This window comes from Cibotium barometz, chromosome 16 (genome assembly GCF_041138505.1).
Source record: "Cibotium barometz isolate CiBa-2024 chromosome 16, ASM4113850v1, whole genome shotgun sequence".
Taxonomy (NCBI): domain Eukaryota; kingdom Viridiplantae; phylum Streptophyta; class Polypodiopsida; order Cyatheales; family Cibotiaceae; genus Cibotium; species Cibotium barometz.
The window spans coordinates 8,950,021-9,022,109 of NC_141061.1; the positions used below are offsets into that span (position 1 = coordinate 8,950,021).

Genomic DNA, 72,089 nt, shown 5'->3' on the forward strand with positions numbered 1-72,089 from the left:
CAACATGTCCAAGTTACACCTATTACAAGATGAGAAACTAAACAACTAAGCTAAGCATAATCTCATAATCACAATAGCAAGAAAATTAAGCACCTTAGAAGATACCATCCTACATTTGGACTCATCATAAAAATCTTGAAATAGCCATTTGAGGTATAGATAGATCTATCAAGAACCAATGTTACATAACTAGACCTTCGTTGCTTTTACATTACACCCCTATACATAAAAACATCATGAATCAAGAACGAATATTATATAACTAGACTTTCCTTGGTTTTACACTGCACCCCTATACATATGAACATCATGAATCAATGTTGAATATTGTTTAGAGATGTTAAGAAATGTTTACTAAACCAACCTTTAGGCAGTACAACAATATGGAAGAGAGGGGACTCAAGGAGGGATATAACAAGCAAGTTATGCAGCACAATCAAATCAAACCGTCGCCACATATCATTTCTTCTCAATGAGAACTCTCTTAGATTAGATTATGTTTTTAAAAAAACAATGGCTTTCAGGATCACTTCACCTTTCGAGCTAATTTGGCCCGGTGCACAGAGCTATATAGGTGAAGGTTGTAAATTGACTAGAAGTGAAAATGCATCGACAGTTTTTGTCTAGACAATTTTCTTTTAGTTGTTCTTTTAAAACCTAACTTGTTCACAAAGAAGGGCTATAGAGATGCATAGTTAAAAACAAACCTACAAACTTGTATGGTGAATTTAGGGTGAAAAAGAGAAATCTCGCCCGCCTGACCCTAAATGGTGAGGGATCTCCCCCATCCAACCTCATGGATTTGTCTGTAAAGACTCTCAGTTGTGTCTTCACATTCTAAGTGCCTAAAAATTCAAAGCTTTCTAATTTTAAATTTAATTTTATATAAAAATTACGTGCTTCTCGAGTTGATTCAAGAATAAAATAGCACCCAAATATATGTTTATGTTTGTGATGGAAATCTTATGTTGTATGCTTACGGGGTGCTTACAAAAAGGCCATGTCAAACACATGGATCTGATGAGTGCTGCCATTCCAATAATGAGAATGGACAGCAATTACTGTTTGTATTATGCATATTATGAAAAAAAATTGTATACCTGTAAACTGGCTTGAAAGCTGACTTATCACTCTTCAAGTAGGGGGTTGTTAAGAGAGCGTGGTAGAAATGGCTCAAAAGTGGCCACAACCGCGATGAAGGAGAGGATGCTCAAAATTGAAAACACCATCCACATGCCTGTAACACAAGCAACTTTAAATGTCAAAAAGCATCGAGGTCAACAATGAGGATGATCAAGCAAAACAACATTCCAATAGAAAATACATACAATGCCTCAACATCTAGGCTTGCATTGTATTATAACAGTATGTGGGTGCAAAAGGTGAAGGAAAATAAGTAAACAAACCTGGAAGAAAAGATGCATCCAACCGTTCCTGAGCCCAAGAAAATCTGTAATCCATTTTCAAAAAGTTATGGATACATAAAAGCTTGTAAGCCATCAAACCGAATTCATGCCCTATATGTTGTTATGTGTACCATAACTGCATATTGTGGCTGCATGAGCAAACAAATATTTCTACCAATTTGTGAAGCATATAGACCACCTGTATTGCACTGACAAGATGAACATTAAGTTCAATAGAGTACGATCAATAACAAGTGACAGATGAGCTTATGCACAGCTTTTGTTCCAAGAATACACATTTTTGGAACAACCCATGGACACAACTGCACCTGATAATTGGCAATGATGACTCCACCTAACAAATGTCTTGGTTCCCTTGGATGGCTCAAACCCCTAAAAAAAGCGAGAGTGCACACAGGAGAGAAAGAAAGATACATTAATGTCTTCAAAAGACCCAAGAGGGTCTATGAGACCAAAAAGCACAATGTATACATGATGAATCTGGACCCCCAAAAAAAAAAAACTGTACCAAACTAGCTACATAAGCCTAGGTATCCATGTGAAGCTAGATGATGTGACACTGTATGGTCATACATTGATACCATCCTCCTCCAGAATAGAACGCAAAACAGTCATAGCATCTCCCCTCGATGATGGGAACTCGCCATGTTGTCGAAGGATATCCTGGATCGGCAGCTGCAGGGTGGAGGGATGAGGCCTCACATCTGGGGCGCCTGCCTCAGGACACCCTGTGTACATTGGGCTAGAGGATCATGCATCCATGTAGGCTGTTGTGAACTTGGTTGGTCCTGCTGCTGCTCTCGTCAGGACACTATAGTTGGTGTCTGTGACCCAAAGAAATCTATGATGGAGGTTTGGGAGGCGCCTCGCTGGCTCTGTCTGTGCTTTGCCTCAGCATGACCCCTGTCCATGTAAAGGCAGGAGCATCGACGTAGTCCTTGTGGTCGTGGGCGTCTAGCCCTGATGAGCTGGATGGCTCTCTCCAAGGTCATTCCCCTCGAAACAGGGGTTCTCATACTGCGTGACCCATGAGAGGGGGCTGAATCAGTCCCAGAAGAGAATGAAATTTCCCTAGGATCTCATACTAAGGTGGGCATCTAAACAAATAGTGCTCCTTGTCCTCCACCTCAACAGTGATGCATACTCTGCATATATGTGCATCTCGTGGGATGCCCTCGGCTCTGCCAGACTCGATCCTAAGGGGATGAGAAGATACCCTTAGCTGGCCAATCGCTATCCACATGGTATGCCACATGGCTTAGTTGTCTGCGAAACTCGTCCCGCTCATGAGGTACGTAAAATACAGTACGGTACGAAACTATGCAAGCGAAACTAATGCGAAACTGTTTTTTTTAGGCCGGTTTTTTTAAAATATGAAATGGATGTGGATTAAGTAATGTGGATTGATGTGGAAAGACGAGAGTTCATTATATATGACCTGTTTTTAAATAACTGTTTTATGTCAAGAATGCTGGAGAAGCATTTTGACCGTCTTGTGAATGAGGTCGTGTGGAGACCTAATCTGATAAAGTTGCAACAGCTGACGGAGAGTCAACGGAGGACATCTTGCGTAGCAAGGTCCGCCGAGGTCTTGACCAGCCTCGGTTCGATTTAAATGGTGAGCTTCCGGTAGTACGGTGGATGAGGGACCAAGGAAGTGGCCTATGAGTGAAGCGCTAGGTCACCTATGCGAAGGATCCTAGAGGGTGCTGACCATACGGTGCTCGGGCTCTGGGTCGCCGATGATACCCAAATGTGTATAACTATCCACTTTTCAAGTGTTTTTAAAAGTGGATTGTACCTCCATTGAACTTATTTTTCCGAAATAAAAAGCCTGTACCGGTACCGTTTTTGATACCTTCGTACCTAACAACTATGCCACATGTGCATCTGTAAGTACCCTGGGCCCTCAATCAACCCATCCTCTTAAAGTGTCAAAAAATGGTATGTAAAACTAAGGTTTCGTGGTTAGCGCTGGTGGAGACCCATGTCCTGACTTGTGTGCAAGTGCAACCGAATCACAAGGTTGATCTCTTGCCATGAAAGATCCAAAAACAAAGAATCCAAGCTGTACTGGGAAGGGAGGAAGGCAGTTCATCCAGAGGTCGTGCCCATCAAACCAGTCAACCATTTGAGAGTACCACAGTCGAGCCAAATGAGACGGTTGATCTTTTTCCATGAGAAAACCAAAAACGGAGAATCCAAGCTGTGCTCAAAGGGAGGAAGGCAGCCCATCCAGAGGCCGTGCTCATCAAACCAGTCAACCAACTGATGAGAGTACCGCAATCTGCATGTCCACCCCAATGTACCTGCAAGGGGCAATCTCAGGAGAGGACTATAAGTGATGCCAGATGGTCTGAAACATGGCATCAATGACCGAAGGGGCGGCTCCAAACTCTGCTAGCACAATCTCATGTGACACAAATGGCTTACTCCTAATCATATGTGACAGCATCATCAGCTGAAGTCTCTCTATGCTCTTCCACATTGCCTCACTAAGATTAGGTCCCCAGAAGGAAAAGGAAATTATCTTACAAAAGATGTTACCACAAGGGTCTACAAGACCAAGGTAATACATTGAGAATATATCTATCATGCACATTGGTGAGAAAACATGTGAGAAAAATAGGTAAAGAATTATATAACATCTTCATAACATATGCTAAAATAGTCACTTTTATAGCAATATAGATTTGTGAGAGAAGACCTGTAAATACCCATGTACCTCCGCGTCTAAGATAAAACTTTCCAGGTCACGATGTCACACATGGGATTCCTAATTATGAGGGCAGAGTTTCTAATTATATTTGGAGGGATTTGGGGCTTGTGTGGACAGCCAAAAGCTATGTTTTTTATCACATGGTATGGCTGCCTGGGCCAATCGTTATCATGTGTTTGTCCAGTGTGTACTGGAACCGGCCTTGTGGCAGGATTGGTTGGGCATAGTGTTGGGTTCTGAGAAGCCCTAATGTTGCCACCTTCATACTCGCCTCCCTTCTTCTTGAAGCCGCTTTCTTTTTATGTCTTCGTGCCATTGCCTCACGCTCTCTTTGCTCTCCCCTTTTCCTAATTGTTTCCTCTACCAAGCCCAAGTGTGAAAGGGGACAAAAGGGAGTTTTGAGTTTATAAGGTTTTTAAAACCTTTGATGACTTAAAAATATTATTATTGGAGGCATGCGTTTTTAATCTTTGCTTTTGGCGTTTTTTGAGAAAAAGCGAATCGCCTCCTTATAAAAAAAAGGCGAAAGGTGGTGCATGGAGTAAGGCGCACCCCCTTGAGCGATCACGCTGGCACGTGGTATATACAAGCGTATCACCTTGGGGCAGGTCGCCGTATGGAGTCGTGGGCTGCGCGTACGTGTGGTACAGGTGGGCACTGCAGGCTGCGCATGGGCTACAGCCAGGCGGGCTGCAGCCAGCAAAGGGGCACCAGGCGGCTGGGCTACAGCCAGCAACTGGCGGCCAGGCGGGCAGCAACGGGCAGCCAGTTGGGCGGCAACGGGCAGCCAGGCAGGCGTCAAGCAAGAGATTCTCTGCAGCCAGGTGGGTGTCAGGTGGGAGGCAGGTGACTGCATGTGTGGAAGTAGCCAGGCGGGTAGTGTTCTGCAGCGTGGACCAAAATTCAGAGAACAGTCTTCTCTCTCATCTTCTCTTTGCGAGTAGAGGAATGCACGGCCAATGATGGAAGCACGGGTGGAGACTAGAGATCGGTTTCTCTTTCTCTCTCTTAGTGGACTACAGGCCCTGGTGCGTGGATTTTGTTCTCTCTCTCATCATGGATTGTAGGCCTTGTTTACGAGATTGGGATGCAGAGGATCAAGTTAAGATGCACAGGATGATGTTCTTGGAAGAGGTGTGTGTTGCTCTTCGTCTGGGACTTGTGTGTATTCAGGGATTGCTTGACACGTCCTCTATCTTTCCTGAATCCATCCACCTCCATTGCCACCGATTTCGGGCTCAGCTCAACCAGCCTGACATTGTATCATTCATTTGGTCTTTTGGTCATTTTCTCACCTACCTCCTACAACAGCCCCCCACTACACTTTCCTCCTTGCCGCCACCCCGCCAGCCTTACCGTTCTTCTCCCCCGTCATCCTGCATCTGCTCTCAGGTGCAATAGGATCCCCCGAGGTCATCCCGCCTCACCACCCCCTTCGCCACCCCTACCATCCCCTCAGTCACCACCTCTTCCCCCCTTTCCACTCCACTCCAATCCTATTTCCACCCCCAGGGTTCGCGGCATGGCATCATCTAGCTGCCTACAATCCTCGCCTACTCGCCTACAACGGTCTCCACCCTCTCCACCTCACTCATCCCCATCCTTGCCAACAAGTCCCCCCCTTCCCTACCTTGCGCCTGGGCCACGGCAATGTCACCACTTCTCCACCACTACACGCGGGAAGCAGGTCGTCATCTGAATCCCTCCCAACTAACCCTCCTACTACTATGGTGGTCACCACACTTCACTGCTTCAACCATCGCTTCCAAGGAGCCCTCTCTTCCCACACCTACTTTGCATTCTCCACATAAGGTCACCTACCGCGTTGATCGAGGTGATAGTGCAGAGCGCATTGAGCTTTCCAACTCTCCGTTCTCTTACAGTGCTCAAGATATTTCTATAGGAGATCTACCCTGCTTGCAGTTCCCTCATCCTCCAGAGCAGTTATCATCCTCATCAAGCTCACCGCATAGTCTGAGGTTTGGATAATCTCTTCGCATTTACTCCACCTACCTCACAGACTCTGATTTCTTGTTTGAAACTATAGAGATCCTCATGGACAGCTCCCTATACCGACTGGAATGTCCATCAGTCTACTAACCTTGATGAAACTCAAAAGATTTACCCTGCTTGCAGTTCCCTCATCCTCCAGAGCGGTTATCATCCTCATCAAGCTCACCGCATAGTCTGAGGTTTGGATAATCTCTTCGCATTTACTCCACCTACCTCACAGACTCTGATTCCTTGTTTGAAACTATAGAGATCCTCATGGACAGCTCCCTATACCGACTGGAATGTCCATCAGTCTGCTAACCTCCATGAAACTCAAAAAATTTACCTCCCCAATCATATTTAAGGAATCTGTAACCTGATTCAAACTATCCTTTCTATACATTATTTCGATGTCAAAATCTTGCATATGTTCTACCCACTATGCCTTTCCTTGATCATGGGTTCAAACTACCTTTCCTATACTCTATTTCCATGTCAAAATCTTGCATAAGTTTTGCCCATTATGCCTTCCCCGTGATCCATCCCATTAGGAATCGTATATACTAGGTCAAAAATATAGATACATCAGGAAATTCTACATGTTGTAGATCCTAGCGTTCCATGCCAAGTGGATATACCACATATAAAATCTCCTTTAAACCATATTTAATGAAACTGTAACCTGATTCAAACTATCCTTTCTATACATTATTTCGATGTCAAAATCTTGCATAAGTTCGCCCACTATGCCTTCCCTTGATCATGGGTTCAAACTACCTTTCCAATACTTTATTTCCATGAGATTGAGTCAAGGTGATCAATCCTTCCCCAATCTCAATCTTGATGCAAGTAAACCTCTACCTCATGTCATGGTCCAACCTACAGATCTACAAAAGAAACAGTCAAATTTGAATAATCCCTCACTGACTTCCTCAGTGAAATCTAGCCATCTTCATCAGCCTGTCTAACACCACCCAGATAGCATCATGCCCTCTGCTAGTCCATGGCAATCCAACAATAGAAAACCCATGGATACACTTTCCCATCTGTCAAAAGGAAATCTCCGAAGGATGGAATAACTCTCTAGTCCTAAGGTGTTGAACCTCATTCACCTCACATTGATGACATTTCACTACACAGCTTTGGACTTCTGCCTTAACTTAGGCCATTTTACCGAATCATAAGTTAGTTGTATCCCCGGATGTCCTGTTGTAGGAGTGTCATGGCATTTCAACAAGAGCTCTCTCCTCGCCTCAACATTACCTGATACACAAACTCTATAGTCCTAGAACAACCTGTTCCAAATAAAATACTAACTACTAGCCACCCTAACAAGTGGTAAGACACCTAAGTCCTTGTTTGAAACTATAGAGATCCCCCCTTGGACATGCTCCCTATACTAACTAGAATATCCATAGTCTGACATAGCCCTCACAAGGAATATATAAGTTAGCACTAACCTCAATGAAACTCGAAAGATTTACCTCCCCAATCCTATTTAAGGAATCTGTAACCCGATTCAAAGTATCCTCTCTATACATTATTTCGATGTCAAAATCTTGCATAAGTTTTGCCCACTATGCCTTCCCTTGATCATGGGTTCAAACTACCTTTCTTATACTTTATTTCCATGTCAAAATCTTGCATAAGTTTTGCCCACTATGCCTTCCTTCCCCATGATCCTAGATTAACTATCCCATCAGGAATCGTATTTACCAGGTCAGAAATATAGATACATTGGGAAACTCTACATGTTGTAGATCCTACCCATGCAAAGGGGATATACCACATATAAAATCTCCTTTAAGCCATAAGGTTGAGTCATGGTGATCAATCCTTCCCCAATCTCAATCTTACTCTGCAACTAAACCTCCACCTCATGTCATGGTCCAACCTACATATCTACAAAAGAAACAATCAAATTCGAATAATCCCTCACTAACTTCCTCAGTGAATCCTAGAAATGCCTGAAGTTGCCTCACAATCTGAGCAAATGGGCAATCCAACACCTTCTGGATTCACTCGAAATCTATGCACATATAGTGTTTGGAACCCGATGACCTAGGTAGTGTTTCAGAAGTTTGTTGCTCTTGTTGAGAATCAAACTGGCAAAACACTGAAGGCTTTGCGTTCCGACAATGGTGGAGAGTATATGTCCAGACAGTTTCAGGACTTTTGTGATGCTAAAGGCATCAAGAGGGAGCTCTCTACTCCTTATGATCCTCCACAAAACAGGACAGCAGAGAGGATGAACAGGACCATACAGGAGAAGGTCCGTTCTATGTTGTCACATGTTGCATTACCTCATGGTTTTTGGGCTGAAGCTGTTATGACAGCCGTTCATTTTATAAACAGGTCACCTAACACGAGGCTTGGTGGGAAAGTGCCAGAGGAAGTATGGACAGGGAAGCCTCCGTCATACAAGCACTTGAAAGTGTTTGGTTGCGTTGCGTACGTGCACATACGCAGGGAAATGCATACCAAACTTGATCCTAAGTCTCACAAATGCATATTCCTAGGATATGGTGACAGAGGTGAAATGGGGTATAGACTTTGGGATCCCGTAAATAGAAAGATTATACGCAGCAATGATGTCATTTTTTATGAAACATGCATGTATAAGGAGCCTACAAGGCAACAGGAGCCGCCTGGCAGAGTCATCTTTGATGATGATGGACATCATGGACAACAACCAAGGGCTGTAAATCAGCCATTACAGCAGCAAAACCAGCCCTTAAATGGTGCTGAAAATGGTCCAAATGGACAGCCAGAGATGGCAGAAGATATCCCTTTGGATATACCACAGTTAGAGGAAATACCGGGCATGATATTTCAGCCTTATGGCATGGAACAGGAGCCACCAATAGGTGATATGCAGACTGGACAGCAACCTGCAAATGATGGTCATTGGGTATGGAGGTCCACTAGACCCTCCAGAGCCCCTGACAGGTTTGTTCCAGGGGTTGACTACTTGATGCTCACTGACTGTGGGGAGCCCTCATGTTATAAGGAGGCTTTGCAGAGGGTAGACAAGGCTCTTTGGGAGCGTGCTATGAAGTCAGAGATGGATTCTCTGCACAAAAATGGAACATGGAAGTTGGTGCATTTGCCTGCAGGCAAGAAGGTTTTGCCATGCAAGTGGGTTTACAGGCTCAAAGTTGCACCTGATGCAAAGCCAAGATACAAAGCCAGGTTAGTGGCTAAGGGCTTCAAGCAGAAATATGGTGTGGACTTTGATGAGATCTTCTTTCCAGTGGTCAAAATGACCACACTTAGAGCTATATTAGCTTTGGTTGCTCATGATGATCTGGATTTGATTCAGATGGATGTGAAGACTGCTTTTTTTCACAGTGATCTTCATGAGGAGATATATATGCAACAGCCAGAGGGTTATGCAGTGAATGGAAAGGAGAAGCTTGTATGCAAGCTGAAAAAGAGTCTTTATGGGCTCAAACAGGCACCAAGGGAATGGTATCATAAATTTGATACATTCATGAAATCCCAGGATTTCAGGAGGAGTGACATAGATCATTGCTTATACACCAAGAAAGCTTTGGATGGCAGTCTATTGATCCTCATCTTGTATGTTGATGATATGTTGATTGCCGAGAAATCTCGTAAAGAGATGGATGCCTTGAAAAAGAGGCTGCATCAGATCTTTGATATGAAGGATTTGGGTGATGCAAATCACATTTTGGGTATGCGGATACTTCAGGACAGAAATCAGCATGTGTTGTATTTGTCTCAGAAGGAATACATTGGCAAAGTTTTGCAGAGGTTCAATATGGATGGGGGGAAGAAGACTAGTACTCCTTTGCCTCCATATGTGAAACTCAGTGCTAAGGACAGCCCACAGTCGGACAGTGATAGGGCTGATATGGCCAAGATTCCGTATGCTTCAGCTTGTGGCAGTCTCATGTATGCCATGGTTGCTACTAGGCCGGACATTGCATTTGCAGTGGGAGTGGTTTCTAGATACATGGCCAAACCTGGCAAGAAGCATTGGGAAGCAGTGAAAGGTGTCATGAGATACCTGAAGGGCACACAGGATATGTGCATTTGTTTTGGCAAACAGGATGCATTAGTGCATGGTTACACGGATTCGGATTATGCCGATCATCCAGATAACCGGAAGTCTACTACCGGTTATGTGTTTACATTCACAGGAGGTGCTGTGTCATGGATATCCAGGATGCAGAAGTGCACTGCCTTATCTACTACACAGGCCGAGTATATTGAACCACAGAGGCTTGCAAGAAGGCATTATGGCTATCTCGGTTAGTGGGGTTGATTTGGGCTATACAGGGGATATTCCATTGTTGCATTGTGACAGTCAAAGTGCCATCCAGTTGGCAAAGAACCCTGTCTTTCATGCAAAGACGAAGCATGTGGATGTGAAGTATCACTTCATCAGAGAGGTGATAGAGAACAAGCAAATTCAGCTTGTTAAGATTCATACGGATGACAACCCTGCTGATCTGTTGACAAAGAGTTTGCCTCCAGAGCGGTTTACTCATTGCAGACACTTGATGGGCATTGGATGAGGCCAGTTTCAGCCTTGATATGGCCTTGTATATTATCATGTACATGCTGATTTTTCTTTTCCTTTACTTAAGGGCACTTTGCCTTTAAGTGGGAGATTGTTGGGGTAAAGGCATTATGCCCACCCTTATAGTGTGTACAAGCCCATAAGTTATAGTACATAGTACACTTAGTACATTAAAAGTACTAAGTGCACTATGTGTACTAGTGCAATATACATGTGTGATAGGGGAGTCACACACTCATTCCTATGAGTTGACTTATCCCCACAATTCTCTCTCTCTCTTCTTCTCTCTGTGTGTTTGTCTCCCACATGAAAACCTATCCCTAATTCTCTCCCATTCACGTATCTAGTGATAACCAAGAAGGTACATCTTTGAAAAAATAGTAGGTAGCACTCTATAACCTATCTATCAAATCGTCATTTTTGGGGAAGGGATACCTATTCTTTATTGTAACTTTATTCAACTTTTTATATTCACGAACATCAGCCAACTCCCATGCTTCTTGTGCTTCAAAAGCATAGGAGCTTCCCAAAGATATATACTTTGGCGAATATTTCCCATCTTGAGATATTCCGACGAACTGTCGTGCAATCTTCTCCTCCTCCAGCTCACTTGTCTTGTAAGGCAAATCAAATCCTCTTATGATCTACCGATTGACTCAACGGAAGACCACAAGACATATCAAGAGCAACGTAAATATCAGCGAAATCGGCCTTGATGCTTGCTAAATCCAACTAGTCTCAAGCTAGCGAGCTGAAGCTACTACATGCACCCCTCCCACCTCTCTTCACATCTAGATAGCCTCTACGGAGACAATTCCTCATGTCATATCGCTTCCATGCCTCTGTGGAGCTCCTATTTTGCAAGGAGTTGAGTACTCTGGGCTTCCCAAACAATGCTTCATTTACCGTCACATGGGACACCTTGCTAGAGCTTGTCCGTGCTATCAGTCCAAGAGAGCGTTCCAGCACAGCTCCTCATCAGGGAGCTTGGGGGAGTCCTGGCCCCCAAGCTCCGGCCCTTGAGGATCCTGGTGCAAGAGAGTGGGAGGCCGCTGATTCACAACGGACCCACCGTCGGACTCCCAACGCATAACGACAGTGGGCCTCAAGAAGATACGTTAGAGAACCATTATGAGCACTTATCATTGCAGCCCCCCGACAGTGATGCCCCCGCCCCCCGTCACATTGCAGGACCCAGGGACCTCCCTCGCTTTCTGGAGACCGTTACATCATCGTGATCCATCTCTAGGCTTCCAAGTTCCCGTAAGGCCCTCTGACACATTAGAGTCTCCGACAGGCCCGCTCCCCCCCCCCCTCCCAAAAAAAATATTTAAAAATCCGCCTCACAAGAGCATGCCCACCGCTTGCACCTAACCCACAGAGGAGGCAGCAGGCTAGCTCAATTCGTCTCTTTATCCAGGGTTTCTCAAAGCCTATAGCGATGACCATCGTTGCCTCTCCAATGCGTGCTCTCCCACCATTGCATATTCTAGGGCCCTGACAGAGTGGCTCCACATGGAGGGCAGGAGTCATGCCCACCTGGCAAGGCTTCACCCGAGGACAGATAGTGATTACTCTCCATCCAAACCCACACTCAAGACTCTTTAAGGAGGGCAGTTCCAACTCCCACCGTTCTTAGTTATGCGGATTGTCTCATGGAGTATTCAGGGTTTGGGAGGACCGCAATGTTTGCAAAGGCACGGGATCCTCAGAGAGGAGCTTCATAGAGCTGTAGTTGGTGGACCCATGGACATTCTCTTCCTCCAGGAGCATCATCTAACCGAGGGCCCTACCCACTGTCTTTGCAAGAAGATTCTTCAAGGCAAGAGTCACACCTTTTGGTCCCATGCTTTTGGCCCCTCCGGGATCTAGGGTGGGGTATGCATTTCCGTCACAGCAGCAAGCAATTCTTACCCACGCAATGATCAATTCAGGCACCATTGTCACTAGGAGAGCTCAATGGGTGATCTTGTTGGGATTGGAGAGGACAAAGTGGGCTTCCTGAATCTCTATGCACCAAACACCATAGCAGCAGGCAAAGCCACTTTCTGGAGCACTGTCTGTCAATCCCTCCCATAGGCCGATTTTTGGGACATGGGTGGTGATTTCAAGATGTTAAGAGACCGCAGAGGATAGACTAGGAGGTGGCATGGAGTACTCGACCTGGGAGGAGTTGATTCTAGCTTTGAGGGGACAAGACTCTTGGCATTTACTAGAGCTCAAACGTAGCCCCCAGGAGTCTGTGCTTCTCAAGATCCGACAAGAGGAGTACAGGCCCCAACCTTTCAAGATTAGACCGGTTTTATGTGGATGAGTGGGCTTGTGGATGAGGTGGCATGGTTGGTATTCTAGAAGACACTATTTTCTCCAATCATGCACCCATCATTCTCGCCCTAGAGGGCCCATAGAGGCAGGACATACATTTGAGCACCTGGATCCTAGACTGCCTCATTCAGGATTTAGATTTGTAGGAGATTTGGGAGAATCTAGATTTCCACATTGGGTCAGCCACAAGAGCTTTGGACAACACAAGCCTTGGAAAGATCAAGAATTTGTTGCGCAAGAGGCCGCACAGAGTAGACTAGCTGGCTTCAGAGAGCAGGAGAGAAGCATCTGTCGGAGCCTTGCATCCTTCCAGCAGCTTCAAGAGAGTACCTCGGTATAAAAGCAAACTTCATCATTGGAGTAGCAAGAAGCGTGATTTGGCCTCTAGAGCCTTGGTAGCAAACCAAGTGTTGCTCACGACGACTACTTGGTTTGTCACGTCGTGCTAGGTGTTCCGTAAGGGATGCATCGGTCAACTTCGTCGGCTTATTTTGAACTTCCTTTGGTCAAGATTAGATGGCATTGTACACACCAAGGCAAGAGTGGCTTGGGATACAATTATTATGCCGAAGCGAGAGGGAGGATTGAACATCATTGACCCGGAGGTGCGGTGTAAGGCAGGTTTAAGATTCTGGGGAAAAGCAAACTTGCTCTAGTTTGTATAGAAGGAACCCATGGGGTCACTTTGTAATCATCCTACTAGAGGGCTAGAGTCTCGAGAAGAGAACTGGCTCTTGTGTAGGCTTGTTGAATTAATAAAGCAATACCTGCGAGGGCGCAAATCGTGGCTTTTGGGGCCAACAACTTCTCTTGTGCAGGAGCAATCTCGATCCCCTCCCTTACTCATCTCTCTCACGTTTATCTTTGTGAAGTTTTGTGATTTATTTATTCTGCTGCTATTTTGTATTGTTTGGCATGTTATAATATCATCACCTCCCCCCGGGCTACTGAAGGCCAGATACAGGGCGTTGCATGTGCCTCTCCTACCTTCGGAAGTATCATTGGCCGGTTACAAAGAGTATGACTACTCTTGGTCCAGGCACTCACCAACTGTCAACCCCTCATGATAACCCACACCTCACTTATATAGTGATAACTGCTGCTATATACATAACCATCTAGTCATAAATGGCCAATTCACATGGATTTATTAATTATGAACCTTAGCCACACGTATCCGCTTGCTTTCCCTTATCTCAAGGCCCCCTAACCTTGCCAAATTAGGCCCTAATCTCAAGGATAAGTATCACGCATGTAACATCATTGATGCAAAATGGTTGGATGAGGACTACTTCCAGCAATATCCCAAGCTCCTTGAAGTGTTTTTGAAGGCTTTCTAGTTGAGGACTATTTAGGAGCCGCACGCGGGGGGGCGGGGGGGGGGGTGTTTGTTTGTTGTCGGATGTCACCATTTGGGATTATCCCCTAATTATCTTTGTATTAACATTTCTTTTTGGTAATAAAAGTTATGTTTGGCCAGTATTATCCAAATATGTGGCACTAGACTCAAGTGTTACGATCTACAGAGTCTATGTGAGTCAAGTCAAATGCTACTATTCTCGGAGCTATTGGCTCCAGTGGTGATATTCCCGAAGCTTGGCTTGGACTGGGCAACTTGCAAGTAGATCAAGTGGTACAATTCTTGAAAGAGAATATAAGCATGTGTCACCATTTTGGATTATCTCCTAATTGTCTTTGAATTAACATTTCCTTTCGGTAATAAAAGTTCTTTTTGGCCAATATTATCCATCGATGTGCACTTCACTCAAGTGGTACGATTCTTGGATCCTTGGTACGATTCCCAAACCAATGTTAGACGAGCTCATGGATGTGCAAGCATTGAGAACGGGAGATTTCTTGCATGTGTGTTTGCACTAGCATAAGTATGCTTGTTATACTAGATTTGTGCTTGAGCATGTGTATCCAATGTTGCTGCTTGCTTTATTTGATTATATGTTCTCCAGAAGAGACACGGGCACCCAAAACTACGCAACCAATGGACATGCGGTATGACTTGTTTCTTGACATAGCTACATGTTGTCTTGAAAAAAGATTTCTCTAGTTTTAGGTTAAAAACCTCATAAACGTTGTATTCCCCACTATACCTATAGATTTAGGTTCAAAACCTCAGACGAGCTCATGGATGTGCAAGCAATAAGAATAGGAGATTTCTTGCATGTGTGTTTGCACTAGCATAAGTATGCTTGTGATACTGGATCTATGCTTGAGCATGTGTACGTGATGCTGCTACTTGCTTGATTTGTTTATATGTTGTCCAAATGAGATGGGGACACTCGTAAATGGACATGTGGTATGTCTTGTTTCTTGACATAACTACATGAAGGATTTCTCTAGTTTTAGGTTAAAAACCTCATAAACATTGTATTCCCCACTATACCTATATAGTAGGCACAGGCACTCTATTCTAAACTACCGCCCACTTTATAGAGTATTAAGTGTGGGCACCCCTTTTTTTAGTTTATAAGTCAAAGCCCCATATTTCTGTAATTTTAAGGGAAAGCTTATTTTAATAAAAGAATAACACATTAAAACTTCCCCCCAAAAAAGACACTCTTGTGCATAGTTGTCAAGTACGATACCGTACGGGAAAATATGGTATGATATAAAAAAATTTCTTATCATACGGTATTGTATGGTCTTTTAAAAAAATACTTACAAACTTTAGTATTTTTTATTTCAAAGAGAAGACAAGTTGTCACATGACTCAAATCAAAATTCCATTAAAACCAAGTTGAAAACATACATAGATGTTAGGCTAAAGCCTAAGTCATACAATGCGAGGTGCTCTAGGCGCATGTAACCGTAGAAGTAAGTACAAAACGTGGTGCACAAAAAAGGGAGGCTAGAGGGTTGCGGCTAGAATCTAGATGGAGAAGTGATCACTATCAAAATCAGAGCTCTCGCTAGGATCATCTCCATCAGAAGACTACCCATCGGAGCGCTTGCAGAAATCACCCGCGCTAAGGATATTGCCCTCGTCATCAAACGCGGGCTCTCTAAGCTCCTGTGACAAGGCAATCGGAGCGTCCTCATTTGCAAGAGTGGAGAAGAACTACCGGAATCTCATCGTGTGTTTTAAAAAATTACTTATAAACTTGGGTATTTCCAATTTCAAGATATGGAGTATTTTAAAAAGGAGGGAAGCATCACAGTACAGAGGAAAGCTCAAACAGCCATAGACAAGAAAAAACAAGACCATTACTCCCAAAAAAATAAATTTTGAAAAAAAAAATTGGGAAAAAAAAACTTTCGAAAAAATCCGTACGAGTCCGTACGATATGCTGTCGTACGTCGTATGGAGACAACTATGCGAGTCTTGTGTATGTATATGGAGCCCTTGTGATTTTTTGAATCATAAAAACTCTTCACCAGCTCACTGCCATCATCATGATCAGAAGGGCGCCTCTTTGCTGCTGCCGTACTGTACGACCATGTCCATATGGCTGATGTCATCATCCCATAGAGCAGCATGTACCTGTTCCCGCAGTCCATACATGTGGGCTGTTGCCATACTGCTGTGCAGCACTGCCATACACTGTTGTGCTATTGCACACCTGTCCATAGTACTTACACTACTGTACGACTATACCTGCTACTAAAGACTTCCCCACACCTGCTACACCTGCTGTAGACTTTCGTAGCCCTACCATACATCCATACAGACCTGATGATCATTGCCAGCCATCCGCAGCACATGTTTACCTTGCCGTACAGAGGTCGTACAGCTGACGTGGAGATCTGCTGTACATGCTGTTGTGGCCTCTGATGGTACCTTGATCACATGAAGACTACCCGAGCTGCCTACACACTTGGCCGCCACCCGAACCTCGCTGAAAGCATTGGACCTCTGGAAAGCGTTAGGCTTTGGAGACCAACATGGCCCGTCGGTTTTAAGCAATCACCTCCCAAGGAGTCTCTTGTCTTGGATAGGCTGGTTAAGTACATGTGTAGATTCCTGTACGGCCAGAGGTGAGAGAGTGTGGAGCATTAGATGGTTGATCCATCTTACCAGGCACTCTGTACCTTGACTTGGAATATCATGTCGCCTACTCCATAGGGAGATGAGGGACTGTGATGGAGGAAGGGCATTTTAGGGATGCATTCCCTTGAGCACCTGGGCACTATTTGTTATGTTGCTTTTATTTTTCATGTGGAAATCTGGTGGTCCTACGAACGCCCTCATGCTTGTACATAAATACTCGTGTAGCATATGATTACCAACGGGGGGTCAGCCCATTCTGGCCCAATACGGTGTCCTTTAACTTATTATTTGTTTATTTTGTTCGTGTGATTGTTGCAATGGTTTATCAATTTGTCATTTTGTCTTGATTCCTGTTTAATAGTTAAGTGAAATTCAACCCCAGACCGGTTATAGCATGAGCAACATAACTAATGATAAAACAATACTTTTACACAACAAATACAAGCTCCCACAATTTTACTTACATTGCTCCTGCACATGTAGGCCCAATAGCTTTAAAAAGTGACATCAAACTTGTCGAAACTCCATTTGCAAATCCTCGTTGTGCACTTACCTGTGAGGAAGCTGTAATTATAAAAATTCTAAAGCAATGAACACTCTCCATAAAAATACACTGTCCTAGTTGATTCTCTTTGTTTGTTTGTTTTTGTGTGTGTATATGGGTGTGGGCCTGGGCAGGCATGTGCCCTGTGCAGGCATATACCTGTGTACTTTACAAGACAAAAGATGAAACCTTTAGAATGTCACGTGGGTGTGGGCACGTATGTGCCCTATGCAGGCATATACACGTGTAATTTAGAAAAAAGTTGAAACCTTTAGAGTGTCTTAAGAGAGATATGTGGAGGTCTATCAGACTAAGGAAATACATCAATAGTGCAAGTATTCATGCATAATGGCATGTAACAAAATGCACAAAAGATATCAAAGCCACATGTCTACATGGAGAGACATGAGAGTCGATGATGAGATGTAAGGCTTAGTATGCGAAAGAAAGATGGAGGGACTCATTAATATCTGGGCAACACCAAAATGCCCTTTCAGGCCAAAATGGTACAATATGTACACTCTGTTAGAGGAGATGCCTAAACCGTCCCCTAAATCCCACAAAGAAATGAGCAGGTTACTAAAACTGAGTAGATGCTAGAAAGGCACTATGAAGCACCAAAGACTACCAGGATCACATCATTATCATTATGTAAACGAGAACTTCTATGACCATACCAGTGCACTCCTCCAGGCTCCATATTTCTGAACCTACTTCTCAAGTTACGCTATGTAGAGGTGAAAAAATGTGGGAAGCCTTGTTTAACTTTCAATTTTCCTCACTAATAAAGGGACAGGAACTTCTTTTGGATCATGGTGCCCCATAGGCTACCCCAAGTAGACGCTCGGTGTATGGGGAGACTTAAACATGATTGTGTAGCCACTTGACGGACAGGGTGGTGGTACAGTGACCCCTCTGTCTAGCAGCAAGAGAGGGCCTTCGGAGGAGCTTTTGTTTGCAGTTTAAGGGCAGGATACCTTGCACTTCCCCAAGTTTCACCAAGTTCCTCACCGCGAGATTGCCACCGGCTTTTACAAGACCCTCTTTCATAGTTGTTTCTCGTACCGGTATGAACCCATTTGTACGGTACGGTGCGGTATCGTATAGTACGATCCCCCCCAACCTTGAGAAAAAAATTCCAAATGCTAAAAAAATATAGAAATCCTACTTAACGAAGATCCCAAATGCCCGCAATACTTTGCAACTTTCGTGTCTACTCAGTATTCCATATGGGGTTGCTGAGAGACCTAAAAATCTGGCAAGGTAGACTTTTACTAGAAGTTTGCTTGGTCAAGCGACTCTAGTCAAACCTAAAGTCACCTTGTTAATGCTCTTAGTTAAACATTAGAAAATCTAAGCCTCTATTACGGACTCTCTATGTGATCACCTAGAATTTTGCTGGTTAGTAGTGAATGCCAAACAGGCCGAAGGGCAAAAACGAATTACAAAAGTAAAAAAATCTTAAGGAGTTACAAAAGGATACGCACCACAGAGTTGTTGATCAAAATAAACGTCCCAGTCACAACACATACCTGCATACAGTAAAACATTTATAAGGAACATGCCCTAATATCCAGCAGAAAATGAAAATATAGATACACGATAAAGCAGTATTTTTCTTGGAAAAAAAATGCCAAATCAATTCCCAAAATAGGGCTACATTTGCAAACAGTGTGTATGCTTTGATTTCCTTTATTTCAGAAAATGAAATATTTTAGCCAGTAGCCCTCAATCGGCATTATGTGCATTTCCTGTTACCCCTTTTCCTCACACCTAGTCATCCAGCAGCCGAGCAACTACATAAATATCATGGTGGGAAGCAGATAGACCAAGGGACAGGTTTTCCATACTTTATTCCAAGGTGAGCACCTTGTGGGATAGTGGATCAGTCCAAGCCTCAAAGACATGAATCTACAGGACGTCATGTTGAGCAGCTTCACAAATACCCGACCTAAGTAGTAGAGGGAAAGCTTGTTCAAAATGCACCAGTCCTCGTTGGTCTTACACAAAATGAATAGAACTGGCCTTGCAAGGGTATGTTGCTGTTTTGGTTTTTAGGTATCTCTAGTTTCATCATGCTATCATAGTTTGATACATTAAATATTTGATTCCCAAAGATAAGTTTTATGGAAGATATCATCTATGTAAAAGATCAAAAGCCAAGGTAATGCATGGCATGAATTTGTTGATAATGAAGCAATCATTCCACCCTGAATTAAACTGGTTTGTCAATTACAAATGGCATGCTTCATGGAGCAAAGTGGCATTACATTGGACTTTGTCATCATAAGCTATAAAGCCAAATTTGCTAAAAGATGACAACTAAATCCGTGCACATTCGCATGGCTGTGCATGTACATGTGCGTGAGTTATATTAACACCTACAAAAGATCTATGAGGCCAAAGTTGATACATAAAATCCAGGAGTAAGCTGGATGTCAGAAACGCACAAAAATGGAAAAAAAATCGTCTGCCAAAAGAAGAGAGTGTATACGTACAGACAGTAGATTCTTAAGAACAGATGCAGAAGTCAGCACTGCCCAGAGTGTGATCCCATGAAGGCTTGCTATTGATGGATAAATTGCAATCAGACCTATTGACAAGACCTGATATGTTTAAGGCCAAGAAAAAAAGCAAGTCAGCAACAGTAGCATTAATAAATGATATACAAGGCAAGACTTGTGAAGACATGATATGTTTAAGGCCAAGAAAAAAATCAAGTCAGCAACAGTAGGATAATAAATGAGATACTAAGGCAAGACTTGTGAAGATCATGCTATCTCACAAGTGTACACCAACATCACTGAAATTCATTGAAAAAATAATTCATATCATCTTAAAAGCATATGGTGCAAGATACACCATATATATTTTCACGCTTATCAATATTTTGGCTCTTACCACTGGCCCCCGAATTATTCGAATAGCTCCAAAAAATTTTGCTAGTCGGGGAAATACAAAAAGCTGAAACAGGAGAAGCGCAGCTCCTTACAAAACACCAAGAAATATTTGAGTAAGACAAGACATGCACACACATGCATATACACGTGCCCACACACACATGTGCACACACTAAACAGACCATACAGTCAAGCAGTTAATCTCTGGCCAACCCTTCATCCCAATTACGTTATGTGTCAACATATATTCCATCTTACCAGTTACAGCAAGCACATCACCCACTTCGGAGGTTGTGAATCCAAGTCCACCATAAACCTTAGGACTTACAGCCCATAAAGAAAAGATCTGCAGATATTAAATGGCATTTAAGATTAGTAGAAGTTTTTGAAGATAAGAGCTGTAACGAGCACATTCAGCGTGCTTACCTCTGAATATGCCATAGAATGTAGTCCCCAAAGACAGTACACAGAAATTGCAGCCACCAACCCCCGGTTTCTCCAAAGTGGTTTCTTCACTGCCTGTGTTTCACTTTCAGAAACCTTAGCCGCATTTTCCTTCACCTTGCCAATTTCAACATCAATGCTTTTGTCACTGACATCCTTGTGAACCTTTTTGTCATGAGTCGGATGATTGTGCAGACTCTCCTGTAAAAGGGAAAAAGAGTATCATAATTGTTTAACATAATGTCTGAGGTCCAAAGTTAACAATTTTCCCTTTACAGGACATCATTTTGACAGTAGACTCGGCTTGGAGATTGTTGGAAACTAGGCAAGTTTGGAGGGCCAAAGGTGTAAAGGCTATAGACGGCACTCCCACATATCATTTGCAAGCTCTTTCCTCCATCCAATTTGATACAGCACATTCTCTTCCCTATTTGAAATGGTATCCAAGGCAGTTCCAGGTTCAGCAAAGGTCTGATGGAATGCTTTCATGAGTATCTGCACAAACACCCCTTTCCTTTTTCTTTACTATTGCATTATCACCTTCTTGATGGGCTCTTTCAGCAAGTGTGGTCATATTTCATGGAGTCTTTCTTATTCCTCTTTGATTTTTGACTTTTGTATGTTCTGTTTTACTTAATGAAGGATTTCCTTTAGGAATTAGGAACAGCGAGGAACGCATTGCTACATGAAACCACCTTCACACAGCCCTCTCAGAGACTCTGGATGTCTGGTGGCATTCATGTATCATTGGTTCTAGATTCTTATATGTTACAAGGGTGCCTTGGATGATTCAGCTCCATATGTGTTGTGGGTCTGTACATACCACCACTTTGGCACAGATCCTCCATTATCCCTTCAGACCACATCACTCACCACTGGGCTTAACTTGGGAGATTGGAAGTGTGACAGCTTGGAAGATTAGGAGACCCAGCTGGACCCACCCACGTGATAGCAGAAAATTATGAAGTAACTAAATGAGCTATTATCCAAGAGTCTTTGTTGGAGAATGCACAAGCAGAAGCATAAACTGAACAAGAGAGAGAGTAGAGAGAGAGAGAGCTTGTGGACAAGATCACCTTTTATAATAGCAAACAACTTTACAATGGCAATAACCAACAGAAGTGTTGAACAATGTGCAAGGGATTGGAAGGTGAAGTGAATAATGGGGAAACTCCTTATATAATGATTATGGGAACTAGTCGGCAGCCCCTAGGAGCTGGCCGATTGCTCCACGAGCAACTACACATGAGAAAAATATATAAAAGCCCAAAAATAGGCATAACCCATAACATTGAGATGCACAAATTCTAACACCTCCTCTGCAGCTCATAGTGTGCAAGCGGCTGAAGAAGATAAGTTGGTGAAGATGCAACCATGGACCCTCCAACACCGCGAATACTGGAATCACCTCGGAGAGAGCACCTGCCAACCTGTTTCCTCGAAACAAAATGCCACCACGAACAACAAGGAACTTTGCTTGGCTACGAATTCCTGCACAAGTGTGTGGTGAACTCCGAGAATAGATGATGAGCTCCTGGACACATTGCGCCCATAATACCCAACAATGGACGGAAAACAAATCACGTCCAAAAAACCTCGAACAATAAACTCGGAACAAATCTAGTTCATAATCTCTACTACAGCAAAGATAACCATGTCCTGCCACATGTCTAGTGCTTGGAACTCCGAATCACGGTTCCCATGCACCAGTAAGTGGAGCTGCAATCAGCCCCCTCTCCCGTCCACAAGCCTCCTCTCGCTAGAAGCACATGGGGAGAACTGCATGTATACTAGAGAAGTACACCATCTTGGTCCTCCCGAGCCGGAAGCGCCCTGGGAGCCCTAGATGTGTTACTAGAGGAATATGCATCAATGTCGTTTGTTGTGTCTTTGCCCTTTTTCTGAGATGAAGACTTGCCCTTGGTCTTGTCCTTCTTCTTGGACAAACAATCCTTGGACAGATGTCCTCTCTTCCCACAAGAGAAGCAGCGACTATGACCTTTCTTCTGAAAGGTAGAAAGTGCTTGATCAGAACTGTTGAGGGATACCTTCATCTTACCCTGTGAGACTAGGACGGACTCTTCCTCCAAGAGTAGAGAGCTAAGTTCATCAAAATCCAAATGAGTGGTTGGGACCTGGCACCTCAAAGTTCAAGAAACCACATCATACTCCGGGGGAAGCTTGGTGAGGATAAGTGCAACCAGCTCAGCAGAGGACAAAGCAGCACCCATTGCCAGTAACTGGTCATGGATAACCTTGGCCTTCATGAGGAACAACTGCATGGAACTGCCTGCAGGAAATAACAAACCGTAGAGTTGCCCTTGCAAAGTAAGGACCCTCATCGACGAATCTCGAGCAAAGAGATCCTCCAATTTAGATCATAACTGATGAGCACTAGTGATAGTTTGCACGGCCGGTGAGACCTCTTGTGTGATGGTCCACACAAGCACTGAATGCGCCTTCGAATCACGATTCTCCCAATCTTGTAATTGCGCAAGGAATTCATCCTCTTGATCCTGAGTCCACCTCCTAGAGTTCAAAGAGGACGCTCGGGCTTCTTCTCACTGCCCTGAACAATCTCCCACAAACCCTTGTGGATGAACCAGATCTACATTTGTAGCTTCCAATGGGCATAGTTGGGTCCGTTCAACTTGTCATCCTTGTTCGTAAGAGGGGATCCCCAGCAACAAAGTACCCAAATCTCAGCATTCCAAAACTCCTCTCGAGTACTTTCCAACAAAGAAAGGCTCCAGAACCAATCAGCCCCTCTCAAATCTAAGAGAGAAAGAGGCTGGACAGCAGCAAAACAGTCCTAGAACCACCGGGAACCTCCTACCGGAAGGCCATGGACTCATGGAGGAGGAAGAAAATGTAGAGCCACTTGTCTGCTGGCAACACCACATGCAAAAAAACTCACAAACAACTGATGCCGGAGCAGAAAAAGCAGCCAAAACTCCTCAACTTGCTTCTGTAGAACAAAAATGCAACCTTGAGGGCTGGTCAATGGCAGAAAGATGGCTCGACCAAAAAACGCAACAACTATTGATGCTGATCTACATCCAAGAGGAGCGATGGAAGCAAACGCAAGGCACAGATGAAGAAAACGGCGAGCAGATTGCAGAAATATGGAGTAGCCTGAACCTAAGCGAATGATACCATGTTGGAGAATGCACAGGCGGAAGCATAAACTAAACAAGAGAGAGAGTAGAGAGAGCTTGTGGACAAGATCACCTTTTATAAAAGCAAACAACTTTACAATGGCAATAGCCAACAGAAGTGTTGAACAATGTGCAAGGGATTGGATGGTGAAGTGAATAATGGGGAGACTCCTTATATAGTGATTATGGGAACTAGTCGGCAGCCCCTAGGAGCTGGCCAACTGCTCCACAACCAACTACACATGAGAAAAATATGTAAAAGCCCAAAAATAGGCATAACCCCATAACATTGAGATGCACAAATTCTAACAGTCTTATCTGGTTTAGCAGCTCTACACATTTTGCATTGATGGCACACACAAGATGAGAACTCCGATACATTAAAGAGGAAGGATGTTCTCTTCCTCCATATATTTGAATGAACCTTGCAAACAACACTTACTGGAATCCAAAAGCTTGACACAAGTCCTGCTACTGCCAATGCAGATATGCATACACAAGGTAAAGCATAGGGAAACCTGCAACCAAAAGCCTATTTCATACAAGTATCATAAGGACAATCTTACTCAAAAGACTAGCACTTTTCAATCACAAGATATTTCGTTATCTTGCCTTTTCTGTATAGTTAATACTTACCTGTCAAACAATGATCCACTCGGAAACAAAGTAGGGTACTTTTCCGAAGGCTGCAGCATTATGTAAATTTGGGCATAAAAACGCTCCGATGTTTTAAGATTGCTCAAAAAAGAAGCATTTTATAAGATCCAACAATTCACTCCATGCAATCAAAATATAGACAACAATGTATAAAATTGAAGCATTCTTTCAAAAAAATGGCATCTACATAGTCATAAATTGTCCCATTTATGTGCATCTCCGTAGATGGTGTACGTTTAAAACTCGGAACCTTTCAATTATGCTAATTCTCCTTTTATTGCATGGTGGATTTAGTAGCGGAGTTGTATGGCATCATTAGGTCGTTGAAGAAAGCATCATCCTCTGGGAGTACTTCTAGTCAAGAGGATAAATGCAGAAAGGAGAATGTCACACCTGAGCCAAGTATCCTCCAATAGCTGGACCAATGATCAAACCGAGCCCCCGCATTGTTCCCACCTATTGAAACAAAGCTACAGATTCCAAATTAGTTCATGTAACCTCAACTAGAGACCAAGATGACCAACAACAAAAGAATATAGTAAAGAACAACACCATTGATAGACCCAATGCTTGATGCTCCTTGCTACAGATCTCAGAAGCGTAGGCCTGCGAAACCTCCCTGGTTATTGATTATATATACAGAAGCCAAACAAGCTCATGATCTTGAGCATAGCTTTTCAATTTGTAACTAGTGAGCCAAGATATGAAACCTTTGAAAAAGCAAATAAATATTAGGTTTTTAAAGTTTCTATTTGAAAGCTTTTGGAGCGTACAAAAGTGAGGATTGAAAAGCAAGAAGGGGGATAACCAAAAAAAAACTTGCAGTTCACTCTGAATCTTGCCCCAAAAAAATTTGCAAACTATACACATCAGAACTGATGCAAAGAACAACAACAAAAGCGGGAGAGGGAATATAAAAGCATACCCTTATTGTCCCAAGCATTCCATTGCAAATGCCAAGAAGGAATCGTGATGTCAATGCCATCCAAAAGTTACTGCTGAAGCCAAAAAGCGTGTTGAATACAACTCTGAAATAACAAAAAGTAAGACATAAAATGAATTAGACCCTGGGTCATCACTATGGAATACAAGAAGCCAGACCCAAATGGTGCAAAGCATGCTACCATCACCATAGATGCATAGATCCTCCTGTCAAGCAAATTCATGGAAATAAGATTCACCATTTACATTGATGCAGTACCAATAAGGATGACAGGCTTACGACCATATCTATCAGCCACCATACCCCAAGGTGCTGAGGTCATAAAGCGCCCGAGCATCATTGCTGACCCTGCGTGCGCACCAAGTCAGCATTTTATTTTTATACTCTTTTTCCATTTGGAGTCTACATGCAAGACTATTGATGTCAATACATCTAGAAAAATGAAATACAAAGAGAGAAAGCAAAAAAAAAAAAAAGAGGTTTAGTTAAGGAGAAGACACTTGGCAACACTTAAGAGGGAGGATGAAAAGCACCCAAAGACCCCTGGATCAGCACGGAACAGGAGCAAGACACTAGAGAGGATGCAAGGAGCCAGCTGTCTATGATAGAATGAGCTTCCATTTTTATAGTTTCATGAGCTATGTGAGACCAAAATGCACTTTATTATGTGCATCTGTAACTTTTTCTACAAGCCTCTTCAAAATGAAACTTTTCTCCCTACCTTTTCCTTCGAGATCTCCCTTTGTATGATTTTATATTACTTAATAGAAGTCTCTTTTCTGAAGGAAAAAAAAAACAAAACTTTTCTTGTAACATAATGTGACGCTTCCGTGTACTCAAAGCACACATGGCAGCCACAGCCAGTAAGGTAGGCCTGGACAAAAGCACCCACATGTCAGGCTGGTTGGGCAGCAGGAAGAGCAAGTCAGGCAACAGGAAATGCAGATTGAGTAGGTTAGGAGCATAGTGGCACCCAGTTCGGTAAGGTTGATACGTACGGTACGGTACGGTCGACTATGATTCGACCGTTTTTTTGCCCTTCTTTTTTCTGACCATTTTTTGGGGCTGTTTTTTAATCTTTTTTTCACTCACAAGTGATCATTGCTCAAGTCTATCCTCTCCCTTGAGCTCTCCTTCAAGGCTCAAGCCTCTCTCGTCTAGACTCTCTCAATCATCTCCCTCTTCCTCCACCGTATTTTTTTATTTTAAAGTATATTTTGAATGGACCGTACCTCCACTGTATTTTTATTTTCAAAATTTAGCAGTGCATTCCGAGACCGTATTTGAACGTACCGTATTGAATCAAACTTTTCGTACCTGACAACTATGGTTAGGAGCAAGTTGAGCCATGCACAAAGGGTCGTGGGCACTCATGCGTAGGAGAGTTGGTCTTTTTTATTTATTTTTTAAAAAAAATAGAATGGGCCTAAGGTTGACACCCGTTGTAATAAAAAGAGTTTTTAAGTAATGGAAGAAGTTGGTCAACTTGAGAAAAACACCACCTCCCCCAATATATAATGCATTGGATTTTTAGCACAGCATCTCATCATTTTGCAGCATTCGAACCAAGGAGTGATTCTTCAAGAGGCTGAGTGTTGGAAACAACGATCTGCAGCAAGCACTAGGCTGAGTACAAAGGCCTAACAACAGTGCTACAGGCTGAGATTGTTGGATATTTCGGAGTTAGTCTGGAGTCTAGTCAAGTTTCCTTAGTGGTGTGAACACCCTCCTATTTAGGGTCAGAAGATAAGGCTTGGTGCCTATAAAAGCATTACTTGGGTCCTTCATTCTTATATGAGTACCGTTCAAGTTGTGCAATCTCTCTCTCTCTCACACTTGAGCTCTACTTCTTTCTCTCTCCCTCTCACTCTCACCTCCCTATGATTGCCAACATGGTTCAGAGCCATGATTTAGCTTGTGAAAAACTTCAAAAACCCTAGAAATGGAACTTTCCGGTCTAGGAAGCAAAAAGATCAAGAAATCTAAAGCCAAATCTAAAGCCAAACCTTATTATTATTTTGATGCAAAGAAGATGGATTTTTTTTATTTTCTTGCTACACACATGCATTTGTATGGAGAAGGTGGTTTTTAATCTTAAATCTTTGATCTCACTATAAGGGCTTCAGTCACTGCCCTTGGATCAATCTTCCAAGTGGTAAGTACTCTCTAGCCTAGGAGTAAATGTTGAAGAAGATGATCAAAAGGCTGTTCTTCTATCCAGTATAGAGGGAATCTCCAAGTTTTCGAAGATCTTGACATTTCTAAGAGTGGCAAGAGAGACACCCTTTGATGACATGCTTTCAGTTTTAATAGAAGAAGACTGTCGTCTTAAGGAGCAAGGTACAAAGATATTGGATTTCGACAATGCTATGGCAGTCAAATGGAAAGGCAAGAAAGGGGGGAAGCTAGTCAAGTGCAATTACTACCATAGGCTTGGTCACACAGAAGAGTGCTTCAAGAAAATGATAAAAGAGCAGAAAAAAGAGCATGCAAACCTAGCGATGGTAGAAGAAGGAGAAGATCATGAACCTGGAGAAAAGGCATTCACAGTTATCACTGCACCACCAATGGAGAATCTTTCTCTTGAAGAGGAAGATTATGATTGGGCCTTCTAGTTCCCATTATGTTTGAGTCAAGGGTTCTCTGCCCGGGTAGTCTCCCAAAATCTGAGTTATTTATTTTTGGATCCTTTTGGATATTAAAGACTCCTCTCCATCATACCCTTTTTGCCCCTGCTTTAGGCAAGGCCACGCGCGGGGGTGTTGGTATGCCGATGTAGGCTGTCTTTGTCACCGGGGTAGGACCTAACCTCTCAATCTTTCGACAAGACCATGCTTGCTAAGCCTCTGAGCCTTTTGAGCCACGCTCACTGGCCTCTGAGACATGCTTACTGGCCTCTGGGTCTCAAGCGGGGAACACATCTTGTGTCTTTGCTTGTGTTGGTGTATGGAACTATTGAAGGTAATGCATGCAACTTCACCATCACTCCGAAGGGGGGTTTGTTGGATATTTCGGAGGTTGTCTAAAGTGTGTCCTTAGTGGTGTGAACACCCTCTTAGTTAGGGTCAGAAGATAAGGCTTGGTGCCTATAAAAGCATGTACTTGGGTCCTTCATTGTTTTTTTTTTCCGAGAAAAGATCCTTTCATTAGTTATAAAAAACGCCCGTAGGGCTACAAAAGATCCTCTCCTGCTCACAAGAAAAACAGAGCAGAGAACAAAGCAAGGCAACCAGGGAGACTCTCCCTAGGTGCTGAAAAGTACAAGTATCAGTACAAAGAACTGAATGGCTATATCATACAATAGGAGGGGGGAAAAGCCAAACAGGTGGCCTGTAGTGCCAATGGGGGGACCCCGCGTGAAGGGTATAGAAGGGGCCGCTGCGCCAGGTGGTGTGAAAGGCCTTGCGCCGCAAGATCGCCTCATCCGAGTCGCCCCGAATGCGGTCGTACTGTCCCCGCAAGGTGTGGATCAACTCCTGCCAAATCCCCCGAACAGTCTCTGCTGGTGGCTCCAGTCTCCCCTCAAAGACCCTGAAACACCAGGCCTTCCAAGTGAACCAAATGGTGATGCTGCTGAGGAGCTCCCATCGTAGATCCCTCTCCTATGTCCAGCTGGCGGACGAGAAATCCGGTGAAGGAACAAGGCGAGGCTGGCCCCTAATGAATCTGATGGCCTGGCTGTCCAGCTCCGTCTCATAGCCCATAGCAGGCCCTGACGAAGTCGACCAAGCAGCGGCACCCCACGTATACGTACCCTCTGGAGAGAGGGGGGCCAGAATACGTAGCATCCGCAGCCAAATCTGCTGCGCCTGAGGGCAGTCCCAAAGGCAATGTCTCTGTGTATCCATAGGGTGGCCGCATCGGACGCAGGCCGCCGGAAGACCGCTGTAGACAAGCCAGGTGCCAACTGCTGAGTCCCTGTGGGCGACCAGTCACCACTGGAAAGTCGAGATCCTGCCGGCCTGTCGACTAGCCCAGAGCCGGGCTCAAAAATCCTCCAGAAACTCCTATGAGAGTCCCTGTAGCTGCCAGTGCCCTGCTGCCGGCCGCTGGAGAGACCATCCTCCTCGCCGTCAAAATATGCCATCCCAACCGAACAGTATACTGAAAAAAGGTAATCTCTGTGGCCTCAAGGGATGCACAAGGATCATGCCACTCGTACTCACCAGGGTCCCACTGTAGCCGGGCCAAGGGACGCGGTGCAAATGCCCATATGCGCCAATCTGGGAGCACATCTGCAAGGTCTGGGTCAATATGCCACTTCCGAGAAGCGGCGGCCACTACCCGTATCCTCTGAAAGGTGCACTCTGCAACCAAAGGCGACTCCACCTCCACTCTCTAAAGTCTCCCCTCATCCTGAATCTCATAGTAGAGGCATCTGCCATCCTCAGTGCAAGCTCTGACAGCAATCAGGATCTCCAACTGTGTAAAGGCTCCCATCCACCGTGGGGCCACTAGCTCGATAGGCGTGAATCACTCCTCTGCGAGTGCCTCCTGAATGTCATCCCTCATAATCAACCCCCCTCTGAAGTGACTCAGCCTCTCCACCTGGATCTCCTCTGGTAGACTGCAGAAGGCCTGCCAGTCTCCAAAGCTACGTGCTGGGCCTGCCGCCAAAGGTCCCCAGGCTAGATGAGGCCGAGAACCCAGCATATGACCCTGCTCACTGCGAACCGCTGGGCTCCAGATGAGCGGCTGTCTGGCCCGCTCCTCAACACAAGAAGGAGGTCGCTGAAAGAGCCCCGGTCTCAGCAGCTCCCAAGCTCTCAGGATGCTCAAGGCAAATCTGTCCTCCCATCCTCTACTGAGGCCTGTCCTCCTCATCTCTATGAAGATCCATCGAATCTCTGGTGCCCAAGTGCCCCCTGTTGGGGGAGCCCGAGCTTGCGGCCGCTGCAAGAGAAGCTCTTTCCAAGGCTCAGTGCCTGGAAGCAGCCCCCGAACAATAAGCTTCCCCAATAAGGCTCTACTCTGATCGATTGGATCTATAATGCCCAAGCCTCCCTGAGCCAGCGGAAGTGTAATAACTGCCCATGCAACCTTTGCCCGAGCTGGCTGACCGTCCCGCCCAGACCAAAGAAAGTTCCTGATCAACCTCTGTACCTGGCTGATGCAAGAGCTCGAGAAGATCCAGCAAGACGTAATGTACCACATGGTCGCTAACAGCACCTGATTTGCCACCACCACCCTCCCGGCCAAGGATAGTCGAGCTGTACTCCAATACAAAAGCTTCTTCCGAATGCTTAGAAGAAGCGGGGCAATCTGCTGCTCAGGTGACAAATCTAGTCCAATCTGGCATCCCAAATACCGCACTGCTGTGCCAGGAGGAATCCATCTAAAACCGGGGTCCGGGCTCCATGCCGGAGTGGGAGCGCTACTGATCCAAAAGGCCACTGTCTTGCGCCAATTGATCAATGCTCCTGAAGCTGCACTAAAAACCTGGAGCGACTGCTCTGCCCGAAGAAGATTGGCCTCCTGGCCAGGCAAAAATAAGCCCATGTCGTGAGCAAACTCAACATCGAGCAGGTCCTCCCCCCGAATTGGGAGCTGGAGTCCTCTCAAACCAACCTCCTCTGCCGTCAAATACATGCTCATAGCCTCCGCAAAGAAGAGAAAAAGAAAAGGGGCGAGTGGACACCCCTGACGAACTGATTTGGTCAGCTCAAAACTCGGCCCCTGTCCTCCTGCAATCAACACCTGGCTGCGAGCTGTGGAATACAGAGCCGCCACCCCTCTAATCCAAACTGGCTCAAAGCCCAGGCGAAGCATAGTGCCCTCTAAGAAACCCCAATCGACTCTATCGTATGCCTTCTCAAAATCGAGAAGCATCACGACCAAGTCCTCACCAAGAAATCTAGCTCGGGCCGTCGCCTCCCAGAAGGTAAAAATGTTGTCAAGGATACTACGCTCCTTGACGAATGTTGTCTGGGTAGCATGAATCAACTCCCCCAGGAAGGGCTGGATCCTCAAACTCAAGGCCTTTGCTAAGACCTTGTAGACAGTATTGAGGATCGTAATAGGTCTCCAATGCCGAATATCATCTGATACTCCCTCCCCCTTGGGAATAAGAAAGATCAAGCCCTCTGAAAAGCTCTGTGGCATCACCCCAGTGTCCAAAACATACTGAAAGCCCCTGCGGAGGCCTGGCCCCAAAAGGTCCCAATAGCGCATAAAAAAGGCAGGCGTTAGCCCGCCGTCCTCCCCTGAGCAACTATGGCGCGGCAGGACCCTCAAGGCCTCAGCAAGCTCAACCTCTGAAAGAGGCGCACCAAGGACTGTACGCATATGATCTGTGACCCTCCTCTGCACATGGGCCCACACCGTCTGTCTGCAAGCATCCCGAGCCTCAGTGGCTGGCTCCGCTGAAAGCAGGTCTCTATAGAACCCAGTGGCAATGGCTCTGATCTCCCCGAGCTCGGTAGCTACACACCCGTCCGGCCTCCCAAGCTGACGGACTCCTGCTCGAGCATGGCGGGGTCCAATAATCTCAAAAAACTCCCCAGTCACTCTATCCCCAAGCTGCGTCCACTGAGAGGCCTGGCGACGATAGTAAAACTCATGTCTCTGCTCCTCTGCCTCTCTAACCTCCTGGCGTGCCTGGCTCAGCTGGGACGCCACCCACTCACATGCAGGCTGCTGCTCCTGAAGGCGCTGAAGCGAAGCAAGGCTACGCCTCAGCCGCTGCTCCCGCTCGCGAATCTCTCCCAGCCGTGTCAAAGCTGCAGCGTGCAGAAAAGAGCTAAGCTCTATGAGTCCTTGGACACACTGGCCTGCTGCATCCTGGTCAGAGCACTGACTATCATGCCAGATCCTCTCAATGTCCTCTGCGAGACTAGGATCTGTAAGTACCCTCTCTAGGATCCTCAACTGCAAGCTGGGCTCCCGTGTCCTCTCCTCAAGTGTCAAAATAACTGGCGCATGATCTGAAAATGAGGTGCCAGCGAGAATGCCAACGGAGCCCCCTCGCTCCCCTAACCAGTCGCCCACATAAAAGCGATCAATCCGTGATAGATTAGTCCCTCCCTGTCGGCGATCCGATCGAGAGAAACTAAGACTGTCTTGAGAGCGGGAGAAGGCCCCATGCTGCCATGCATCAGTGATCCTCGGTGACATGCAAAATCGCTCCCAAGCTGCAAGCTCCGTGCCGTGCACTGTAACATGACTGCCTCCCACCCTATCAGCCGGGTCCTCAAGCATGTTGAAGTCACCCCCGACACACCAATGTGTGGCCTCTCGCAATGCATCCGTAACCTGGGTCCAGAACTCTGCTCTGGCACTAGCATGGTTGGGCGCATAGACGTTGAGCATGTCCACTAGTTTATCATGCATCCTCAGAATGACATATTGTGCTCTACCAGGCACAATGATCCCTCGATCCACAATGGCCTGCCGCCATACATCTGCAATGACCATGCATACTCCTCCCTGTCCACCCAAAGGACCAAACCCGGCAAACCAAAAGGTGTCCCATCTACCAGGCATCACCGAACCATATCTCCGGATCCTGCTCTCACCCAAGTGGTGCTCCTGCATCATCAAAATATCAATGCTGCCACCAACCAAGCATCTCTGAAGCTCCTGCCTCAAGCAACCACGATAGCGTATATAATGTGCTCCGCCAAGGCCCTGTACATTCCATGAGATGATCCTCATGGATGGCCTGCTTAGGTGGATAGCCGTACGACGGGCCTTCGCAAGCGGCTTGGATGGAGAATAGTCCCCATCCGAGCGGCTGCGAATCTGCCCACCCGGTGTACTGCAAGAATCACGGATCAGGCGCCAGTGGTTGTGTCCCATGGCGACTGTCTCCCGCTCCCGCTCAGACAGAGCAACCTCGTGTATACATACATATCCACGGTCGCGTGCTAAGTCTGCCACTATGCGAACGACCAAATGACGAATCCCTGAGGCATCCCCACTCCTGGGATCCAAGAAAAAATGAGCCAACTCCCATAGTCGACCTATCACATCTGTCACCTCCAGATTGCTCACATGATGAGAAAACTCAACTGCTTGAGTCTTCAAAGTGCTAAGAGCGAGCTCTAGAGTCCACTCCCGGTCGCATGGGCCACAAAGAGGGAACGAGAAGGCCACCGCTGAATCAAGTGCCTCCTCCCCGCGGGCCGGAGGAATCACTACATGAACTCTGATGGGTGCTGGCTCATGGGGGCCCTCTGCTCCAAAAAGCCGTGTGAAGGCGTAATCAAAAGCCTCCGAACGCTGTCTAGTGCCGAGGCGACTCAGCCGACTGCGGATAGATGATATCCGTGAAGCCCAAATCGGCATGGTAAGTCTCCTCTGTGGTGCTCGAGCAAGGTCGGTGCTCAGCGCCCTCCGGACTGCAGGTGAATGCCAGGGGACTGCCAGGGCCTCCCGAGGAGGTGAGGCGGGCGGGGGGGGGAGGAGGGGGGGGGGGGGGGCGAGGGGGGTGGAGAGGGAGCCGCTGCCGAAACCGGAGCGGGGACGGGAGGAGGCGAAGGTGGAAGCGAGGCGGTGGAGGGGGACGGGGGTTGGGGGGGGTGAAGGAGGGGGTGCTGGCATCTCCTGGTCCTGAGTCGTCGCAGGGGTCTCCTCCTGGAGGGGAGCAAAGCTGTTCCTCACGGGAACCCAGTGATGCTGAGATCTCTGGCCTAAGCAGGTGTCCCGGAGGCTGCCTGCCGAGCCGCATATGTGGGCGGGCCATCAGGGGCCTGCTGCTGCGGTGAGGGTCGGGGTCTCCTGCGAGGGCAGGCCTTGGCTAGATGACCGACCTGCCTGCAAATGAAGCACTGGTTCGGGAGCCCCGAGAACTCCGCTCTCTGATCAATCCATCCCCCCCCCCCCCCCCCCCCCATCCTAGGTAGCTGAATGACCTTCAGAAGGGAGGAGATGTCAGACACCAAAACTCTGACCAAAGGTAGCCCAGCTGCTCTGGCCACCACTGAAGCTCCTGTGGGGCCAGTCTCTAGTACCGAACCCACCAATGCTCCTAGCCTAGAGGAGAGCGGAAGATACTCCCGGCGGAGTCCAGGGAAGCAAATTGTAACATGGAAAAGGCGCTCTCCCTGCTCGGCCGCTGCTGGGTCAAAGCCATGCTGCCAAGGTCTGAAGAAAGCCCGAGCACCCCTGATGTCAAGGGGACTCATGGCTAGGACCTTGGCCACGCTCTGGGCGGTCTCGAACTCGATCTGGTAATGTCCACGGCCCAGTAGCTAAACGTCCAGGATCTTGCCCACATCTGCAAGAAGGCGGGCCTGGAGAAGATCCCGGATCTCCCCTCTGCTGGGGCGAGTGCCGACTATACGGCAGATGGTGGAATGAGCCTGGCGACGTTCCACCTCTGCGGTGAGGCTCGCTTCCTCTTCTGGCGAAAGAGAAAGCCTGATGGGGGTGTCCTCAGGGGCGGGCGAGGGGGCTGCGGGGGAGTCCCTCTGAGGCGGGGCGGGAGGAGCCTCCATCAGAGTCTGAAGCTGTGTCGAAGGCGGAGCGAATGCGGAGAGCCTGCTGAAACCAAGCTGCACACAAAGAACGGAGGGGGAAGGCGGAAGGCAAAAAGTGAAGAAAACCCCAGGGAGAGCGAAAAATCAGAAAAGGAAAAGAGGCGGGGGGAAGGCGGCGAGGACAAAAACCCCTAGGGGGAGGCGGCTGCAGCGCGAAGAAGGGGGGGCGGGGGGAAGAAGAGGCGATGGCGGCTGAAGGGGGGGGGGGGGGGCGCTGAAGACAGACGGGGGAGCGAAGAAGAGGAGCTGGAGCAGGGGGCGGCTGCGCAACAGCGCTGGGGCGCACAGAACAGCCAGGCGAGGGAGGGGGGGGCAAGCGCGATGGCAGGCGGGGGAGGGGGGAGCAGCGCGAAGGCGGAAAAAACAAGGGGGGGGGGGGGTCCTGTAGTCAGCGCGAGCAGGGGGGGGCGAGCGAGAGCTTCAGCAAGCCAGTTTTGTAAAATCAATTTGCAAGTCACATCATTTTTGAGTCGTGCAAATCATCTCTCACTACGAGCTTTTTTTCTCTCAGCAGGTTGGGTCCTTCATTCTTATATGAGTACCAATCAAGTTGTGCAATCTCTCCATGATGAGTTTCCATGGACAGTTTTGTATCACCCCAGTGAGATAGCTATGTTTTATTTCTGTTTTATTTTCCATTCCATGATGAGGTATGCCATGGACATTATTGTATCACTTTGGTCTCATAGACCCATTGGGTCTTTAGTAGACGCTTAATATATCTTTCTTTATTTCTTTTCTCTACCTCTCACTCTCACCTACCTCACCTCCCTATCATTGCCAATAGAGGAGGGGGGGGGGGGGCGGGGAGGGGTATGCCGATGTAGGCTATCTTTGTCACCCGGGTAGGACCTGACCTCAATCTTTCAACAAGACCATGCTTGTTAAGCCTTTGAGCCATGCTTGTTAAGCCTCTAAGCCTTTTGAGCCACACTCATTGGCCTCTGAGACATGCTTACTAGCCTCTAGGTCGTCTGGAGCGGGGAACACAGCTTGTGTCTTTGCTTGTGTTGGTGTATGGGACTATTGAAGGTAATGCATGCAACTCCACCATCACTCCCTCCGAAGAGGGGTTTGTTGGATATTTCGGAGGTAGTCTGAAGTGTGTCCTTAGTGGTGTGAACACCCTCTTAGTTAGGGTCAAAAGATAAGGCTTGGTGCCTATAAAAGCATGTGCTTGGGTCCTTCATTCTTATATGATTACCATTCAAGTTGTGCAATCTCTCCATGATGAGTTTCCATGGACAGTTTTGTATCACCCCAGTGAGATAGCAATGTTTTATTTTCCATTCCATGATGAGATATGCCATGGACATTATTGTATCACTTTGGTCTCATAGGCCGAGTTCGGTCTTTTGGAAGACGTTAATAAAATCTTCCTTTCTTTCTTTCTTTCTCCCTCTCACTCTCACCTCCCTATGATTGCCAACAGAGATCAGGGTTCAACATGCTCAATACCATTTTGTACCTGAAATTCAGCTGTAAACACTTTAATTGTACATAATACAAACAATAGATTTAGGGCTACTTGAGTGTGTTTGTGTTTGTGTTTGTGTTTGTGTTTGTGCTTGTGCTTGGGTTTAAGTTCCGCTGCACTCTTCTCTCTATATCTGGAAACCCTAGCACATAGGTACAAGAGCTTTGCAGTTGGTATCACAGCCTAGAGAACCTACAATTTTTTTTCTGTTAAGGCACCCATGGGCGTTTACTTGGATAGGGTAGATCCCCTAGATTCTAAGAGTGCACAATATTGAGTTTGGAGAAAGTTTTTATTTGGGTTCTCTCACTGATCCGTGGTCCCTAGCTATCATCATGGATACAGACCAACTCACTGCTTTGATGACCCACATGACAGAGCAGCTTGCAGCCCTATCCAACTGCCTCGACAGAATGGACATGGCACCCCAGCCATCTGCAATTCCAGATCTACCATTCCAGATTTGGTGTCGATTCAGGCTCATCACTCACAATAGGGCGAAGACTCCAAGCCTGCGTGAGGAAGCCAGCTTTCGTTGTACCGCTTGTTGAGCGATTGGATGAGCATCACTCCCAGTCTGACAACCGTGACTTGGAGAGATCTTACTGTCGGGAAAAGACGTCGTTCACATTGCCAACGGTCAACTTTACAGAGTTCCTCTCCACTGGACTCTCAAATAGTTCCTGCTCTCCTTCACCAGCGCAATGTCACGGGACTACTGGATTGCCGAGTTCTTCCTCCAGCCTTGTGAAGAATGAACTCAGTTGTTGAAACTTGAAGCTTATAAAGTCTCCCAAGTACAACGAGAAGATGGACAGTGAAGTCGTCACCAACTCGACCCATGAGATGGCTGACACATTGGTCGCAACAAGTGGTTCCAACACTGGCACCACCCTGTTGTGGTGGGAAGACAACTTGAGGCATCACTCTGTCACTTGTTGGGATGATTGCCACAAGGCAATCTTGATGCAGTTCATACATGTGGATTATCAATGAGATTTCAGAAAACACTGGGAGCGTTTATGCACAAACATCACGAAGCAATATCTGACTATCCCACCCATTTTTGGAAGCTTATGATCATGCTCTCGAGGACCATCCATCAGTCGGAGCAAGTTGATGTTTTGTGGATGGATTCAAACCATCCTTGCACACAAATGTTCGTACACATCGGTCCTGTAATCTCTCGCACACAATTCGTCTTGCTACGAACTTCGAGACGCGGGAGAGTTCCAAGTCTCAGCCTAAGTAGCAAGGGCAGCAGAAAGGCGAAGACAAGGGTGGTCACTGGCCAGTCCAAGGCCAAGGATGGTAAGGACAAGGCAAGTGGGAGCGCCTCAGTATCTCACCGATACTGTGGGCAATTGGGACCCAATACTGTGTCGACTCTATCTTCTCTCTCTCTTCTCTTCTCTCTCAAGTAAAGTGGAATTGCATAAACTCACGGGTATAAAGAACGCTTTGTTGCACATTACTGGCCAAGCATAAATGTAACCTTTTCCTATGTACATAATACACATACTGAAAACCAGTCTATCTCTCTCTCCTCTCATGCGTTTTGCATTTATGTTCCTACATAGTACGGAAGGGCTGCAAATTAAGGCACAAAAGCTTCCACTGGTATAAAGAAGGCTTTGTTGCACGTTACGATGATCAACCTATGGCCAAGCATAAAGGTAACCTTTTCCTATGTAAATAATACAATACTAAAAACTAGTCTCTTTCTCTCTTCTCTCATGCGTTTTGCGTTAATGTTCCTATAGAGTGCTTAAGGGTTGCGATTAAGGCATGAAGGCTTCCGCTATCACATTGGTATCAAAGCGTCAGGTGCAGCCACATCACCAAGAAGTGCAGGTCCCACAGCCTCACATCTCACATCAGAATACAGAGCATCAGGTGCAGCCACATCACCAAGCACTACAAGACCCACAGCCTCACATCTCCCATTACATATGTCGATGCCCCGTGTACTATGAGATTCGGGGTAGGTTCCACTACCCCTTTCGAGCTGGGTTCGGACCACTTTCCAGGATCATGGACTTCCCGGATCAGAGATGCCTGGGACTTTTTCTTCTAGAGCTCCGTAGACACAGGGAGTCCTTAGTGAGATCCAGATCAGCTGTACTTGCTCGAGGACCAGCACAGAGAGCTCTCACTGACTTCTTCCATACCACCATTTCGAGGGCCGATCCACCCATCATACCCAGACCACCGGCTAGTGTAGGAGCTCGGTCGAGAGGTGTGACACTCGACAGAGCCACTGAGTTATGCAGAGCTCGACGCCCCAAACCCCATGGCCCTCGCCCACGGCCACGCCACCACAGGAAGATCCAGGCCATCATCGCAGGACCTTCTCGCGCCAGCTCAGTTTTACCACCTTGAGCACCTTGTCACAGCCGCCCATGAGGGATGTATTAGGGTGATATGAGAGCTCTCTGCTCATGTACCTAGATCAGATTTTAAAGTTCTAGATTTTTGTTATCTTTCTTTATTACTATTTGTACCCAGGATTATGTACCTCATGGATATGATGTAACCTTTTGGTCTCATAGGTCATTTTGACCTTTTGAAGACGTTAATACAACTTTCTTTCTTTCTTTCTTTCTTTCTTTCTTTCTCTCTCTCTCTCAAAAGTATGGAAAACTTAATCAATTTTCACACCTATGTATCCTGCATATGAACCAATTTTTGTGTCCACCTTTGCAATTCCAAAGTCTCGGACCTGCAAGAAAGACATAGACGGGGTTCTTACAAAAAATAGTTTGGTATGCAAAGGAATGGAACTCAAAAGTTTTGTTAGTTTCTCCTTTATATGTAAAGCTAAAAACTCCTTTATATGCAATTCCAAGTCTCACACCTGCAAAAAAGACATAGACGAGGTTCTTACAAAAAATAGTTTGGTATGCAAAGGAATGGAACTCAAAAGTTTTGTTAGTTTCTCCTTGATATGTAAAACTAAAATATCAACTAGTAGATTCGTAACATATAAAAGAGACCTCACACTTTACAATAGTTACCTACGACTCATCAAGCCCTAGAACCTCACATGTGGACCACATCAAGCTAGTACATCCACAACGTACACGAGGCCTAACACTTTCGAGCATATCTCAAAACTCATCAAGCCTTGGTTGACCCCAAAAAAAAATTGGTGTAATACCAAGAAAACTTGCCAAATTGGAGACCAACTTACCATGAAATAAATAAATGGGAATAATGAAGCAATTGGTAGGGCTGTAAACAATTAATCCAAAAAGAAGCCATTAGAAACATGTAGTATTGAAACCTTGGACATGAAATTATAAATCTGAACACAAAAGAAAAGAAACCTTTGTTGCAAACTAGAGCACACGTATTGAAGAAAAATACTAAAGATATTTTTGGAGCTCTTTCATGGGAGCTGGTGATATGCATGAGAATTTATTTTGGGCTTAATACTTATTTCACAAGAGCTTTACATTGTGAAAAAGCCTTCATGCTATAAAAGGCTACAATGATGTGCACGCCCATAATTTGCCATTTGTACACTTTCCTACCATGCACACGAACGTTTATGCACTTGAGACTATGCATGGATCACCGCCCTCACCTCTCGCTTCTGCAAGTTCTGATGCAGGGACGGTTTGTGTTCATAATTTTGGATGATGATATCTACACCCCCGATAACTGTTAGCATTATTCATCTCCTGGTAGTGTGCCCAAGTTGTGTATCAGGGATGCCCAGATTTATCCCGGGCAGCACCTTATTTTTTCCTCATGTTTAGGCCCTTGGTTGTAGGGTTGGCCACCCATTATCACATGTTTATTTTTGTCCAGTCGTGAGACTTTTCTGGAGCAAGTCGGCCAGCTTATCTTGGGGCTATATAAGGCTTGCCTCCTCCTCATTTGTACTCACCTTGACAGGGGCTTCCAGGCCCGGGTCCTCCCTCAGGGGAGTAGTTCATCATGCCCACACATACGGGGACCACCCCTTGCACAGGGCTGATTGTATCATTGCTTCTTCATCATTATGCAGATTTGTTTTCCTTCTCTCTGTGCCTATGTCTCACGCTTTCCGCTGCGCACTTTTGACATGGTATCAGAGCACCGGGTTGAGGCTCTTCTATAGAAGGTGTTCTGGCATTTTTTTTAGAGAGAAGGATTTCTGTGTTTTTCTATACTGCTGTTTGCAGAGGAAGAGGGAGCGTTTTGGCCTTGTCTAGGCGGCTGAAGGAGGTACATGGCAGTCCCTACTGGCTGCGTTTTGCAGAGTTGGGGCAACAAGCAGGGCAGACAGCCTGGCTGCATTTTCTGCAGATATGGGGCAGCAAGCAGGGGAGACACCATGGCTGCGTTTTCTGTAGATATGAGGCAGCAAGCAGGGCAGACAGCCTGGCTGCTTTTTCTGCAGATATGGGGCAGCAAGCAGGGGAGACAGCCTGGCTGCGTTTTCTGCAGATATGGGGCAGCAAGCAGGGGAGACACCCTGGCTGTGTTTTCTGCAGATCTGGGGCAGCCAGAGGAGGTGCTGAAGTTGCTGTGTTTTCCTCTTCTCTCTCTTCTTCTTGGTACACGTGCTGCCGGCTGTTTACAGCAGCGTTTTTTGCATTATCTCATCTGCTTTCTTGGAGGCAGTGGAGGCAGGTGTTCTTTTTCAGGAATGGTGCCTTCCCACATGGCCTTGAGCCCATGCTCGGCCAATCTTTGCTTTGTCAGAGTTTTCAGACTCATGGGTGCACACTTGGATTCTCATCCTCGAGGTGTGTGTGGAAGACAGTTAGTCCTTTCTCGACAGCAGAGGGGGTCTATGAGTTTGTGCTAGTTCAGCAGAGTCTTGCTGGTGTACAGGTGTTTCCTTTAGGTTCTCAAGGTGTTCACCCCGAGAGGGGGATGTGGTTACTTGGCAAGGTGAGCCACTCCTATTCCCCAGGCATATGGCCTGGATTACAAGGTACAGGCACAGGAGTCTTCATCCCTAGGATGAGCATTGATTTGGGAGCTCGATGTACAGGTTGATATCGGCATTCATGCAAAGGCAGGCTAGGTCACTTAGTGACGAGAGCTGTTATCGCGGTTCACAAGTACTTGCTCAGTTGTTGCAGGATGGGAACAAGATGCATGGCAGGTGAGGTTCATTGGGTACAGGTAGGTACCAGTGGAGCAGCAGTTTGGAGCAGATGATTGACATCAGATTGTGCTTTGGGATGATGAGTTGTGGATGTTTGGTTCCACATGGACACGTGACTAGTTGGTTGGGAGCTTGCCAACTCGGGGTGTCAGGTTTTGGCAGGAGAGCTTTCTTGAGCTCAGTGCCAAGGGGGGGTGCCAACACGCAGACAGTTTGGCGGTGTTCTCTAAGGAGCAGTTTTTTCTTGGAGATATGGACATCTGGTGGTTCATTCTTTGGATTTTGTTGGTCTTCTGGATCGGGAGCAGTTTCTTGGAGCAAGTGGCAGAGGTGGGAGCAGATCGACTTTTCGACTTGCTTTGGAGGTTTCCTTTTCCAGCTACTTGGACCGGTTTCACTCCCAAGATCTGAGAGGGGGTGTTAGCATTATTCATCTCCTGGTAGTGTGCCCAAGTTGTGTATCAGGGATGCCCAGATTTATCCCGGGCAGCACCTTATTTTTTCCTCATGTTTAGGCCCTTGGTTGTAGGATTGGCCACCCATTATCACATGTTTATTTTTGTCCAGTCGTGAGACTTTTTTGGAGCAAGTCGGCCAGCTTATCTTGGGGCTATATAAGGCTTGCCTCCTCCTCATTTGTACTCACCTTGACAGGGGCTTCCAAGCCCGGGTCCTCCCTCAGGGGAGTAGTTCATCATGCCCACACATACGGGGACCACCCCTTGCACAGGGCTGATTGTATCATTGCTTCTTCATCATTATGCAGATTTGTTTTCCTTCTCTCTGTGCCTATGTCTCACGCTTTCCGTTGCGCACTTTTGACAATAACTTCCATGTTTCCGTAGCTATCCTTTGTTGGTATAAACCTAGGATATGTGTAGATGAGGATTGGAACATGATACCCAAGTCATGGTATAGCCAATGAGGCTCGTTCCTTTTATATCCTTATTAGTGATCATGATGCCCATGTCATGGCATGGCCATTGAGGCCCAATGCAAGTCCAGGCTCATTCCTTTTATCTCCTTATTAGTGATTGTGATGCCCATGTCATTGCATGGCCATTGACGCCCGATCCAAGCCCACTTTGTATCTAGTGTTTGGTCCTATCACGCTTGAGATTGGGGGAGGGATTGTTGGTATATTGTGGTCAATCCTCACCAAGAACATATTTTCTTGTAAAGGCTTTTAAACCTTCGTGTGTGAATGGGTATTAGGAGAAGGTGAAAGAAAGGCATAGATGTAATGTCCAAACTTAGCGTGTAAAGATCCAATACATATTTGCATAGAAACAGCCCCTTAAAGAGGACCTGGTGTGACAAGGCCTTCGAGTAAACACTTTAGAAGCCAATGTCTGCAATTTCATGAAAAAAGTAGAAATACTGATGTACGTTTAAGCATTTGCAGATCTGCAAGCTTTTGTGCAGAGCTTCAGAAAAGCTGAGGTATCTTCAAAAGCGTCACTGTGTTTGAAAATTATTATCAAAATGGATTAGAGGAGTTAAACTCTTGAGAGAGCTTCACAAATCATGGTGGATCAAACAAGCACATAAGCATGATTAGCTATGGTAAAGGGATTAGGAAGCTTAATCAAACTTGTGGATCATTAGAGGAGGCAACTACTTTATTCATAGTGGTATCCCTCTTATATAGGTTGAATACAAGGCATAAGGAGCCAAAAAGCATCTCCTCAAATCACTCCCTGCATCTCTCCCTAGAATCTCTACACATTCCACCATTCACTCTCCATGATTCTAGGTCCCTGATTCTCTCCCCATGATTCTTAGTGGGTTGATTGGCATGACAACCACCCCTAAAAGGGGTTTTTTATTGGATTTTGTCTTCTGCTGCTGCTGGCCGACAGCCTTCACTGGGCCGACCAGCAGCCCAACCACATATAAAAGAAATCGCTTCATAATTCAACACACACACACACATCGTAAAACATTCACCATCTGCTGCTGCCAGCCTACCTCTGCAGCAGCCTGGACCTCATCGTTTATCTGCAGCTCCCGTTGGCTCCTTTCTCTGAATACAGTAGCACCAACCCATGTTTCTCCAGTTGCTGCCATCAGCTCCTTCCTCTGCACACAGCAGCACCATCTGCCCGGGATAGCAGCCCTCTCTACATCCGTCAGATCTGTGTTTTTTTCCTGCAGCACCCCTCAGGACAGCAGCCCATTCTCTACTCATTCAACATCAACTTGGGACAACAGCCCTCTCTGCTCATTATCACCTATCGACTTGGGACAGCAGCCCTCTCTGCTCTTCAGATTTGCGTTTCTCCTACAGTCCACTCATCTGCAGGTTTGCGTTTGTTTGCATCACCTCACCTTCGGAGAGGTGTCGCCTCACATCAACGCGTGCCTTCGGCATCCAGCCCTGCACCCCTCCAAGTACTGCATCACCCTCGTCACCAAAGTCTGCACCCCTCAGGTACCGCAGCACCCTTGTCACCAGAGCCTGCACCACTACATTTCTGCTGCCCACTGCTACAGACATCTACCACCTTGGAGTGCCACCGCATCCACCGTCGCAAGCCTTTGACACCGACTCTCTCCGAGTGCCACCACTGTCCTCAACGTGAGTCTTCGTCACCGACCGTGCTTCAGCTCCGACCTCATCTTTGCTTCTTCGATGGTCTACTACTATGAGTCACCTCACATTAGAGGGCCTCTTGTACAGGATTACGTTCATCATTGTACATACACTCATTCATCCATTTCATGCTCTGTTGATTTGCTCTGATCCCTCGCACATCTGGTCCTTTTGTCCTTGTGCCCTCACACTTAGCCACTTACAAAAGTAGAGATTCCCCAATAACTAAGTTGCTTTTATAATGATGATAATAACCTTAGACCATAGGACCCTTACACTTTTGAAGATAGTCTACACAAAAGCATATGTGAGAGCCCAAGCTATGGGGTAGTCGAAGATAAGGGTCATGGGGCTTCTTTAGAAAGCCCAATCATCAGCGACATAGTTGGCCTCATGTGAGGCCTCCTTCTCTCGATCTTCTTCAGGTTCTTCTTCTCCTGCAAGGAGAGCTCGAACCTTGTTCTTCGGTGTGGTTGCTCTTTCCAGAGAACCCACAAGTCTTCTTGTTTGTGTCGATGTAGCCCTTGGATTTCTCGCTAGAGGAGCCTTTGTTATTGTAGAAGAACTTTTTCTTTGTATAGAATGCCTCGTCATGATTGTGGATTGAGCTTTGCCTCTCTTGCAATCTCTTGTACTCTTCTAGTAGTGTTGTCTCCACACCATCTAGTTTAAGTTCTGGCAAGTTCTTTAGAGTGTACACTAGATGTGAGTAGTCCTCATTAGGCATACTTTTAAGAACTATTGTTATGGCTTCTTCATCTATTGGTGCACCTACAGCTACAAGTTAAGCCATAAGACTCGTCATGTAATTAATGTGCTCTGGAAGGCTGTCATATGTTTTCATTTTAAGCTCATAAAATTAGACTTTTAATCCTATCTTTGAATGTTTCCCTCTCATGTACACTCTAGTGATGTGATGTATATATGTGTCACTCAAACCTAGGGCTATAATTGAGCCATAGAGTTTCATTATCCTCCGTGGTTGTTGGCTTCTTATCTTTCCCATTGGCCATGTTCCAAAGTCCCTTCTTCGTTAGTACAAACTTCACCTTGGTTTGCCAAGTGTGAAAGCCTTTCCCGTCGAACTTATTGGTGTGACCCTTAGAATCCATCGAGCAAGGTCTTACCGCTTGGCTTAGAGCTCAAAGGCAATGCCTAATGCTTTACAAAAGCTTGGTTTGAAATCAACACGTAAGATCAATCATCCATTCCAAAACAATCTTCTCCATACAAATGCATATTGGTACTAAGAAAATCACTCAATCCCATCGCCCTAGCATAATGATAGTAGTATGGTTTTGTTTTTCTAGTGGAGTTGGCCTTTTTGATTTGTTGCTTGGCTTTGACATACTTGGCATTGGAAGATTCAGAAGAGGAAGGCATTTTGAATGTCTCTAAAATAAAATCAACTCCTCTTTGCTATGCAGAAAAATGGCCCCACTTGGAGGATGCAAATGATGCTCTTGTGCTTGTTCAATGACAAAGTGATATAGAGCATTACGCCTACTTGAGTTTGAAGCCCATAAGTATAAGATATTTAACTCCCATGTGAATAGCCTCTAGTGTAAGTCCCTTTATACCAAAAGAAAACTTATTTATGCCTTTTCATCCTTAATACTTTTTAAAAAAAGAAATACAAGGATACTGTTTTTTTCTAGTGCACCGAGCGGGGATGACGACTTACAGTTTCTATTGAAGCTTGCCAAGCTGATGCTGTTGTGCCATGTTGTGGAGAATCAACTATAATTAGTGCTCCTCTCCTCTCTGGCTTAGAGAGAACAAATACTTGCTCTACTGATTGGTACCTCCTCTCTCTCACGCTATGTGTGAGCTAGGGTGTTGATCGATGAATAGTAGTGCGCCTCTAGCAATTGTTGGACTTGCTGCCTCTTACATGCTCTGTTGCAGTGCAATGGAGGCATCAAGTTTGTTCTGTGCTGCTGGTGACTCTCTTGATGGGCATCCTTTAGTGGCTCTATGCACCACACCTGGATGTAGGTAGGGTGCAAAGAAGGGCAAGGCTTGAAGGCCAAAGATGACATATGGTGCTGCTTGCACCTCTACTGGTCTGCGCTATTGGTGTATGCACAAGCGGAAGCATATACAAGGAGAGAGAGAGAGAGAAGGAGAGAGCAATTGTTGACAAGATCACCTTTATTAAGTAAGAGGCTTGTACAATGGTAATAGTCAACAAAAGAGCATTACAATGTGCAAGGATTGGATACAACAAGTGATGATGAGGGAGACCCTTTATATAGGGACGCAAGGGAGCTAACCGATTGCATATAGAGCTGGCCGACTACTACTCAACTTGCATAAATGTGACAAAATAAATAAAACCCCAATAAAAGGCATAGATCCCAATACACTGAGATGCACAATATTCTAACACCCCCTCTGCAGCTCACAATGTGCAAAAGTCTGAAGAAGATAAGCTGATAAAGATGCAATTGTGGACACTCTAGTATTGTGCAGTATCGGTGGATACACCTCAGAAAGAGCATCTACCAATCTGTCTCCTCGAAACAAATGCCACCCTGAACAACAAAGAAATCTACTTGGCTCCAAATTCCCACACCAATGTGCAGTGAACTCCAAGAAGAGAATGATGAGCTACCGGACACACCACGCCCATTATCCCCCAACAGTGGACTAGTGGAATGTGAACACATCACGTTCCAAAAACCTCGAACAATGAACTCGGAACAGATCTTGTCCATAGTCTTTGTTACACCAAAGCTGTCCTTGTCCTACAAAATTTTTAATGCTTGGAACTCCGACTCACGGTTCCCATGCACCAGAAAATTTAGCTGCTTAGAACTCCCTCTCCTCCTACCCACAAGCCTCCTCTGGCTAGAAGCACATGGGGAAAACTATCTATATACTAAAGAAGAACACCATTCTAGTCCTCCCGAGCCGGAAGCACCCTGGGAGCCCTATATGAGTCACTAGAAGTATCTGTCCTGTGTTGTGTCTTTGCCCTTCTTCCTAGATGAAGACTTGCCCTTGGTCTTGTCCTTCTTCTTGGATAAGCAATCCTTAGACAAATGTCCTCTCTTCCCACACATGACAAAGTGACTCCGACTTTTCTTTGTACTGAAGCAAGTGCCCTTTGTACTGAAGAAAGTGCCTGATCTAGACTATTAAGAGACACCTTGATCTTACCTTGAGAAACAAGAATGGACTCTTCTTCCAGGAGAATGAAGCTGAGGTCATCAAAATCCAATTGATTGGTTGTGACCTGGCACCTCAAAGCTTGAGAAAAAACATCATACTCCAAGGGAAGCTTACTGAGGATAAGTGAAGCCAACTGCACAGAGGACAAGGCAGCACCCATTGCCAGTACTGATCATGGATAACCTTGGCCTTCATAAGAAACGACTGCATAGAACTGCCAATAGTAAATAACAGACTGTAGAGTTGCCCTTGCAAAGTAACTACCCGCATCAATGGATCTCGAGCATAGAGATCCTCCAATTTGGACCAAACTTGATGTGCACCGACAAGAGTTCGCACAGCAAGTGAGACCTCCTTCGAAATGGTCCGCACAAGCACTGAGTGCGCCTTCGAATCACGATCCTCCTAGTCTTGTAATTCCGCAAGGAATTCATCCTCCTGAACCTAGGTCCAACACCTCGAGTTCTGAGGACGCTCGGGCTTCTTCTCACTACCTTGAACAATCTCCCACAATCCCTTATGGATGAACTAGATCCGCATATTTAGCTTCCAACGGACATGGTTGGTTCCGTCCAGCTTGTCCTCCTTGTTCTAAGGGGGGAGCCATATCCACAGCAACAAAGTACACCAAACACAAATCTCAGAACTCCAAGACTCCTCTCGAGCACTTTCCAATGGAGCGAAGCACGAGGACCAATCAGCCCCCTCTCAAATCTGAGAGAGAAAGAGACTGGAGAGCAACTAAACAATCCACCAAAATGCACCGGAAACCACAACCGGAGAGAGGGGAAGTCAAAGAAGAAGCAGAGTTGTCGGGGCCGCTTGTCAAGTTGAACCACACGGAAATAAATCACCCCCAGAAGCTGTCTTGACTATAAAAACAACAACCACTACACCAGCCAACCACTTGGACTTGCACCTTGTTGCCTTGTAGAGGTTGCAATGGGCAAGAGCACCTCCAAAAGAGAAAATGCTAATATGAAGAGGTAGAAAACGCGGGTTCAATAGAAAACACAACCAGCAAAGAAGAAAATGCAGCCACCTTTTGAAGCTAGAAAGGCAAGAGGAGTGGGAATCAAAACGCAGCCGAGACCTAGTCTTCAGATACCATGTTAGAGTATACATAGGCGGAAGCATAGACAAGGAAAGAGAGAGAGAGAGAGAGAGAGAGAGAGAGAGAGAGAGAGAGAGAAAAGGAGAGAGATTGTTGACAAGATCACCTTTATTAAGCAAAAGGCTTGTACAATGGCAATAGCCAGCAAAAGAGCATTACAATGTGCAGGGATTGGATACAACAAGTGATGATGATGGAGGCTCTTTATATAGGGAGGCAAGGGAGCTTGCCGACTACATATAGAGTTGGCTGACTACTCCACGACTTGCAAAATGTGAGAAAATACATAAAACCCTAATAAAAGGCACAGATCCCAATACACTGAGATGCACAATATTCTAACATGTGCAACTTTGGACCTTCTTCTCTGCACACTACCTCACTGAGAGAAGCTACTACCTAAGAGCTAGAATGAGCAATGTTCAGCTCGTCTCTCTCTCTCTCTCTCTCTCTCTCTCTCTCTCTCTCTCTAAACTATACCAAGTGAATCCTAATGAGTACTCGCAAGAAAAGAAGAGAAACCCTAATCAACTTTCTAATCACTTGCTAAAACTAAATAACTTGGCTCTAATATCATATTATCAAAATGGATTAGAGGAGTTAAACTCTTGAGAGAGCTTCACAAATCATGGTGAAACTCCACTCCCCATGATTCTTGGTGGGTTGATTGGCATCTTCTTAGCCACTTGCAAAGTAGAGATTCCCCAATAACTAAGTTGCTTTTACAATGACGATAGTAACCTTAAGACCGTAGCACCCTTACACAAATAAAGACTAGGGATATTTGTGTATAATCCAACAAAAATGAAGCCCCAAAGCGCACCCTTTGCTTGGGTGAAGCCACTAGATGGTATTGGGTTAGCTACACGCTTCACAAAAGAAGGCCTTATTAAGCCTTTTTTAATAACTGTTGTAAGGATCTTCAAAGAGTGTATAGACCATAGAGTTTCTATGCCTACGTAAAAAGGAAGACCCGGTTGCTTGACTAGTGACGCTTCACAGCAAAGTCACAAGAAACATTTCAAGTTTTTTTCATTTTGAGGTTTTGGTATTTTATTTCATCTCGAAATTTTAAAAAATGATTAAAAATCAAAATTATTATTATTATTAAAATTTTAAAATATAATTAGAGCCTTTACAAACCATTATATACAATGCACAATGGGATTTCGGCGAGACATTGTGAAAATTTGAAATTATGATAAAATTAAAATAGGTATTAGGGACACCCGAAATTGTTGAAGAATTTAGACGCAACATCATCCTTGTAAAAAGAGACAAGAAATGGTAGGTAAACACTACCTCATATGGAGTCCACCAGCCAATACTGGATGAATGAGTATCATTCAAGATAGCATGCACCGATGGAAGATATTGTTTCCATTTTGAACATCAAACACCAGTTGATTATAGTCAAACCATCTGTTTGTGGATAAAATGTATTGGACAATTGTAACTTAGTTCCAAAGTTATCAAACAATGCTCTCCCAAAATGTGAAGTGAACTTAGGATCTCTGTCTGATGTGATCATCCATGGTAAACCACAAACAAGGTACCAACCTCGGATAAAGACATGAGTCTTCTGTCGTGGTCATCTACTTGCAAAGAATGAGCATGCCAAGCTTACTGAACCCCAAAGGCGGGATAATTTTGGGTTCTGTAAAGCAACCAAACTTCTACAAAGAGTACTAAGAAAGGCAGATGATGTAAAGGCTTGGTCATGCTATGAAGGGATGCTACAGCAACTACCTCTGTTATTCTTTTGATACTCTGCACATCCAAAGGCCAGGGTGTTACCCCTCGAGCCTCGAGCTAGAGCCCGCTGGCTACGTTGGATTCTAAAGCCAAAGTTATGATCGATTAAGGATTAAGCTTGGCTGAGTGCAATCACAACCCCAAGAGAGGTGGTGGCTCCGAATGAGAGTTGGAATAACAATACTAACATAAATGCAATCATGTGTAAAGTGTAAGGATTACTCTCACCATTGCAGAGAGCCAAGACGGCAACGAACGAGAGCTCTTTTCTGGGGGGGATGCCTTTGGCAGCAGCCTTCCTGCGCTGCAGCAGGCAACCGGGGCAACCATGGTGGTAGAAAGGTAGGAGAAGGGGAGTCTCGACATGGTCGTCGGCATCTGCAGCACAGCGTTTTTCCATTCCTCCCAAACGACTGCGGCTACCTTAGCCAGGACCGAGAGAGCGGGCGCTACCTTTAGCCAGGGCGAAGAGGGCAGTCTGGTCACGACTCTCATCGCTAGCCGACAGAAGCCGCGAAACGTTATTAGCATCTAATTCAAAAATTAGGGCTTCCTTGAAAAACAAAAAAACCAAAAAAAAACCCCCAAAAAAACCCCACCAAAAAAAAAAAGGTAAAGTTTTGCTAAGGTTTGTTTTTGGTCCTATTTCAGCATGTATCCTATTCACTCCATAGCTATTAATTAATTTTTTTGTTGATGCCATTTTTTTAAACCTTACAGAAGCTAATGCTTCTAGCTTTGATAACAAGGAATAACCTTAGATATTGTAGAGCTTCTAGCTGTAGCAAAATATATTTTTATTTTAAATTAATGGAAGATAAACAAGTGTATTGTAAAGTATGGTGAACAATGAATATGAAATGCAAAATTAAATGATATTACACGTGAAAATACGAATAAAAAAGAGCTCTCTAAATTGAAATGAAAATAACAAAACATGTAGTGTTTAAATTTTTAAACCAACTACATAGTGAATTTGCAAGAACTGTATGTGTTATTCATTATAAAAGCTTGGAAAAACAAGCGATGTAATTACATATGGCGAAAAATAAAGCATGAAACTAAACAAAACACGCTTCTTCTTCTATCAAACCAACATACTTACATATTTCTGGAGAGAGAGGCACAAATTCATCACCTTCTATAATCGCTTTTTTGAATTTATATGCTCTCTCCCATACAGATAAATAAGATGTACTGTAGTCATGTGGTGATTGTGGCTGTTGATCATCATCAATAACTATGGGATTTGATCTACTTCCCAGTTGAGTATTGTTGTTATCTTGGATTTCATCACCATCGGCATTCTCCTCTTCTTCATAATCTCCGTTGTTTCTTGCATTCATAGGCTCAAAGTACCTGCCAAGAGGAGTATCGACAAAGAAAATCTCTTCTATACCTATGCATTGAGTCAATTGCGGGAGTTTCATTACTTTCTAGACTGCTGCCTGCTGTCTGCAGATCCTTTTTTACTCATTCCCTACCCTATTTTTGGAATAATCCAAGAGGCTGACGAAAAGTACTTTCCAGTACAAATCATTTTTAGAAGAGTGCTTTACAAAGATGCACCTATTTTATTGGCTATATAATTATCCATGTAGACGTATGTCTTTCAAAAAGATTGATAGGTGATAAGCACACTTTATTCTTCAAGTCAGCTTGCCCATATAATGCATACAGTTGTCTCCCTCTAGTTATTTCTTCTGTGGATATATTGTGCAAGAAAAATCTAAAATGTGGTTTGTGCAAATCTTTCATACAATAACCCACCATTCCTTCGAGGGTATGCATCTTAACTTGTCTAAGGCCTCTACACATAACAAGTGCACCCTAAGGTTTAAACAAATCCCATCCTAAATATCTTTTTATTGTTTTTCCTATGCTTATGAGAGATGGTGCCATTAAACTAGCTACCATTTGAAAGTGCAATGTTCTTCCTTTCTCTAGTGCAAAAAGACCTTTTAAACACTCCATCCTCACAAATTCCTCTAAGGGTTCCCAGGAGGACACGTTAATATCTCTGTTCCCTATAGCAATTGTAACAGATACTTTAAAGAGTTTGGTTTTTTTTTCTAGCAGAAAAGACGAGATTTTGTGCATCGAAGGTTCGGAATCTGCATTTCTCTCATTCTGCATTGGTTTTTTTCCTTTGTTATCTTGTTTGCTTGAACCTTCAAAAGAAGATACAAAATAAAAAAGAATCAAAATCTTTAGTCCAACTCATACATTTAAAATACTTTGCAAATATTTTTTTTGCCCATTTCTAATTTATTTTAAATAAATATGTTTTTGAAGTAGCTTTTAACATTAAAATAAACACACAAAAAGTTTCAATCTCCAATTATTTATTCAAGCTGTTGTATATATTACTTATCATTATTTTATTATATCATTTTACATTAATCCCATGAAATATTGGTTGTGTTTATTAATTTTAATGTGCTTTAAGATATTAGTACTGTAAATCATCTTATAAGTACATGTAAGTGATTATTGTATCATTATTTTATTATATCATTTTTTAATGTTCGTAAAGATATTAGTACTGCAAATCATCTTATAAGTACATGTTGATTATTGTATTGTATTCATCACATAAATTACTTGAATTTATTTAACAATCATCACCAAAAACCAGCAAAATTAAAGTCTCGTAAATATCACTCTTTTATTATAATATTTAAAAAAATAAAACTTTTTCAATGCATTTTTTTTCTTTTCATGCATCGTTTAAAGAGACCGTATAATAATAACACATATTAAAAAAATTAATTCTAGCCACAAAATAAAGAAGTCCTAATTTATTTTAAATATAAAATTTTAAAAATAAGGGAAAGCATGTACTGAAAAGTTAAATTGTGATTAATATTAGCATTTATTACAATGGATGCATGATGCTACATGTAAATTATTACAATGGATACATGATGCATGATGCTCCATGTAAATTATTAATGAAGAAGTCCTAATTTATTTATTTTTTAATCTAAAAATAAGGGAAAGCATGTACTAAGTTCAAGTAATGGAAAAGTTACATTGTAATTAATATAAGCGTTATTACAATGGGTGCATGATGCAGCATGTAAATTTTTTGGGTGTGATATTATGTAATTAGAGAATGTAACTACCCGAAGACATAAGCTACATAAATAAAAAAATGTTTAGTGTGGATACATCAAACAAACATCAGACAATCGTTTTTAAAAAATGTAAAAATTTACCGGATGATCGCGCTTTGCTCTTCATTGCACGAAGGCTATGCACAATATGCAGACCTTCAAGAGGGGTGATTATTCGAGGAAAAGCATAGCATTGAGCACGGGGTATAGTAGATAACGAGACGGTACTCCTTCATCACAAACAAGTGCAAAGTTAGATGGACCAGCTTGCTGAGTAGTACAAGCAAAAGCTAAGGATGGAGATGGACGGCAGTCTACCATCATGATATTACTAATATCATCAAAGGCCTTGCGTTTTGGTGGCATGGCAGAATACTGAAATGAATAACTTGAGAGAGAGAGAGCAGATGTTGTTAAATATTGTAGTATACCAATCATGCACAGACACGAATAGCATCTTCACATGGACATATTATATTGAAAATAGATACATGCCCAAGAATTGAAGCTTACAGAACACAACCCTACCAATGCTACGTAACAGGAACACACACATGGACATACCATATTGAAAATAGATACATGCCCAAGAATCGAAGCTTACAGAACACAACCCTACCAACGCTACATAACAGGAACACATGCAGCTGTTAGTAAACTAAGCATCCACGCTCTTCAATCGTAGGAAAGTGGGAGAAGCGCATCTGTACACGAAGGTGGGAGAAGCTCTAGAAATTGTATGAAGGTAGGACGTGCCGTGCTTCCAAAACCAAGAAAATGAAAATTGCATGAGATACCACCTAAGAAGTGCTATGCTTCCAGAACTAGGGAAGGTGGGAGAAGTGGGAGAAGCACATCAGATAGCACTCCATGTAAAAAAATCTTTCCACATGTATAGCAATCCGTGATTCCTTCCACGTGTAAGATCATCTTTATATTGCCTGGGCGTGCTGTGAATCCTGCCACATGTAAGATCAAATTTATAATATTACCAACTTCAAATTAATTAATTAATCCCATAAAAATTCGGGCGTGCTTATTCACTCCATAGCTATTAATTAATTAATACCTTAGTGTAATGTAAGGTATCAATAGAGCCCAGCGGCCACCTTGCCCCGCAACCAGGCCCTAGACTAAGTGAGGTTTGGGTGTCCATCTCCTTCCCTTGGCCACCCGCTCCCTCTCTCCAGCCTTCGCTTAAGCTTTGACCAGTAGGCGTACGTGAGAGGGAGTCCAACAACTGCAGCAAACAAAGAGATGTGCGTAAGAGCGAGCCCAGCACACAGGAAGCAGGCACGAGAGAGAGAGAGAGAGAGAGAGAGAGAGAGAGAGAGAGAGATGACCAAAGAGAGAGAACCAAAAACGTCTCGAGAAATCTACACCTTTAATCTTTCGAAACCATCACAAGGTTTCGGAAAAAAAATTGACCAAAGGTTCCATCGTTCTCACTAATTAATTAATAGCAATAAGAATTTTGGTGCTATATTTAGCGTGATATGGGTAATGATATAATGGTGTCAATTTACTCAAAAACTATCAAGGGTGTCTATTTACTCAAAATTATTAATGCTTTTAATTATTAATGAATATAATTAATAGCCAAGCTATCTATTGAGGGTAGTGGTGCTTCTTCCTACTCTTGTACCATCCCTTTTTTAAAACAAATTACGATGGAAAATCGATGGTGCGACTCAAAGGTTGTATCAGCATCTAATTCAAAAGTAAAGTTTTGCTAAGGATTACTTTCAATCCTACTCTTCTTGATGATGTGGGTATAATATAATGGTGCCTATTCATTCAAAAACTATCAAGGGTATTAGTAAATTGGCCACCTATTCGCTCAAAACTATCCAAGGGTACCCCAAAGCTATTTAAAAAACTATCAACGGTACCCCAAAAATATTAAAAAACTACCAAGGGTACTCAAAAACTATCAATAGCATTAAGTAATCAAGGAAGTCCAAGAGTATATTTTTTAGAATGTTTTCCATTGTGCTTTTACATGGATTGAACCTATTTTGTATAGCCAAGAGGCAATGAAAATGATGAAGACAAGGTGGAGGAATCAAGGAAGTACAAGAGTGAAATCAACAATGAAGATGGGGAAGAGGTAGGTGGTGCATTCTGTCACTTTGGGCACTCTTTAATCGCATTCTTTGTATGGTAGATGTGGTTTGTAAAATGAGCATTTTGGGTGCACTTTTTTCTCATTCTGGTAGATGTGGTTTCTCATTCTTTGTATGGTAGATGTGGTTTGTAAAATGAGCATTTTGGGTGCACTTTTTTCTCATTCTGTCTATAATGGATGTGGTTTCTACCTTCTTTTTCATGAGGAAAATGATGACTTAATGTAGCTTTTCTAGGTTTTTATATAATGAATGCTCCAACTTAATCGCACATCTTCTTATGTGTGTACAGTAACTTTTTTATTCATGGCAATATCAAGCTTGTTTGATAGGTGCCATGCCTCCAAAGACCTAGCTTTAAAATGTTGTAAATATAGTCTTTTATCCAACATTGCATAGTTATGATCTTTGAGAGAAGCCACTATAATTTAATATATCAAAACTTTGCTCTTCGTCTATGAAGAGCCTTTTATGAGTGGGCACATGCATGTGCTTATAGTGTAGTTTAATAGATTGTAAGTTATACTTTGGCTCTTTATCCATCCACTTCCAAGTTTAGGATGCGTTCTTATATCCTTTTATTATTGAGGAGTAGTTTCCTATACATGTGAAAAGGGGTTGAGTTGTTTGTGAATGCTATGGATGGTCATAGCCATGCATATATTTAATGTATCCATAATGGGTGAGATGCCACTTATAAAGGGAGTTTGCAATTAGGCTTTTTTAGTGGGCTTTACTTTTTTAAACCAAGATGTAAACAAAAACATCTATGTCTAGTAATGAGGGCAATTGAGTTAGATATCAAAAAAGTAGAATGTTAGGGATATGAAGTAGAGGAAGAGAAATCCTAGAATTGTGGGGAAGGTATTGTGACAAGTGTGTTAAGAGAGCATCTACACACACAAGAGGGCATCCACCTTGCTATCCAAGGCTACATTGGGAGTATCATCCTCTCTAGCAACTTGTAGTTGGTCGTATATGATCATCTTGTCCTTCACATTGAGGACATTATGAGACCATAATTTAACATCTTGTCCTTCACATTGAGGACATTATGAGACCATAATTTAATATCTTCAAATTTCAACTTTTGTATATATTTAGTGACTACAATGGCAATAAGAGGGAAGCTTGTAGCACCCATAAATAGAATGATTACGTGATGACATGTTTGGCGACAGCCACCCCAACAAATGGCTCTTTGGCTTTAAATATTATGACTTTCCTATGGTTTTATTTCATGAATGGTGTGTACGTTATAATCGCCACAAATATGTTTTATGAATACTTTGGAATGGTTGTTCTACATGGTACTCTGGAAATAAAATTGGGCTACAATGCCTACATGGCTCGGTTATGTACTTTTAAATGGGTATTGACCATAAGGCTACAAGTGGAAGGCATGTGGAAGAGTGTATGTGGAATTGCATAATTGGAGTGAATCCTTCTATAGTTTCTATATGGATGAAAACAATTTCGTCATGTGTAAAGATAGATGTCCCATATCCACATAGTTTCCAAATTTGCTTGGATCTTATCTCATGCCATGCTCTAAAGTCAAAGGATCTTCAATACAATAAACCAATAAAAGACATCCTAAGAGGATAATTCTCGGTGACATATGACCTTATGTCATGGAAGATGGAAGATTTCTCGTATAGATCTTCCACCATCTTGGATCCTGTCTTATGCCAAACTCTAAAGTCAAAGGATCTTCAATCAAATAAACTAATAAATACTTACCCCCTAAGAGGACAATTCTCGTTGATATATGATCTTACGTCATGGAAGATTTCTACATTCGTAGATTGTAACAATGAAAGAGAGAGGGGTTCTCCATCTATAAAAAGAGACCTCCTCTCCCTTTTAATGATTATGAATCCTCCATTTCCATCTTGGATCTTGTCTCATGATAGGCTCTAAAAGGATCTTTGATAAAAAAAAACCAATAAAAGACTTATCCTAAGAGGACAATTCTTGGTGAAATGATCTTACGTCACGAAAGATGAAAGATTTCTACATTTGTAGATTGTAACAATGAAAGAGAGGGGGTTCTCCATCTATAAAAAGAGCCCTCCTCTCCCTTTTCAATGATGATGAATCCTCAACATTATAGCATATTATCATGCCATTTTTTGGGTTAAGTTTTTCCAATTGCTTATGTATTTGCAAAGTAAACTCTTTTGTGTAGTATGACTCTTATCTTGATTTTCCCTTACTTTTAATTGTCTCCCAAATCCATTCCTCTTACAATGGAGAACCTAAATCTTATAAGTGCATCTAACCACCATTTTTGCAAAATTTCATCAATTAGGACCCTCTTGTCAGGACCTTTATGACACTAGGAGAAGAATTTCTAATTCTCAAGCACAAAAATTAGAGCATAACATAGACTTGCACAAATTAAGAGCATAAACCTTAATAAAAAAATTTATATAAACAAGAGAGCTAGAGAATAAGAAAGAGATCATAGCATAGGCTTGCACAAATTAAGACCATAAACCTTAATAAACAAAATTAAATAAACAAGAGAGTTAAAGAATAAGAAAGAAATCACCGTCGACACAATATTGGGTTGAATCTCCCTTGGATGAGTGCGACCCTTGTATCACTCGTCCATATTTATATGTATTAGAAAGCTTGTTTTTCAAAAAGATAACTCCAACAAAATAAGCACAAGTACTTTTGAGTTTTTTAACATAAAAGCTCTACAAAAATATAGCAAGCTACAAATATAAAGTCTTGGGCCTACCAAAAGTATAAAATATTAATTGGTATGTATAATGGTTTGAGGCCTTAACCTTACAAAAATATCAATACCAAAATATTAAACCATTAAAGGTGCTTACATGTCTTCCAAAATATCACATATTGGTGATGACATGTTTACATTTACGATTTGCGTACTTCATATACTTTGCTTGAGCTTTATGAATGTTCAATTTCACTAACTCCTAAATTTGGTCAAAGTATCTAACAAAAGAATTTGGATGATCGAAATTACCCTCTTGCTGAAGAAAAAAGTGGTCCTCATCTGTATCTTCATCATCAATCGTGTAGATGCTTTGACTATAAGGCTAGCACTTTGGTGTACTCTTTGAGCAAAAAGAAAAGACCTTTGGAAGCCTGAGAGTTATGCCAAAGCTAAATCATATAAGCTTGGAAAGCTTGTTAAATGTAAAGTTTGTAGAGCTTTAAAAGGTGGTAAGGCTTGGAAATTTTTAAAACATTCTTAGGTAGTTGTGAAGCGTTTCTAGAATAGTTTTAAGAGTTTAAATGTAAAGCTTTTAGAGTTTAAAGCTTGGAAGCTATGAAATAAAGCTTTAGAATCTTTTGAGAGAGAAAGATTTATTTTTTTTTTCAAAGTTTTGTAAAGCTTGTAATAGTTATAAGCTTTAAAGCAAAACTTTTACACTTGTAAAGTTTTAAGCTTTGCTTAAAACAAAAGCTTTTGAATACTAAAGCTTAAAGCTTTTAAGCTTAGATTGTAAAAAAAAACCTTAAGGTTTTTAAGCTAAAATAATGGGCTTGTTTTGCGCACGGCAAAAAGAGAGAGAAAGGGATAATAGCCGGTGTCAATAAAGAGAGAGAAGAAAGGAGATTTGGGTAGAAAAAACACGAAAAAGGAAGAGAGAGAGAGAGAGAGAGAGAGAGAGAGAGAGAGAGAGAGAGAGAGAGAGAGAGAGAGAGAGAGAGAGAGAGAGAGAGAGAGAGAGAGAGAGAGAGAGAGAAGGGAAAAATTAGCAAGAGATGGTGTAAAATGGAAGAGATAAAGAGAAAGAATTTATGGGCGGTTTAGTGCTTACAAAATGGATTCATAATTGAAAATTGGGTGTAAAAAACTAGGGAAGACAATATCAAAGAGCTCAACCATAGCAAGTCATGTAGAGTCACACTCATCATGAATAAATGAGTGGTGTTTGTAGTGACACTCCTTATGGTCCACCTCAAATCGTGCATCTTCAGCCATGGATCTTGCCATTTATGCGGAATACTTTGGCAGCTGACTTTGCATGGAAGCAAGCAAAAAAAGTTTTTCAAGAATAGAAAATAGGTCTTCAAGAATTAAAAACAAGTATGCACAATTATAAACAAAACTCTTATCACAATCATGATATGATATCAATTAAACAAAGGAATTATAAACAAAACTCTTATCACAATCATGACATTGATATCAATTAAACAAGTATGCACAATTATATACAAAACTCTTATCACAATAATGACATTGATATCAATTAAACAAAGGAATCCATAATTAACAATAATCCTTGTGTGAGGAGTAATCTGACATTTCATGCTTGAGTGTGAGGTTTCTAGAAAACTTTTTTCAGAGTCTCCTTTGCTTTTGGAACAAATTTCTAAAATTTTCTCATCCATACATGGACACACTTTATATGAAAAGGGCATTAAGACTATAGCAACAAAACCATGTTGTCCATTTGATGAACCTAAAAACTATGGAATCCATAACCAAAAGCATAGTAAAAAAAACATAGGAATCCATATCCAAAACCATAGCAATTAGAAAACATAAGAATCCTAAATAACTACTATCAAATGGCTAGTCACCACTGTAAGTACGAGGAAGGTGTAGATGATCTCACTAGTCGTATACGGGTTTTCTCCTGTGCCTGCATCAATCTCACTTCATCATTACAGTGCTGGCATCCTCATGTCTTCCCCTCTTCCTAACATGTAGGAATCGATTCACGTATGAAGAGAGTAGTCTCTCATCCTTGTTGCCATCGATGCACACACACATCGAGTCTTCAAAAATACCTTGAGAGAATAGGGGTTTTACCACATCCCAACTCAACAAAGCAAGCCATAAATGTGAAGCTCCTCTCCAAGCCTCCACACCACTCCTACCCACTAGTAGGATCTTTAGCCCGTGACACCTCTAGCAAATGGCGGTAAGCCATTGACTCCAAAAGTTGCATATGCAGAGCCTCGAATAGTGCAGAGCTCTTCGAGCAAAACATAATAAGCACCATCTCGCATCTATGCACCACAAACAGCATAGAGGAAGCATATTGCAAATTAAACCCAAAAAATGGTCAAATCCAGGACAATGTTGCAGGTTTGTATTCAACATTATAGCACCATTACATCGTTGGCAACACTACCTCTGTCCAAAACCCCATATTTCTAGAAAGAATAAGACTTTGTAATACAATTATGATAGAAGAATTATCTTTGAGCTTAGAGATTGATTTTGAATTAAGAATTTATCAATGAGAAGCATTCATTTGCTTAAGAATTAGTCATAGGAATGACTATTCTTTTGGGAGAGAGAGATATACATAAAAAGCATTCTAATTAAGCATAAAGATTAACTTTTTTGTGATTAATCATTAGAATTCTTATAGAAAGCTTGATTTGCATTGAAAACAATTAATTTGAAACTTCTCAAGCTTGAGAGGAGTTGAGAAGTGAAATCTTTTGAGAATATTAATGAAAACCATGAAATTACTTCTTACCTCTAGATTTGGCTTACTTCTTTATCTTAGAAGGAAGCCCCCAACTAATCAATTGGTTAAGTATGTTGAGAAGAAAGCTCCAAGGATTTTTGAAGAGAGATAGAAGCTCCAATCTCTCCAAAAGTAGAGGATTTTTAAGGGATAATAAAAAATATCATTATTTTAATGTAATACTGGCATGGTATAGTTCACAGATTTTTTTACGAAAGACTAAGGATCTATTTATAGGTGAGGGAGGCCACTAACCAAGTCCAATTGGGTTCTAGAATTTTCCAGTTTCAGTTTGACTCAATTTGGACAAGATTTGGATCAGTTTGGCTCCCTTTTTGATTTGATTTGATCCAGGAGAGAGGAGAGATAAAAATATCACAATTTTTTGAATTAAAAACTCATCCACATGTGTGAATTAGGCGCCTATCTCAAGAGTCCCCCTCTCCTTACCAAGGTGTCAAAAATGCATCATTATTCCAAAATATCTCTTTTTTTTAGTAATATTTCATAGTTTTTAACTAATAAACCTTGTACTCAGTCAACTCTTCATCTTATGTGAGCATTTACTCATTTTTGGGTATTTTCTTTTATTCTTTAGATTTATCTCATCCCAACACATGGATTAATCCAATTGGCCCATTGGACCATAATCAAAAAATTTCTGAAAATGTAGACCCTTAGGCTAAGGTCTTTTATACACATTTTCAATTCATTCCAAATACACATTGGAAAGTTCTTTTTGAATTTTTGTTTCAAGGGAATCCATTTTAGACACTAGGAGGATTTTTATATCCAAAGATATCTTAATTTAAGATTATCTCTCTCTAGACTTTTTCTCTCTCTAGGCCAAAACAGGGTAAAACAAGAACTTTCTTCTGTTTCAGAGAGGGGAATAATTTCAAGAACAAAAGGGGAGGTTCTTACACCTTTACACCTCAAAAGCTGGAGGGAGGAATCTTACACCCTTCATTGACATAGTAATCCATAAGAAATATTTCAAATTAGAAATTGAGAAAAAAGGGTGAAACAAGCTGTGATATGACAGAGCAAGAGATGGCACATACCATCTAGGGATGTCGTATCCTCTGACACCCCAGCGTCATCATTGTTAGTGATTATCTCTATCTGTTGCTCTCCCCTTTGGCCACTGTGACCTAAGAACCATAAAGTTTAAGTCAAATAAAGGAATCCATAATATCATAAAAGAACCATACAATCAAATCAGACTTAGAATTGGAGAATTAAAACACATATTATTAATATGAATTAATATGTTATTTTACAATTATTGGCCTATTAGTGAATAACCATGCTACATGTCATAGTCTTTAAATAAAAAATAAATGAATTTAAAACAATTAATGATAATATCACCAAGATTAAAAAAGTGTACTATATAACTATTAATAGTATAGATTTTTAACTTAGCGTTAGAATAATTGACAAAGGGTTCATTGTAGACCCATATATTGGAATATACAAAGGATTATGAGAATATATCTGTTTTAATGGTATAAATATATACTATTAAACCGTAACTAACACTATAAACAACTGTGTGTATGTAATAGACCAATAATAGAAATAATAACCCACGTTATCTCTGATTAAACTTGATACATATACTAAGGAACAAGCGCATAATACTATTGAGATGGTGAGAGTATAAACCACAATATGCTACGCATTAAGCTACTATGATTAGATAGTTGAATTGTGTTAGTAGCCTAGTCCTAAAAGATAAGCAAAAAGATAAGCGCAGAGCCAGTATGCGAATAGGCTAATATCTTAGAGTGTCACTTGCGGAGTCTCCATAGAGAAAATACAGTTGAATATCGTAGACAAGGGATTAGTGGTTCATTCTATACAATCAGGTGATGTATTTATAGGGGATTGGGTGGTGATTAGATTATGTAATAATTAAAATTAATCTAATTAATCCATGTTTAGGTTCCTAGATCAGGTCACCGACATCACTAAGTATATATAATTTACTGCTGAAAATATACAATGTAATGTGTCAGTCTATTAATTGCACATGTATGTAGCGTAAAGATTTAATGGTGCCGAATAAGGAACCATAATCTACCAAATAAGCATGCGGGATGTTAATAGTCATAATACTAAATGTACAAATAAATTAATTGAAAATTGAATATCACAAGATGGAATTTTAAGTTATTAAATGTAAATTATTAAAACCAAGAATAGATAATAATGCAAATGTTCAACAACAATAAAGGAAATTAGGATTAAGTTTTTATTTAAAATTTATAACAATACCCTCAGTGATCCATATTTGTTAATTATAAAGAGAAAGAATTCGAGGGAATGATATCATCTAATACACCATGTGTAAAGAGATTATGTGAATGCAATAACACGCTTAGAGAGACTTGTATGGCTTTAGGAAATTCTACTAACAACAATTACTATAGAATGTTAATCCCGGTTGAGTATATGTAACCGTTCCACAATGCTAGTACAAAACATGTTTGCAAGAGTCAAACATCGTTCAGGAAAAAGAAAACTATGTTGTAACATAGGTTATTTGCATATAATAAAAGCAATGGTGTGCTAAATTAGCCAAGATTCCACTTGTTAAAACAAGTTGGTAAAGGTTAAATAGTGAAATATTCTATAGGCCGCCTTAATCCTCATTCAATGAGATGATTCTCTGCAAAACAATCCCAATATTACCATACAGAATTATTAATTAGAATATGGAGAGTTAGTAATGCACGTTTAAGCGTAATTGTGTGTGTGTGTGTGTGCACGTATGTGTAAGTGTGTACGTGTGTGTTAGTGTGTGGGAGTGAGTGTGTGTGTATAATATACTTGCTAAGAATGGAAAATGTGTGTGTGTGTGTGTGTGTGTGTGTGTGTGTGTATGTTAGCAAGTATATGTGAATGTGTGCAAAGGAGTGAGTGTATGTGTGAATATTAATAATTATAGAAACAAGTAACGTGTGTGTGTCTGTATGTTAGCAAGTGAATGTGAATGTGTGCTAGAGAGTGAGCGCGCATGTGAATATTTAATTTATAGAAACAAGTGACCCGTGTGTGTGTGTGTGTGTGTGTGTGTGTTTTGTGTTATGTTGTGTACGTATATTTGTGTGTGAGAGTGATTTTTTGTGTGTGTATTTTATGTGTGTGGGTGTGTTTGTGTGTGATTATGTGAGTATTTCATGTCTGTATGAGTGTTGTGTTTTGTGTGTGTGTGTGTGTGCGTGCGTGCGTGTGTGTGTGTGTGTGTGTGTGTGTGAGAGAGAGAGAGAGAGAGAGAGAGAGAGAGAGTTTTATATGTGTATGTGAGATTGTTTTGTATGTGTGTAAGATTACTTTGTGACTGTAAGTGATTGTTTTGTGAATGTGAATGATTGTTTTATGTGTGAGATTTCTTTGCCTGTTTTAGTGATTGTGTTTTATGTGTGTGTGAGAGAGATTATTTTGTGTTTGAGTCTTAGACAAAGAGAAGGGGAGGGGGTAGGCTTTTGAACATAAATTATTTTCAAGTATACATACCTATACAATTGATAAGGGTTGCTACATTACATATGTACAAAGATGAGGCTAAGGCTTTCAGTCTTACCTTGTGAGATTAGTGAGCAAATGCCAAAAAAAATTTGCTCATCCATGATGAAAGCTTGGATGCCATTACTGTTGGCTTTGCTAGTACATTTGAATGAGCTTTGACCTTTTGTATTAGATTCGTTTATAATAATGCCTCTATCCATGTCTTTATTATTTTTAAGTCTATCTTTAAGGACTTGTCACCTTTGCATATGTAAATATGATTTGTTTCCCAATCATGAACTAGCCTTATATCTCTCATGTAAGGCATTCTAAGGATCACAGTGTATGAACCTCTCTAGAAATCCATCACCATGAATAACTAGTGTCGAAGCTTAGCTTGAAGTTCTTGGTTTTTGCATCCTAAAGGAAACCCAATGGTTTTTCTGTCTAGTAAAAGCTTGACCATGAGACTAGTGTCTATGAGTGGTGGGATTTCTCCCAGGCCTTCCAACAATCCTTTTAGTGATTTTGCTGACACCAGCACCACCATCCAATATTACAACAATCCTAAGTGATTTTTGTTAACATGAGCACCATTGTCCAAGATTCTAGAGACCATCTTTCCCTTTTATATCAATAACACGATGTTCATTTCATTGCTTTTGAAATTGTATCTAAACTTGTTTATAGGCACTTTTGATAGTCCTTTGGTCCTTTGGTCTTAGGTATGGAAGGAGAGCACTCTATATGGCATGGTTTATCCTCTTTTAACTTTGCTATATATGGGCTCTTAGATTTCCATGCATCTAGTTGGATAAGTCTCCAAAGTTGAGAATTTTCTTGCAAAAGAGAACTTATGAAGACTCGCACTTCTGAGGACAAGAGGTTGTGATGAGGCTTGCTATGTCCCACATGTGATATTTGCACTCTCTTGGAGATGGGCTTGGCCTTGCAATCATCCATGCAATCATATATGTGCTAAATCTTCCTAAGGAGCCTATGAGGGGGCTGAGATAAAGTCGTTGCCAATCACCTTACGGAAAATATTATGTTGATCCATCGACCATCCTTTGAGTCTTCCGTAAGTGCATCTAGCAACAATGAGGGATCTAGTTGGATTGTTTCTAGAGCTAAAGGCTCCAAAACATGCTCTTTTCGATGTATTGTGAGGGTGGTTACAAGTTCGCTCAAGACCTTTGGTAAGCTTTGAGGTTCCCTCACTAGTTCCATGATTGGCTCTGGGGATATGGTCTGGTATATGGTTTGGCCGGGTCAATGGTTCCACTTGCTTAAGGACAGGCTCAAGTTTAGCCCATATCTTCTCCTTAAAAACTCGGATTATTTCATTCACTCACTCTTCAACACCAAGCTGGAATACTCCTTCAGTTTTTATAGGGGAGGTTTACATAGTCCAATGGGTTTCTTTTCTTTGTGAAGAGTTGGCTTGAGTGGGGTGATCACCCTATTTTTACAAGGGATATAAAAATAGGGTTTCTTTTCTTTGTGAAGAGTTAGCTTGAGTGGGGTGATCACCCTATTTTTATAATTATGTAACTTCAAAGCTCTCATTTGAAGAGTTTCTTTTCTTTGTGAAGAGTTGTCTTGAGTGGGTGATTATGTCACGGGACCCTTTTATCTTCTTGAAGAAATAATTAAAAACTCATAAATTATATCAAAAATTAAAACAAAGACTTGAATTAAATTGAAATCAAAACACATAGCATAAAATAAAGCAAGAGAGAAAGAATAACATCACCATCAAGGCAAGATTGGGTGCAATCTCCCCCCCCCTCCCATGCCGTGTAGCTCCAGTTCCATGACATGAGTATTTAGAGAATTTTATTTCATAAAAATAGCCCAAGGAGCCAAGAATATGTGAGCGTACAAATTGGGCTTCCTTTTCCCACTTTTGGGGTATTGCTTTACACATCTTTAACCATATGAGGTCTCCTAAGATTTATACAAATAAAAACCTTTGCCCAAATAAAATTGCTAGTGGGCCTTGTTACATAAAATGACTATGTGCACATTTACACCTATACATTAATCTTGTGCCCACTTGCATATTCCATTAAACTGAATCTTGCACAAATTAAATTAAACATATTTTTGTAAGATTATTAATTCATCAAAAATATGGTTCTCCTGTTTGAGAAAGCAATTGTTCTCAATTGCGTAAAAGAAAATGCTACAACAACAAACAAACAAAATCTCATGCGACACTAAAATTGGTGATGCTCGCACCATCATCAAATCACAAATAATAAAAAATAATATGATATAGACAAGATCCCTTATGTGTGACACACACACATTGCTCATCACCTATTTCTGTAAGCATATCCCAATTAATTGTCCAGTGTATAATTAATCCTAATATGATACATTGATAGCAGGCACAAACATAGCATATATTCACCACTCGTTTCACTATGATGAGAGTATCACTATGTACACATCATCTACCATGGTGTGAGTTGCCACACTTGTTACACTCCAATGAGCATGGCACATCAGTTGCATAAACCACTTGTTACACTCCAATGAGCATGGCACATCAGTTACATAAACCACTTGTTTCACTTCGACCTTGTGCAATTGTCAAGCATACTCCACTTGTTTCACTTGACCATAATATAGTTGTCAAGCATGGCACTACTTGTTACACTTTAACAACATACACCCGTCAAGCATGGTCTCAAGCTATGCTAATACCACTAGGTAATCAGTATTTAATGTGGAGTCACCCACGATACCAATTCACTAGGATGGCACACTAGTGTCTGGGCGTCCCTGTACAACTAAAGGATGGACATTATGTAGCATCCCTCCTGCTTGGATAAGCAACTGACCTCAAATGCTTGTTTACTTATGCGAGCAAAGGAGATCAATTGTCATATACTATATAAATTCAAGTATGTTCCCTAACAAAATACATTATATCAAGGACTTCTATGTGTAATAAATTCTAGTGTCCCATACCACCAGAAATTATCCCACACAGATGTAGAGATAAGTATGCATCGGAATCCTTCACACAGGATTAATCTCGTGTCCCATACCACAAGATTAATACATAGTGAAAAATTCATAACGTATAATTCAAGATGAAAGGGCTAGTTCCTTCAAGAAGTTCTACTTTTGATGCATAAAAACTCTCCTTGAGTTTACCAAAAAGTGTTAAATAATCAAATGTAATAAATATGTTACCTCAAGAGTCTGAGTAGTCGTCCGTGGTATTCTTCTTCTTCATCTTCATTGATCATATTGAGTCTTGGAAGCTGTTTGAGTCACCGTTTGAAAGGTAAAACTTATTTAGAAATATTTGAAGAATTATTTACTAAGCTATGAAGGATAAGAACTTACTTTGAAGTGTTGAACAACCTTGCTATAAAATACATCATTAAAAGCTATGAAGGATAGGAAGTTACTTTGAAGTGTCGAACAACCTTACTTTGAAGCTGTGAAGGATAGGAACTTACTTTGAAGTGTCGAACAACCTTGCTATAAAATACATCATTAAAAGGTCACAAATATTGCAAGTATATGTGATATTTTAACTATGGAAAATATGGAACTTTCTTGTGTTGGACTGCAAAATATCAGTTAAAGGAAAACAAATCGACGAGTAATAATTTTCATTTTATACAAGTAATCAAGTTACAGAAGGTGAGTACTTAGCTGTAATTCATAAAAGTTGGAAGCTTGTATGTCGAAGAGAAGTTGTTGTCCTCCAGGTTGACTTGTGATAATTAACAACCCCTGATGAAATCTGTAAAAAGCAAACCTTGACAAAACTTTTGAAAATCTAATGTTGGTTGTAGCCCTTGAAATCCTTAATTTAACCTCCAAAAGGCAATGGTAGAAGAATCTTGAAAGTATTTGTTTATCTTGGTTGATTACAAAAGTCCTTAATTATAGCAACCTCCAAGGCTTCAAACCTCTCAACGTGCTGTAAAAAAAAAATCTGGAAGAAAAAGAACGGGCCCGAAAAATAAAATTAAAAATAACCCCCCCCATGGATTGTTGTTGCGTTGGAGAGAGGGAGGATGCGTCGCCTTTGCCCGCCATCAGCGAATGGGATACGTCGTCTGCTACTTGTGAAGGAGGCTGGGTGGAGAGAAAATAACAAAATTATATATATATGCATTTATATATTCTAGCTTACCCACACAAGCTTGGGTAGAGAGATTTGGCTGAATGGAGGAAGAGAAAATTAAAATCCCAAAAGTAATTTTGAAAAACAAATCCTCTCATGAACAATTCTCATCCCTCCATGATGGATTTCATGTAGTTGTAGCAGTTTAACAATCTAGCTATGGCTCTCCATGCTCCTCTCTTTGTTGCTGATTCAATCCATACGGACAGATTATGAAGAGGATTAGTGTTGAGGAAGGTGGTTTTGTGGTTTTGAAAAACCCACTAATGGTTTTCCACCTAGTTTAACCCACTAATGGTTTTTCACCTAGTTTTACCCTTTGGGCAATAGAATAGATTGATGGAGATTGGTTATCCAATGGTTAAAAAGAAGCCTTCTTTCAACCATACATAAACATAAACTCATAAACCTTTTCTTCTTCAATTTAATTTTAATTTTTTAAACCAAAATCACCTCTGTTTTTGTCTCTTTCACCTCTTTGTCCATAAGTTTTTGACTGCCTTCAAGAAGATTAAATTAAATCAAAGCTCTGATACCACTTGATACCACTGTACCCTTTTATCTTCTTGAAGAAATAATTAAAAACTCATAAATTATATCAAAAATTGAAACAAAGACTTGAATTAAATTGAAATCAAATCACATAGCATAAAATAAAGCAAGAGAGAAAGAATAACATCACCATCAAGGCAAGATTGGGTGCAATCTCCCCCTCCCCATGTAGTGTAGCTCCACTTCCACGACATGAGTATTTAGAGAATTTTATTTCATAAAAATAACGCAAGGAGCTAAGAATAGGTGAGCGTACAAATTGGGTTTCCTTTTCCTACTTTTAGGGTATTGCTTTACACATTTTTAACCATATGAAGTCTCCTAAGGTTTATACATATAAAAACATTTGTCCAAAATAAAATTGCTAGTGGGCCTTGTTACATAAAGTTATTATGTGCACATTTACACCTATACATTCATCTTGTGCCCACTTGCATATTCCATTAAATTGAATCCTGCACAAATTAAATTAAACATATTTTTTAAAGATTATTAATTCATAAAAATATGAATAAATATATACCTATACACAGATCACCCCACTCAAGGGTTTCTTTTGTGAAGAATTGGCATGAGTGGGGTGATCACCTTGTTTTTACAATTATGTAACTTATAAGCTCTCATTCGAACCGCTTTCAATGTCTTTCTTTGACAATTGATCGTGCATATTGCAAGATCAGTTGTCTTCCTTTGACAACTGATCGTGCGCATATTGCACTTTCGCATGCTCTTCGATGTCTTCTTCTTTTGGACCTTTGGCTTTGGTCCTTTAGTCCTTTTTGGGGGCTACTATGGCCTCTAGGTCTTGCGCCTCAGGCTCCTTATATCTTCTTGCATCCAAATTCCAAATTGAAATTGCTTCTTGCTTCCAAATTGAAGTTGCTTTTTGCTTATTTGTAACCTTAGACGCCCTTTGTTAGCACACTGGTCCCATCCATCTAAGCTTCAGTTTCTCAAGGTGTGGACCCATTATTTTGAGTTGAACAACACCAATAGCCAATCACCTTCCTAAAAGAGCTTCTAGTCTTTGCAGCACATAATATTGATTTGGGAAAGCCTCTCCTATTATATAGCCACTCTCTTGCTTAGCACTAGGAACTCCATGGGAACCACTGCTTTTGGTCCATACATTCTAGACCATACACCAATTTGAATGGTTTCTACCCAATTCCAACGTTGTGTGATGCTCTAAATGCCCACATCATGGATTACAACTTCTGATACCAATTTTTCCAGTTCTCATTAGTAATCTTTTTTAATATTTTCAAGAGCATCTGACTTTTTGGATTCTGCTTTTGCCCATTGCACTGCGGATAGTATACTGTGGATTTTTTGTGAATGACTAAATGTTTGGTTGTGAGCTCGAATACCACTTCATTGAGGAAATGAACTCCTTGGTCACATAGGAAATGAACTCCTTGGTCATAGGAAATGAACTCTATTAGACATTTATTCAAACCTTGTCATGATATTTTTATATAAAAATTTTGCCACTGAATTGGTTGAATTATCTTTGAGGGCCTTTGCTGCCTCCACCCACTTTGTGTAATAGTTTGTTGCAACCAAGATGTAGCAGTTTCTTATCCTCTGAGCAACAGGATTGATCTTGTTGGTGAAATCTAACCCCCACTTCATGAATGCTTCAAGTGGTGGGATTGGATTGTGAGGAATTCTATCTATTGTAGTTGGCTGACCTAGCCTATGACACATATCACACTACTTGGCAAAGTCCCAAGCATATTTCAGTACCATCTTTCACTACAATTGGCCACTATAGGCATGCTTGTATTATCTTTTTACCTAGATATTACCTCCTAATGCTTGATGAGATTCCATCATAATGATGGCTTGTTGTTTGTGGCACACATTTGTGGAGTATTTTATCTATTCCCATTTTACATAACTGATTAGCTACCAACATAAACATTTTGCTTTTTAGTGCCACTTTTTGTGCTAATCTCTTGTCCTACTTTTAGGAAACATTGCATGTTGCAGAAAGGTTAGAATATCATAATACCAATTGCCTTCATATTGTTGTACTATTATTATAAATAGTTCTACATCCATTAATGATCCAATACATTGGATTTTGCATGCTCTCCATTGTCTAATCTAGACAATAAGTATGCCACCACTGTATGTTCACTTCCTAGGGAGTATGTACTAATGTGAATTCAAACTTCTATAGGAGGAACATCCATTTGGCCAAGTTGCCCATCAAGTTCGGCTTATTTACAAGATAGAGTAATGCTTGATGATATGCATGGAACACAAATTTGTCCCCTAGTAGGTAGTGTCTAAATTTGTTGATTGAGTAGATTAGTCTAAGGGCTTCCCTTTCAATTATGTTATAGTTGCATTATACTTTGGAGAGCTTTCTACTTGCATAGTAAATTGGATGATGCCGGCCTTCCTTTGATTTTTGCGTTGAGTAGATCAGTCTAAGGGCTTCCCTTTTAATTATGTTATAGTTGCATTATACTTTGGAGAGCTTTCTACTTGCATAGTAAATTGGATGATGCCAGCCTTCCTTTGATTTTTGCGTTAAGACACTACTTATTACCACATCCCCGATGCATCCATGAATATATCAAATAGTTCATTCCAATCTAGAGTGAGTACAAGTACTATAGTTAGCATCTTAGGAACCTTGTGTGCCTTCACCTTGTGTAGATATGTAGCTAGTCCTTCTTTTGACACAATATGGCCCATCATTATTCATGAGACACTTTGTTGGATTTAGCCTGAGCTTGGTCTCTCTGCATCTTTGGAAG

General features: G+C 42.5%; 1 protein-coding gene across 3 annotated transcripts; it reads right to left on the bottom strand.

The window, feature by feature from the left end:
• Positions 1–867: 867 nt before the first annotated feature.
• On the bottom strand, positions 868–50,959 carry LOC147630339 (putative peptide/nitrate transporter At3g43790). Of its 3 annotated transcripts, XM_086810192.1 has the most exons (17): positions 50,595–50,959; positions 39,811–39,851; positions 39,279–39,339; positions 25,907–26,009; positions 25,644–25,746; positions 25,271–25,324; positions 25,112–25,174; positions 24,698–24,747; positions 24,504–24,579; positions 20,886–21,104; positions 20,718–20,805; positions 20,461–20,546; positions 20,058–20,165; positions 19,047–19,091; positions 17,480–17,568; positions 1,407–1,450; positions 868–1,237 (listed from the first exon to the last, which is right to left on the bottom strand). In XM_086810192.1, exons 1-17 carry the CDS (start codon positions 50,764–50,766, stop codon positions 1,128–1,130), a joined length of 1,512 nt encoding a protein of 503 aa, XP_086666318.1. In that variant the 5' UTR covers positions 50,767–50,959; the 3' UTR covers positions 868–1,127. The 3 variants fall into 3 exon arrangements, with proteins under 3 accessions (XP_086666318.1, XP_086666319.1, XP_086666320.1); XM_086810193.1 differs by lacking the exon at positions 39,811–39,851 and having other exon boundaries at positions 25,965–26,009; positions 50,595–50,895; XM_086810194.1 differs by lacking the exons at positions 25,907–26,009; positions 39,811–39,851 and having other exon boundaries at positions 50,595–50,895.
• Between the last annotated feature and the right edge of the window lie 21,130 nt (positions 50,960–72,089).

What these genes read in the sequence shown, in the direction of transcription:
- LOC147630339 (XM_086810192.1), bottom strand. Translation starts at nt 50,766, where the DNA reads ATGGAAAAACGCTGTGCTGCAGATGCCGACGACCATGTCGAGACTCCC. An exon ending in TCCCATTTATTTATTTCATG is followed by an intron (nt 39,340 to 39,810) that starts GTAAGTTGGTCT and finishes TCTTTCTTGCAG; the next exon opens with GTCCGAGACTTTGGAATTGC. An exon ending in GAATGCTTGGGACAATAAGG is followed by an intron (nt 25,325 to 25,643) that starts GTATGCTTTTAT and finishes GAGGTTTCGCAG; the next exon opens with GCCTACGCTTCTGAGATCTG.